Source organism: Choloepus didactylus, chromosome 22 (assembly GCF_015220235.1).
Source record: "Choloepus didactylus isolate mChoDid1 chromosome 22, mChoDid1.pri, whole genome shotgun sequence".
NCBI classification, from domain to species: domain Eukaryota; kingdom Metazoa; phylum Chordata; class Mammalia; order Pilosa; family Megalonychidae; genus Choloepus; species Choloepus didactylus.
In genome coordinates this window covers 35,322,498-35,394,586 of record NC_051328.1, presented here as the reverse complement: position 1 = coordinate 35,394,586, position 72,089 = coordinate 35,322,498, and positions in this window count along the sequence as shown.

Genomic DNA, 72,089 nt, shown 5'->3' with positions numbered 1-72,089 from the left:
GTCTTGTAATCTTTTATTGTACAGTATGTATTTTAATATTTTAAAGTGTTTACTCTGGGATTTAGTCCCTGAATTCTCTGTTTCTTAAATTTGTATCCACCTAGTGATGACAGAGAATTCCTTGAGTGCCAGGAGCTAACAAAAACAAACAAAACAACACAAAAAAGCACCTTTCATCGTCTTTGCAAGTTGGCTCTGTGTTGGCTGGTGCTCTCCCTCAGAGTTTAGCCCTCCTGTCAAGAAGATTAGCTCAAGTTAAATGCAAATTGCAGGGTCTTCTCTGTCTTTTTGAGCTTGTGACTTTTCTTGGGCTTTGTACTTTCTCATGGTGTTATAAATTTTCCCATTTACAGGAATACAAATGCCCCTTCTATTCCCTATAAAGTAGGCTTTCCCTCCATCCTTGGTTCTGTGTTGTATTACTTAAAGCAGGTAGTCCTTTTACCCTGGTTATTTGCCATAATTGTTTATTACACTGAGATAGCTGTTGGCAGGCTGCTTTGCCTGCAGTGAATGTTTTGGGAGGAGGAGCCCAAGGTGAGTTTCCTGGTTTAGTCTTTCAGGCTGCCATGCAATAGATTGGCATAGACATACAGGCACATTCTGCTCCCTTGGAATGGGGTCAGAGATCCACATGAGTACACAGGCTGGCTTCACATCACTCTGGGGATGGTGGGCATCAAGGGCACCAAGAGCTTCTCCTACCAGTTTTAAAACTTTGTTTTCTTGATTTGGCCCTCTCTAAGTTACAGCAACCCTTTAAAAGTTTTCCAGAATTTTGAGGAAGATGGCTCTGCCAGTTTTTGCAATTTGTTCAAAGATTCTGTGGGAGATTGGCACCCAGGAGCATCTTATGCAGCTCTCTTGTTTGGTTGCTACTTCTCCCTTCTCTTTTTGAGAATGAAATCCTAATTCTGCTCTTCACGGGAAGAAAGTAGAGAGCTAAATATTCAGTCTGTCTTAAAAGTGTTTAGAAATAGAAGGAAAGCTGGTTATTTGTCCATTCTTGGAGAAGTAGTGGAAATCTGAATGGAGAAGGGAACAAATATAATTGTCACTGTGTGAACAGCTTTTGATTGGTTGTATCATGGTCTTGTGTATTTTTTTTTTTAAAACATGGCTCATTCAGGAAGTGACAATGAATAGAGTATGGGATTTAGGGATATTGAAATAAAACAGTGATTGAGCATCATACACATGAACAGGGGCTTCTTAAGTCCCATGGCTAAGTCTAATTCTGGGTCCCTCTTTTTCACTTTGACCATTTTTTATTTTCCTCAAACTATGCAAGGTGAGAATTGAGCCTTCATTTAGTGATCCCACAATCATGCCCAGTGTCTAGTCTCCGCTACAACTACCTGAATCCCATCGTCCCAATATACTTATTAATAATTTTGGTAAAATAGGTGCTTGATGTTTGCATCTTAATGATTATATAAGCTCTATTCACAAATGAGACAATGTATAGTTTATAGTATGATGACATTTTTTTTCCTCAAGAGCTTTGCTTCTTTGCAAGCCAACGATGGTTGGCATCATCATTGTTGTTATTAGTATTACTATTTGCATAATTCTTGATACAGTTATTTTTCTCTTAAATCTCCTCAAATTGGGATAGTCTATCAATACCATCTTAACAAGGCTCTCTCGAGCCTTCAGACTTGCTCTAATCTGGATTGGTGGCTTGCTGAGTGGCTCATAGCTGTGCTCTTGGGAACTCTTTCACCAACATCCTAGGTGTCATCCACCTCTCTCATGTATCAAGTCCCTATTTTCTGTTGCATGCCCTCCTTTTAAATTTCTGCCATATTTCGTAGAGCACCCCCCCCCCCCACCTTGTAGTAAATTCCAGAGAAGGAATGTGTGGGAATTAAAATTTTATGAACCTGCCCCATGAGAGGAGCCTTCCCTAAGAGCTCCATCTAAGTAGTCTCCTCCCAATTTCACCCTAGAACATTGCCCTAATGTAGTCTTCTGCAGAACTGTTGCTTGAACTGGCAGTTTTCATATTTATTTATTGGCTTACTTTAGTTTGTGGCTTCCCCATAAGAAAGTAGTGTCACAGGTGGTGGTGCGATCTTGTCTGCTTTGCTCACTGCTATGGCCCCAGGGTCAGGAACAATAAAAGATATTGTAGACACTCGGTCAATATTTGTCGAATGAAGGAACTGATGAATTTATTAACTTGTTTAAACATACAAACCTATACAGAACAGGAGTTATTGGAAAAGTTTTGGCCTCATTTGATGTAGCCCATATTTAAGCAGAGGTCATTGGTTCTTTGTATGAACAAGAACATTCATCAGCCATTAAAAATATAATCAACAGCTGCCTTCACCTTTGCCACCTACTCCTGGCTCCTTTAGCACTTGGCTCTTCTTTCAGCCAACTACACAGAACACCTGGACTTCAGACACTCATCGGTGCTCTGTCCCTTGAGAGATTTGCTGTTGCCCTCTAGACAAAAGTTGAGCTGAGACAAATTCCAGAGAGATAGCTAAGGGCCATACTCCCCAAGAACTCAGTATTCTAGGTTGCTAGTTGTCAAACTGTTTTTGAGCAGTTGAGTGTGTGTGTGTGTATATAAAATTGGATATTGTATACATATACATACAATTATCTCTAGATGATAAATTCGTATTATTGTACTTACATATACATTATAAACATGTACGAAAATGAATTTAATAATAGAAGAAATGAAAATAAGTTTAAATGGGAACTTTAATAATTTTCTTTCTACACTCTATAGCATCACTACTAAGTGTAAGCTTTTCTGGAGGCCTTGATTTAGATCAGTATCTGGCAAACTTCAGTGTGCTGGACAACCACTGGGGGGGGTCTTGAAAATTAAGATTTCTGGGCTCCTTCTGGAGGGTGGCTCACTAGCTATGTGAGTGTGCCTTTTTGCCAAGCCCTCCAGGTGATTCTGACACACAAGGTCCATGGATGTTGCTCTCCAACCCTGACCTTGCTACGTGGGACATTGCGTCCTCATTTGGACACAGTCAAGCAAAGCTACCTATTGGGATCACGTTAGCTTAGTTTCTGTTCAAAATGCCTGCGTGGATAGATAAAATATATATAGCAGGCTTTTGGTTTTCATGGGGATGGGTATCCCTTAACAACAACAAAAAAATGACTGCAGATCTTTTATGTCTGCACCTTTCATCAGAAAGGGCTCTTGGCAATATTGTCTGTGGTGGCTGTTGATGCACTTTAAATTATGAGTTCTTCAAATTTAGTGCTATTTTTTTCCTCTTAAAAATTGTGCAACAATAGTAACAGTTACCTATTCTGGATCCCTTAGTTTGCCCTTCACTCAGTGCTAATCACTTTTCTTGTCTTTAGTATTCACAAGAAAGAGCATTATGAGATAGGTGATATTACCCCTAATTTATAGATGTGGTAACAGAAGCCTAGAGAAATAATTTCATTGAAGTCACTCCTACCAAACTAACAAAGCAAAACAAAACAACCAAAAACATAATCAAAAACCTCTTAACATCAGAGCCACAGAGACAGATGCTAAAGCTTAGTAAAAGGAAGACCTTGCCCAAGTCCTGCAGCTGCTGAGTGGGGACTCAGGATGTTAGCTGGGGCCTCCGGACACAAGTTCAGTGCTCTTTTTCTCAACACGGAGCCTGCTGCACCTGTGACGCCCCTCAGCCTATCAGAGCATGGTAAAGATTTTTAATCTCTTCCCTTGTTTTCCTTCAGTTAGATCCCCAGCATCTGCTCAGCTTTATAACCTTCCTGTGCTAAATAGTGAACTATATACAAAAGAATTCAAATATGATCACAATTTATCATGTCCAAGACATCCTCAAATTAATAGGACCCCGAAGTTTAGTTCCTGTGCTTTAGTAATAGTGCAGTCGCATAGAAAACACTCCATCTGCCCAGCCCAGTGACGACTTTCCCACTCAGCCAGCAGCGCCCCTGCCCAGCCTGCAGCGGACCGTCTCTCTGCCCCTGTGTTTGATATCAGCGAAGCAAAGCAGGCTGATGCCAAGCAGCGGTCTCCCTTTCTACCCTGGGTTTTGGCGTTGTGTACACATGGCCTCCAGGGGCATTTTGATGAATGCTTTTCCCCTGAATCACAGTAATATTAACCTCGTTTAATAATCTATTAACAAAAAGGATAAAGGTCTTATTAACATTCATGCTTTTTCTTGGCTGCTGAAATAACATGGCCTTTTTGTGTATTAGGCTGACTTTTTTTATGGCAGGGAATTGACGGCTGTGGTGGAGAGGGCACCAGAGAGATCCAGTCTCCTGGTTCAGACCCAAGCCTGCCCCTTACTCTCTGGGTGACCTTGCCAAGGTCACTTAGCCTCTCTGAGCCTCTGCTTCCTCATCTGTAAAATGGGGCAATTGAATCTGCATTGCACTGTTATTGTGAATATTTGAGGACACATGTATGTAAAGTGTCTAACTTGTAACAGAAAAAGCACTAATATCTACTAGTTCTTTTTACAGGTCTTACACCCTCACCAAATGAGTTTCAGGGAATTGTAGTTAGGCTATCTGTGGCACTACATAAATGAGCGTCCCGGTTAAATGCTGGTTTTTGGCTCCTGAGTGTCCTGCCCCAGAAACCGAAGCCTTCCTATCCACCGTGGTAGCTTTCTCTTTTCATGAGCTCAACCAATACTTGTTTAAAAAAAAAAAGAAAAAGAAAAGGAGAAAGAAAGAAAAAGAAAACCAATGGACAAAGCTCTGGCAGCCTTTAGGAAATAGTTCAGAGAAAGGACAAAGATTATCTTTTTGCTTCTGAAATGGCAATTTTCATAAATTACACATTTGAGTCCTAATATCCTGAGGCTGGAGCAAATGGAGCAGCCTCTCCAGCTCCTTATAACTAGTTGGAAACATCCAAGTGTCCACTGAAGTCCAGTGGGTATTTGTAACCAGATGTCAAGGAAGGCGGAGAGAAGGGAAGTGAGTTGAACCCCATCACAGCGCTTGCTCTGCCTGCCTCTTACTGAATATCCATGGTGTGTGCCATGTGCCAGCCCAGGGTTTCTCAGACTTTGCACGGGCCTCACCCCGTGAGGATCTTATTAAAATGAAGAATGCAAAAGCAGATGTATTCACCAGGTCTGGGGTGGGGCCCAAGACTCTGCATTTCTCACAAGCTTTCAGATGACACTGATGTTGCTGGCCCTGGGCCACGCTTGGAGAGCAGGTGCTGGGCCTGTTGCAGAAAGCACTTAGTACTCACCACACTCGGACGTTATTTCTTATGCTCCATTTATGGAACCCCCACCCCTGCCACCAGGTGAATTGTATCCCCTGAATTCCCCCTCGCTCTTTCTCAGCTCTGTGTGCTTTAATGATCCTTTTGTCCTTCTCTATTATTGCTGCCATTCTATTTATTTCCAGATTCTAAGTGACTAAAAGCACCTTCAGGTTTGATCTCTGAAGGAGGAGTTTGCATCTAAAGATGGAGGAAAAAAAACAAAACAAAACGAACAAACAAAACTGCAAATCCTGAGAACAAAGTTCTAATAGAGGGATTTAAGATATTAAGGACTGGTTAAAGGAGGAAGGTTTTCCTTCCAATAAGCCCCACATTACTGAGATCCAAATTGAAAGTTCAAAATCCCTGACACTACGAGGCTGTAAAGATGCTACACACACCTAACGAAACGCTCACCGTCGCTGCTATCAGATGGAAAACTTCAGTTGGCAGGCTGGGGATGAGATACTCTTTTCTGGAGTGTTGGCTTTAGAGTCACCTGGAGAACTTAAAAATATACTTAGCAATATCCAACCCCCCTACCTCTCCTACACCCCATGGCTGATTCAAATGGTGTGAGAGGAGACCCAGGCCTTGACATTTAAGCCACCACAGTTGAGAACACTGCCTCAAGGGAGGATTGTGCTGGGGAGGGGAGTGCAGGTTGATTGGGAGGGACATACTCCAAGTCCCCCAGTTCACCTAATTCAGGCTTATCCAGCAGAGGAACGTCTAAATGCATTTCCATAGGGACTCAGAATTAATAGCTTAATTTAAAAAAAAAGAGCCTCTCCTATGTGCAGTTTTTTCAAATACATTTCTTGACAGAGAAATAGTCATTTCCCTCCTGGATTAATTGCAGCCCTGTTGCCGATGGTTTTTGCATTAAGTTCAGCTGCTCCTTGCAGTGGGTAAAGGCAGTCTGATTGGGAATGAGAACCAAAACACAGAGGTGCAGCTGCAATTCGTGGGGAACTTATTACTATTTCAAATGTCACTCAGCTTGATTCGTGATTAAGGGGTACGCCAGGCACCACCTGTCTCAGCAACAGGCTGATACAAAAGCACAAATCTGCCCCCCCCAGCCCGGCACTCTGCGTTATCATAACCAATCCTATCGCCCCTGGAGCCACCATCTCCAACACAACCAGGAGCCCGAAGCAGTTAGCTGCAATTGCAAATGTCACTTGTCATTTCTGGGGTGCTGCCTACCCTAATAACCTTTTTCTTTTTTGGAGATTTGATTAGAGCATCTTGTGGATAAATAACATTTATCTATTTTCCTCTCATTTGCATGTTGTATAAACGGAGCAGCACGAAAGGAGAAACACCTGAACTTCTAAGTCCCTAGAGTGGGCAGCTGTTGCGTCTCATTAGGTGCTCCAAAGGCTCTTGCACAATCCTAGAGAGATTTTTGTTTAACTTGATATGCTGAACTGTTCAACAAACAGCCTCCTCGTGCGTGTGGGACGTGGTGAACTCTTGGAAGGGAGGTAAAGTACACTGTCAAAAGTGCCGGGCCTCGGGGGGCAAGCTGGGCCCAAAGTGTATTGGGAAGAGAGCTGTGGCTGTCAGCGGCCAGGTAGGGGCAGGTGATGCACGGAGGTGTGCTCTGTGGCAGGGCTGGAGTGTCAGGTCCTTAAAAAACATGGTGCATCTGTGGTTCGGATCCAGCCGGTCCCAGGGCTCTGACCAGTGGCAGCAGGGCCTGTGGGTTAGATGGGACGGGGACGGAGGCCCAGCTCCACCCTCAGACATCTTGGTCCAGACTGGGGGACACGACAAGCACTAAATGGGAAGTAACACACGGGTACCGAGAATGAAGTAAGGTTGCCCTTTAGTACCATTCAGGGGTGACCCTCACGATATTTGACAACCAGTGGCTCTGGAGCAAAGTTCTAGATGCCCTCTGCTGGGCCAGGCCTTAACCCCGTAGTTACTAGAGTGTAAGGATAGCTGGAGAAGCCTTGTTGGGGCGGGGATGTTGCAGGACACTTACCAGTTTGCACAGAAGGATATCAGTATTTTAACAACTGCAACATCTGCAACCATCCAAACAGACTGAATGCCAACCTTGGTGCTAGGGACTGTTAATAGGGCCAGCCCTCCGGTCAGTCGGGCAAGAGGCCTATGCAGGAAGGTTTGAATGTTAGGGGTTCATGGTAGAATTGCCAATCCATCCAGACAGGTTCCTGGGGAGACCGTCCGAGTGATTCCCCCCTAGGAAGCACCTTCTGTGTACTCAGCATTGGGTTGCACACGAAGCTACCGGGATGGGTGGAAGAGGCCTTGGCCTGCAGTGAGCTCAGCCAAGTGAGACGTGGCAGGTATGTAAACACACACTGCAAGAGAAGAGCCCCAAAGCAACTCGTAAGCGTACAGGTGACAGAGACAGGGATTCTTCCTGGGAGATTCAGAGAAAGCTTCAGAGACATTTGATCTTTTAAAAAAATTATCAAATTTTAGTTCCACAGAGAGCACAAGAATTAAATATCACTTGTAAAAAAAAAATTAAGTTTAGTGATAAGGCTGAAGACCCCTTGGGCAAGCCCTGGAGGTAGCCACGGTTATTAGTTTGGTGTGAACCTTTCAGGCTGTTATTCTAGGAAATAGTAATGGTGAGTCTCTGTCTGTCTGTGTCTGTGTCTGTAAACGTTTACATAAGTGTTACCATTCAATTTGCTTCATGCCTCTTGCCAAAATGAGTGGAGGGTTCCCCAAGTAAGAGTGAGGGGTGTGTTGCACACATCCATGCACCTCCGCGAGCTTCTCGCCCTCGTCTTCCAGCTGGCTGCGGAGGTCCAGGTGGGAAAGTGCTGCTCAAATTGTGGTTTACCGGCCAGCAGCACCCGGAATTTTCTGCACCACCTGGGAGCTTGTTAAAGCTGCAGACTCATGGGCCCACCCCACACCTACTGAATCCAAATCTCTGGGGTGGGTCACCATTTGGAGGAGAGCCACTCGGGAGACCCAGCTGCATAGGATCCGCTGCATTGGCTTTGGGGTGAGGCGAAAATAATTGCTTGTCTGGTTAGATTGCTGAGATGTGGGGTTGGCTTGTTACAGCATCCAGCCTGGATTGCAAAGACCAGTACACAGTTAATTTAAACACGGGTCCAGATTTCTGCTCATGGCTTCTTCTGCCAGCTCTTTTCAGTTCCCCACTCTGGGAGACTAATATTTTTATAATCGGTGGTCAGATTTGCCAATTCCACGTGGCCATGAGAGAATAAGGCTAGGCTCACATCTTCACTCTCCTGTGGTGCCGGGAGGGGGCAAGAGCATCCCAGCTGGCTCAGGAGAGGTCTTGATTGTTGGTAAAACACTTTTCAAGACCCATTTTTTCCTCATTTGGGTCCGATGGCCTTTAAGTTGGAAATGGCCATGTTGATTCCTCCATTGGGAGGACTGCCTGGAGAATAAAAACTTGGAAAAATATAGCAACTCACGTTGCTGTGCCCCACCCATGACCTTAACACCTTTAACCTCGGCTAACCCCACGAAACACACACCTGCGTTGCAGCTAGCCGGGTTCCTTCAGCCAAGTGCCCCGTGTTCCTCCATAACTAAATAAAAGAAGGAAAAGGAGAAACATTTTATATGGATGACAAACTGGTTTCACTTTGTGCGGTTACACCACACTGTCACTAGCGTCTGCGTCGATCACTGGGTTGAGAAAGATTCTGAGGCTCTGCTGTGACACAGTGGGAGAAAGTGCCGGAGTCAGTTATTCATTTAGCATTGCCACATAGGACCAGCCCTCTTCTGGTTAGTGCTTTGCCTTCTGTTTCTGCGAGCCGTCTCCTAGGACCCCACACCCCTTCTGCCCCTGCCTGCCAGAGTGAAAATGCACTGAGAGAAGGATCTTAGTTCTCTCAGAGGCTCCTTCAGGAATTCCAGGCAGGAACTCCTGTCTCCTGTGGGAATTTTACGTTGGTTCTCAGAAGGTTAGTGACTCAGGAGGAAAGTGCCTGAGATAGCAGCGACACATAATGCCTGCCAGACACAACATTCTACCAGCAAAGACAGAAGTTCTGGGTTCAACAGAGCACCTCACAGAGGCGAATGGGGCCATTTAACTCAGTGGCCTCTGATCCAGGGGTCAGTAAACTGCAGCCCACAGGCACATCTGACCAGCCTCCTGTTTTTGTATGGCCCATAAGCTAAGAATGGCTTTTCCATTTTTAAGTGGTAGAAGAGAAATCAAAATAAGATTTCATGACTTGCAAAATTATGTGAACTTCACATTTTGGCACCCATAAATAAAGCTTTATTGGAACGTAGCTACCCTCCTTCTTTGATGCATTGTCTATAGCTGCTTTCACACTACAGTGACAGAATTGAGTGGTTGAGAAAGAAACTAGCCTGCAAAACCTAAACTATTTATTATTTGACCCTTTACATGAAAAAGAGTTGGCTGAGCCCTGGTCTATACCATTGGGAAACTGACGGCTTATTATGGTAACTCTTTCCCATACTGTCAAAGAGACTTCCTGGATTGACACAGCCTCGGTGTGACTACTTACTAAATTATTGGGAGGGATGGGGTAGTTTAGAGGGTTGTCCAGTTTGGAAATTGGGCTTTGTGTGGGGCATGGAGTTGGGCGGATCTTTTGCCTGAAGCGTCTGGAGCACACACAGGTGTGAAAGAACTTTCTCCATTGGCACTGTGGCGGGGAGAGACAAGGGAAGCTTGCCTGGAGAGGCCTGTGCTTTTGCAGGTGACTTTCTTTTTAATTAGAGTGTGGGCAAGGAGGCCTGACTCCACCCCAGAGGCATCACGGGAAGGGGGTGGAATGCATCACACATCAAACTACTTTGGGTAAGAGCATCCTACAGCCTGCACATACATAATTGTGGGGCTCATCTCTCCTAAGGGGAGCTGGGGAAATCAAGAAGCGATTCAGGACGGCATTCCAGCCTTCCCCAGAAATGGGGTAAATCAGTTTTATGTATTAATTCCATCTTGCCGGCTCCCCATTTGGTGCAACAGTTATGTTTTGCAGCATGTTTTCACCTTGCAACTAGCAGAGTTAATTTAATGAAATGAGTAGTCTGGTGATGACCTGAAGGGGAAAAACACATTAATCTGGAAACTATCAAAGCCATCTGACAAGTATTATTGTAGGACTCAGAAAAAATAAACAGTTTATGTAGAAGATTAAGTGGCAGCGTGGATTTGCTTTTGACATATCTTGTCTCCAAATCTAAGTTGGGGATTTATTTTCTCGCTATCATGTCACAGCTATCTCATTTATATGATAACACATCTGTAATGTTTTACAAGTGCAGCACTACTTGTTCGAAATGGGGCTTTTTTAAGTCCTGAATTATAGTACCTGGAGAAGCATGCATAATTATAGTGTGTGTTAGCAAATGAGAGGGTTCATGTTCCACCAGCACTCAGCATTAATCGTCAGCATGGTGGGTGCAATAAAATCATAATTGCTTCTTCCAAACTTCTTCTCTGAGTCATGCAGGTTGAAGTCAGTGGTTTGGCAGAAAGGCGCGGACTGCTCTGGTGTGTGGAGGCCAGGCTCCCGTGGACCCCAGGCTCCCATCTTCCCGGTGGGTCCACGGGTCATATGGCTGGAGACAGGTCTGAATTCAGGCAGAGAGCTAGACCCCACCCAGGCTGCACGTTAGATGCCTGATCTCAACAGCACTATCACATTGGCACATCAGAAAGCAGTGTAGAACAGTGATTCTGTGTCCTGGTTTTGGGGACCAGGTTTGGATTCCAGCTCTGCTTTTCGATTTTGGACAAATTATCTCAATTTTCTGAACCACGGTGTTCTCATCTGTAAATGAAAGATGATGGTCCCTAACGCAAAGTGTTCTGAAGGTAATTAAAAATAATGTTTATAAAGCAAAAATGACACCTGTAATAAACAGTAGGTGTTAATTACAACTTTCTCCTGAATGCCACTCTCTAGACCTGTGCTGTCCACTGCCCAGGAGGCAGTCACTGGCTAAGTGTGGCTAGGTTTTGAGCACTTGAAACGTGGCCAGTCAAAATCGAGATGGGCTGTAAGTGTAAAATATGCACGAGTGTTGTTGTTTTTTTCATTAGAGAAGTTGTAGGTTTACAGGGAAAATCATGCAGAAAGTACAGAATTCCCATTTACTCTTTCCCTAGACACACAGTTTATAAACTGATTTTTGATGACTTAGTATGAACAAAAGAATGTAAAATAGCTCAATTTTTATATTGATTGCATTTTGAAAAGAAAATATTTGGCTATATTGGCTTAAATATACTAGAATCATTTTCACCTATTCTTTTTACTTTTTAAATGTGGTTACTAGGATATTTAAAATTACATAAGTGGCTCATGTTATGTTTTTATTGGATGGCGCTGTTAAAAAACCAGTGAATATGGAACAAAATCTTATCAGTAAACGTGTTTTGGGTTGTGACTCACGTTTCTTGGTACTTATTATCATTGTTATTATTTATTTGTACATGGCCTAGTTTAGAAAAAAATATTTTAGGTGGTTTGCTAGAGGAATTAGAGAAGAGGTTGTGATTTCAATGAAATGCCTAACTTAACACCAAGCCCCCTAATAGTTAAGGCAACAAAGAAAATGTATTTGGATCATATGGGTCTTTTTAGAAAACATAGGGTTCACATAAACTGATTTGGGAAGGAGAGCTTTCTCCTGGCACTGAATTCTCAAAGGGCTTTTCCTGGCCCAACTCTGAAATTGCAGATGCGGTCGCACCCTTCCCTCTTCCCTCCAGAGGCTCTTATGAACTTAGAATGCTGTGAGTCATGCAGGCTCAGTGACAATAATTACACCTCCCTTTGTTTATGCAAATTATCTGATTTGAGCCTTGCTGCAGCCTGGCAGGATGGGCTGTGCAAGAACTATTGTTCCTCTCTTACAGATGAGGACACTGAGGGTCAGGAAGGACTTCATTGACCAGTTCAGGTCTTCAGAGCCAGTAAGTGGCAAGGCCAAGGTTCAAACCCTTTCTTGCCCCAAATGGAAACCCTCTCTGCTTTCGCCAGTCATGTACACTTCAGCATGAAAGACAGTACAGAGGAGTGACTGCTGGGAGGAAGCGGAGAGCATCGGGTCCTCAGCCGAAAATGGGGACACTCATGGAGCTGGAAGCTGATAGCTCCAGAGGTGAAATTTGGTTTTACCAGATAAAAGAAATAAATATGTGTAAACATACGCCCCATTGTTTTACTAAATGTGACACTCAACCCCAAGATACTCGATATACGGGCCTCAAGGGACAACTAACACAAGGGTGTATTAGCTCACCTACTTCCAGTTCAGTTCTTTTTGAAACTTAATGCACATGCCAAACACCTGGGACCTTGTTACAGTGCAGATTGGACTTCAGGAGGCTGGGCAGAGGCCTGAGAATTTGCATTTCCTACAAGCTCCCAGGTAATGTCTGGGATGTTGGTCTGAGGTTTCGCTAGCAAATTCCGAGATGTTGCTCTGTTGCTTTCCCCACGAACTTCCTCCACTGGAGTAGTTTTATACAAACAGTAGAGCACTGATTCTAAACCCTGGTTACAAATGAAAACTCCTAGGAGCTTGTAAATCCTACTGATGCTGAGATGCATCCTGGACCCATGAAACACAGTGGGGGCGGGGCCCTGAGATTGGTGAATTTTCATCTCTACCCAGGTGACTTTAATATGCAGCCACGTTTGAGCCAACATTCTCCAGACCGGTGGGCTTGTAGAGCTCACTGTCACTAGGAGTTACCCAGGGGTGGCCTGAATCTGAGCACCGCCTAACCAGACACCTCCACCTCCACCCCACTTTTGCCACTGAAAATCAAGTGTATTACACCACCACCCAGGCATTTGTTCATCCGTGGATCACTACTGAAGGCCGATAGGCTACAAAACACTGCCCTTTGAGCTGTGGAGCCCAGCAGGCCAGAACCCCTCCTTCTCAGCCAGTTAACCTGCTGATGGAGGCACCGTCCCAAAGAGCCATGGGGCCACTTCAGTAAGTGACAAGTGCCTTGAAAAAAAGAAAAGGGATGAGACAGAAAAATAGAGAATCACTGGGGTCGATGGTGGTGACTTAGATGAGACAGCCAAGGAGGCAGAGTTGAGACTTTGGATCCTAAAGAAGGGCCCATTTCTGTGAAAAGCAGGGGAAATGGATTCTAGAAGCAGGACACCCTAAGCTCACAGGTGGGGCCAGCTACCAGGAGACCAAAGTTGGGAACTCAGTTATTTTCAACCCAGGGTAGGTTTTTAAAACCTTTGCAGTTGATTGTGAAAATCTAGAACCCTGCATGCCACCTCCACCTCCAATACATCAGAATCTATATTGGGCATCTGTATAGAGATGATAAAAGCAACTTGGGTTATTGTGATGCAGCCCCTAAATTGAGAAGCCCTGATGTAGAATTTGAAAAGTACAAGCTTCGGCTAGAAAAAAGAAACAAAAAAAGAGGCGTGTTAGCAACCCTCTTCCCACTAAACAAATAGCTCAAAATCCCTCTTAAAATGCAGGCACAGTAGTCCAAGCTGGAGCTTATGGCAGCCTCCAGAATTCCTGCACCACTCCCTTTCTTTTCATTTTGAATAAACAGCTGGCAAAGATGACATCAATTTAACTGTAATGACTGCTTTTAATTTTCATTTTAAATCTATACCTTTACGATATATTGGGATCCTGGCTGTTGCCAACTGCTCCGGCCACACTCCGGTTTTCCTTTTGTCTCTGAGTTCCTCTAGGGTGGTTGTGTTCAGAGGCCTGGTTTAATGCACAACCCTAATTACAATGTGGAATTAAGTTGGCACTGACTGTAGATTTTCAGTCTCAGAGTCCAGGAAAGTATCTAATGGAAGGGAGAAAAAACCTCTCAGAGTTCCACCCTCTTCTCAATGCCTTATCTTTATTAATTTTTTACATTCAACATTTTTTTAATTGAGCACATAATATGGCTATAAAACGGCAGTTTAGATAATGTGGTCAGCCTGCCGGTTTATATGTATGTTTCTTCTCAATTTCAAAATGTCCCCGTCTCCTCCTCCTGATCTGACATGAGTCTCATTTCTCATTAGAAAATGCTGGCAGCTTTGAGGCTGGGTTCCCTCTCCCAGTCAGGCTTGGGGCTGAGCCCTTCCTGGAGCCAGCGGAGTGTTTGAGGGAAGCTAGGTTTCCAGATGATAATCATTTCCAACAATTGTTGACCCACGATCTGCTATTTAAGGATTAAATCTAATATTTTTGCATCAAATTTATAAGGAAAAACAAAAGGTTCCTCCAAGATGGCAAGTGCCTCTCGGTAAACTAGGACAGAGACATGACAGTGAAAATCTGATCACGTTTCTAGTTCATGGAAAAATAGAAATAAAAGGAGGGTCTGAATGGAGACTGACTGGTGGGTGGAAAAGAAGCCGGGTTGAATCAGGCTATGTGGGGAGTGGGATGGAAGAGACAAATAGGAAGCAGTTCCCAGGCCCAGCCCTTTGCTTGACACATAAGCCTCACTTAAATATTTGCTGAAGGAAAGTCAGTCATTGGCATATGTTGATTCTACAGCAAAATTTTTCCCTTGCGTCGGTTCTCTCTTCTGTTTATTTCTTCATGTATTCATTCAACATGCGATTTACTGAGCGACTACTACACTCATGTTGGAGACCATGGAGATGCTGGGGATCACACATGAGCCAAAAAGCCACCATCTCTACCCTCACAGAGCTTCCAGTGTATGGGGTAAATAAAAAGACAAGAAAAAATGCAGCAAATAGAACCCCAGCTACTTTTGTACGGGGCAGTGGGTGATGCTGTGTCACCTAGCAGGCTCCCTACCCAGACGAGACGGGAAGGCTGCCGCTTTCATCGGGGCTGTGGATCCAGGCTTGGTGGAGTCACTGGGGCACATTGTTTCTCCCAGAGCTTCTGAAACAGCCATCTGGCTGGCCTCACTGCCCACGGGGGCTACGCTCACCACTCTGTTGGGCTCACTGCTCTACTTTCAGCCCCACAGTGGCTGCCCACCTTGTAGCTCCTTCCTTCTTGGACCCAACTTTTTGTGCTACTGGGGAGATGTAGAGATGGGCAGTGGGAAGCAAGGCTGTCCAACGCCCACTGTCCCGCCCAGGATATCCCGTGACTCCCATTTCTCAGGATGCCCCAGTCCTTCCAACCCCCCACCTTCAGTGCCTCTCTGTACCCCACTCCTTAATGCCCTTGGATGAAGACCCTGCTCCTCCTCATCTCCCCAGTTCTTCCCAGGCCTCCCAGACTCTCTCTCCTGCTCCCACCTACCCCAGCCCCCATATCATGGCCCTGACGTGCTTAGGCACCCCGTTTTCTCCCTGACTCCTTTCTGTCATTCTTCCCTACTGTTCTCTCCAGGACCCCTGTTCTTTCCAGTTCTGTTGTTCACCCCCATTCTCCCCAGTCTTTCATGGATGGCTTTTCTCATTCCTTCAATCCTCTCAATGTTACTCAGTCGCTAATTAGAAATGGAATTTGTACATTCACACAAAAATGGGTAAATTGTAAACAAAGTCTTAATTAAGTCCTCTTTTTAAAATTTTGTTTTAAATTTGTGAATATCAGAAACCAACTTGGACCTCTTAGACAAAATGGAGTGAATTTACTTGAAAGATCAGGATTACCTACTGATATCCAAAGAAAGCTTGAATAAGTTTGGATGCTATCTTCTAGGAAACTTAAGAATCACCCAGGCATAAAAAAACAGAATAATGGCATGATCAGATGTGGTTTTGGGAAGACCATTCTGGCTCCAGTCTGGAGGATGGATTCAGAGTCCCCAGATCAGAGGGAGGAGCAAGGCAGGAGGCTCTTGCCCAGGTGATCGAGTGGTAAGGACTTGGCCTTGGCAGCCACAGTGTCACCGTGAGAAGATAGATGCAAAATGACTTATGAGGTCTTGGTTGGGGGATGAGGAGAGAAGAAGGGGGATGACACCATGATGATACCCTAGATTCTGGCTTGAAAAGTGCTGAGTTCTGTTTGGAACACAATGAGAATGAGGGGACTAGGAACAAGAGAGGAAAGACTCACCTGAGATATCTTTACCAGGACCCTCAGGTTGCTAGAAATCTTATAATGTGAATGCTGGGTGTCAGGAAGACATTGTGTTGATGACGGCAAACTCAAAACGTCTTTATTCAAGATGTGTGTCAGCAACGTGGTGCATGCTATGGTGGACACCAAAGACAAAGCGGCACTGTCCCTGCAAAAACCGTCAGACAGGTTGTTGTTTTGGCTCCATGCACGTTGCATGAGTTGACGGATGCTGCAAGATAATCATATGGAAAACTTTGTATTGACCAAAATATTGTTGCTGAAGGTGATTTTCAGTCTGTCACAGTTTATTTTTACATGGACCCATGGCAGAAATTCCTCTCTGTCCTCAGCACCAGAAAATTCTGTGTGGTTCCTAGTTTGATTTATCTTGTGGGCAGTACAGACTTAGGAACTGAAGGTATTTCCATCCTTGCTCTGCAAGCTAGACATTATCTCTACCTCCAGAAATTGCACGGGATCATAGATTGCACAATTTCCCTACTGTTATTTTCTCATTTTAACCACTTCTTTTATTTATTTTATTATTTTGTGTTTTATCTACTTTTTAGAAAACATCTCAAATCTGCTGGGGAACAAAGGAAACAAGGGAGAGAGGAAGGAAGTTTAGTTCCTGTTGAGAAGAACTTCCAGTTCTAGTCTAGGAACACAGTTTGGTGAAAATAATAAGCAACTTAAAATGGTACAATGCAATCAGAGTAGAGAAAAGAGAAATGGGGGGAGGCATGGAGCTTGAAAATAGGATTTTAATTGTAAAAAATAGCTAAGTATAAAAGTAATAAAGAAAAAGGCAGAGCAAGGAAATCAACTCTTCCATTTTCCTTGAATCCTGGGCAGCTGATGCCCAGCCAATGTCAATATTAGCTAAAGAGATTTGGCCCCTGCAGTCTGATACATGCAAAGAAAAAAAAGGAGGATGCTTATTAATGAGGGTAGAAGAGGGACACACATGCACCCCCACCTCCACCAGTAAGGATAATAATTATAGGCTTTTAGTAAACACCAATCTAGTGATAGCAACTTTACATAGTTATAGTTGTTTATGCCAAGAACTGACATTAGCTGACTTGGGGTTTCAGCCATTACTGGAGAAGCCAACCCCCTCTCTCGTGCCTCTCCCACCACCCCCGCCTACCAACTCCAGCCGGATGCTTTGCTGTCGGCTCCGTCCGAGCTTGGCTCAGGTTAACCCCCATTGCTGGGGCCTGACGCTCAATGCTAGGTGTTGGCTCCCTGCCCTCCCACCGTCCATTGGACTGTTGGTGAAGGGAAGCATGGAAACCTGACAGGGAAAATCACGTAGGTAAGATCCGGATTTTCTTCTTCCTGTGCCCTCCCTCCAGTCAATCTAAGAGAACGGAACTTTTTTCTTCAAGTCTGCGAAGGGATGTCTTGGGGATAGTGAGGGAAAAGGTGAACTAAAATTCCAGCCAATGATTCCATCAGAAGCTTGGGCAAATTCATAAAACTCAGCACGTTAGCTCGCCCCTCACTCTGCCTAAGCCAGAACAGGTTGTACCGTGCAGTGTGTGGAGACGGCAACATGGTCTCTGAAAGCATGGGTTTTAGTCTGATCCATCCCCCAAACCTGGCTCCCCTATAATTCTGGTACCTGAAATGAGCCCACTTCAACCTTCTGAGTTCAGTGTCGTTGTAAAGGACCAAGAGTGTTATTGGCACTGTAATATTATTACAAAAATCCAATGTGATGATGAATCTAAAGTTCGGGACAGCTCCTGTACGTAGTGGGATCTCAGGGAACCACAGCTGGCGTTTCTCAGGCTGCTTATTATGTGCCAGATGCTATTCTCAGTGATTTATGTGTGGGGTGTGCGTTTTACATTTTTATATTCCCCCAAGTCATCTCCAAAAGGGATAGCCCAAGGGCATAGAAGATACTCAATAAATATTTGTTAAATGAAGGACCAATTCTTAACTCTCAAAAGAACCCCAATTAAGTTAGTTCGATAAGCACCCCCATTTGTCAGACGGGGAAACTGAGGCATGGGGTGGTTAAACAACTTGTCCGAGACCATACATGGCTCGCAAATGTCAGAGTAAGGATTTAAATGCAGGTGCTTCTAGAGCCTCCAGCCTTACCCACTACACTCTGCCACTTCTGAACATATTTTTAGAGTGGAGTAAGCAGTTTCCATGCCTTCTCCTATCTTCCTCCTCTTCTGTGCCAAGTGCTTGTGTACACACTGGCCCCACGGGAAGTCCTGCTTGGAGTCTAGCTATCAATAGCAGAGCCCCTGGATTTAGAGCCAGTGGGTGTGTGCTGGGGACATAAAACAGCACACACTTAATGAAGTCCCGGGAATTACTCATTTGACACCAAAGCCACTCAGACCAGGCAACCGTGAGCTTCTTGGCGGGCCCCGGCCTGCTGCCTGCGAGTTGTCTGTGAGGGGGGGTCTGGCCTCCGTCCACAGCGTGTTAATCAGAGACACCAGGCCAAGCCTCGAGAAGGCAGAAGGAAGGGAAACCTCTTCCCGAGACTGTGTTCTTGGGCCCTGTCTCTCTTTCTTTTCTTCCTTCTCTCTCCCCATCTCCTCTCCTTCACTCTCCCCATCTCTCCTTCCCTCTTTCATTCTTCTGTGGTTTGGAAAACTGAGGCCTTTTCCCAAGGTCCTTGCAGTCTAGGAGGAGAGTCGTAAAAATAAGCAGCCAACTACCCAAGAGGCCAGGACTTCCCTGGCGGTTGGCAGTTCACCAGGAGCCACCCTGCCGTGACCCTCCCCTGTCCCGTCGGCAGGAGTCCTCTGGGAAGCTCGGCCATTCAAGTTCCTGCAAGAGGCTGAACTTTCAAAGTGAGGAGCTTGGACTCCAACTTCCCTTGGTGCCCGTCCGTGCTGCTTTTCCCCTTAGTTTACAGGCATTCTAGGTCCATGAGAGTTGAGTGGAACCAACTCCTGCACCACCATATGCTTCCCAAACACAGCAGAGTCATTAAATCCCGCGTCCTGGACAGCCAGTTCAACTCTAAGTTAGGGAGACCAGAATTAGGGAGGAAAACCTCCCCAAACACATTATTCATTCATTCATTCATTTATTCCCCCCACAAATATTTATTGACACATACTGTGAGGTACAGCATCAGCAAAATAGACAGGGAGCCTGGCTCTTGAGATGCTTATGCTGCTCTAGCAGAGAAATGGAACTGACCTGTGCTGTCAGCGGACAGATGGGATGCAGGTGAAGCCTCTGATGTTCTTGGAGCTGCAATAGTAACACACCACGGGGCTCCTGTGCTCGGATGCCGAGCGCTTCGGAGAAAGAGAGTTTGCTGATGAATCAGAGTTGTTGCCTCTGTTTGCAAAGACCATATACTCACCTCAATTCAGCCCAGCAGCAGCCAGGCTCTGCTTTCTGCAGACACTTTCCAGAGTCTTGATCTTCTTAGTAAACGTTGGGAAAGGGTTCTCACTAATGGGGTGGCTGCCACTGCCTGGCAGTGAGCTCAGTTCCTGGTTCACTTGAGACACACCGTTTCTGGTCCTTACAATGATCCTATAAAGTTGGCATTTTTAGTTTGTTTTACAGAAGGAGAAACTGAGGCTCAGAAAGTTTGGGTAACTTGACCAAGTAGAAGAGTTGTGAATCAAACCCAGGTCTCCCTGGCTCCCCACTTGTTTCTCCTCCCACTGCATAATGCGAAATTTGCATTTGCACATTTAGAAGCTTCTAGGTAGTGCTCAATCTTGCTTCATTTTTCTTATAAACCTTGAAGGCCCAGTGACATTCAAATATAACAATACCCTAGAATTTTAAAAACTTGTGCCTCTAAAACTTGAATATACATCAGAAACAGTCAGAGAGCTTGTTTAAAGTGCTAATCCTGTGGCCCTGTTTCCGTAAATCTGGACTGAGACTTGATTTTGAGGCTGCTATTCCAAGGCCCCCCTTTGGAAAAAGCTGGTTTTGGCTCTTTCACAGGCTTTCCCCTCTGTTACCTCATATGACACTCAGAGATTCTTGCAAAATTGGTTCAGATGGACTGTCTTATCCTCATTTTCAAATAAGCAAACGAAGACAGGGAGAGTCCATTTCCTCTGCCAAGGTCTCAAAGCATTCCGATGAGAGGCTGGGGCGTATGTGTCTGTAGGGAGTGGGGGTCCGTGGAAGGTGTATTGTTTATGTCTGTGGTCCTCAACCGGGGCAATACCTGGAGACCAGGTTTGGCAATACCTGGAGACATGTTTGGTTGTCACCCTGGGGTGGGGGTGCTCCCGGCACCTAGCAGGTAGAGCCCGGGGAGGCTGCCCAGCGTCCTGCTGTGCACAGGGCAGCCCCTGGCACAGTTACGGGACCCCTAATGCCAACAGTGCTGAGGCTGAGAAATCCTGGTTTATGCCAAAGGAAAGAGACTCTCAGATTTTGGTTTTAGAAAAATATCTCTGACTGTGCTATGATAGGTAGATTGAGGGGAAGTGGGACTGAAAGCTGAGAGAGGAGTAGGAGAGAGAAACCTAAGGTTGCTTGGGGGATCTTTTCTTGCTTGGAATTAGGACAGCCCGACTGGGAAGGTGGCAGCTGGACGGCACACACCAAGAACGCCGAGAGCAAGCAAAGTATTTCGAAGGACAGCGGTGCTTGTTTTAGGATCTGGAGCCAAGTTAGACATTTTTCTTCCCCCACTGTGTTGGGCTCCAGGACTGCTTGGTGAACAGTGTGGACTGCCTTCACTGAGCTTGCAGTCCAGTTGAGCTGCTGGGTGATTTCCCCCAAGTCCGAGAGCCATCAGAGCACGTTGCACATGGAGGTACAAGCACTGAGAAGCACTGTCACAGCCAAATTAAAGTTTGTGTCTGGGCTGCTGAGACTTTAGCTCAGCACTGTGTTCTCCGATGCTCGGGGTAAGTGATGCATGAGATCAAAGAGCCCTGCTCAGCTGAAGAACCATCTTATACTATTGTGTAGTCCAGTTTTATTCAGTGTCCCTCATGAAGCTAGAAGGATGAGTTAGCTACAGGTACCAAGGATGCCATGTTAGAGGGATAAACGAGTATAAATTTTGACGGAAGGGAGGAAAAATAACTACCATTTCTTCTTTTTTTTTTTTTTAATTCAATTTTATTGAGATATATTCACATACCATGCAGTCATACAAAGCGTACATTCAGTTGTTCACAGTACCATTATATAGCTGTGCGTTCATCACCAAAATTAATTTTTGAACGTTTTCAATACCACACACACAAAAATAATAAGAATAAAATTAAAGTGAAAAAGAACAATTAAAGTAAAAAAGAACACTGGGTGCCTTTTTTTTTTTTTTTTTGCCCCCATTTTTCTGCTCATCCATCCATACACTGGACAAAGGGGAGTGTGGTCCCTACGGCTTTCCCAATCACATTGTCACCCCTCATAAGCTACATTTTTATACAATCGTCTTCAACAATCAAGGGTTCTGGGTTGTAGTTTGATAGTTTCAGGAATTTACTGCTAGCTGTTCCAATTCATTAGAACCTAAAAAGGGTTGTCTAAATTGTGCATAAGAGTGCCCACCAGAGTGACCTCTCAGCTCCTTTTGGAATCTCTGCCACTGAAGCTTATTTTATTTCCTTCACATCCCCCTTTTGGTCAAGAAGATGTTCTTCATCCCACGATGCCGGGTCTAGATTCCTGCCTGGGAGTCATATTCCACGTTGCAGGGGGATTCACTCCCCTGGGTGTCAGAGCCCACGTAGAGGGGAGGGCAGTGATTTCACCTGCCAAGTTGGCTTAGCTAGAGAGAGAGGGCCACATCTGAGCAACAAAGAGGCATTCGGGAGGAGGCTCTTAGGCACAATTATAGGGAGGCCTAGCCTCTCTTTTGCAGCAACAGTCTTCCCAAGGGTAAAACCTGTGGTAGAGGACTCAGCCCTCAAACCACCAGTCCCCTATGTCTGTGAGCAATCAGCAACCATTGAGGAACTACAATTTCTTGTACACCCGCTATAGGTCAAGCACTGGGCTAGGCATTTTAAATTTATTTTTTATTTAATAATATGTAGCTGACATTGAGGTACCACCTATCACATGACAGACACTTAACTTTTTTTTAAAGCTTCCATTTATCCTGTGTGGTAGCTGCTGTGATTATCCTATTTTACAGATGAGGAATGGAAATAACCAGTGGGTACATGGAGATAGGGCTCTACATTATGATCAGACTGTAAATAGTCCTGAATGATCGTGAAGAAATTTTATAGTTTATAGAAGGCAAAGGGGTGGCAACAAAAATGAAGGTAGATTACTGCATCATTTAGGATATACTCATTGCAAGTGAGAAAGCCTAATAGCAGCTTAAATAATACAAATACTGTATGTATTAGTTTACTTAACAAGGAGAGTGGAGTTAGGCTGGCTCAGTGTCTCTATGATGTCATCAAGGACTCAGGCTTTTTTCAAATCTTGTGTTCTGCCATTCACACACTGATAGCTTTTTGTTTTCAAGTATGTTGCCTCATGGTTACAAGGTGGCTGCCATCTGATGGCATCACCTCCTCTCTCTGCTTTCAAAAACAGAAAACTTCTCCCTTGCGACATGGGATATAACTCCCAGGAATGAGCCAGGCCCTGGCAGTGAGGGCTTGAAAATGCCTACTTGACCAAAAGGAGGAAAAAAGAAAGGCAACAAGCTGAGGTCACAGTGGCTGAGAGATCCTAAATAGAGTCGAGAGGCTATTCTGGAGGTTTCTCTTATGTAAGCTCCAGCTAGACATCCCAAATGGCCACAGTAGGCCATGCCCTTACCTAGAGTAGTCCCCAAATACCCAGGTCCCTACCTGAGATTCTATAAAAGATTCACTCACTAAGTTTTATCTCGCAGAAACTTAAATCCGCCAGAGTATTCCTATACCAGACAAGTCCTAAACCCCAGAGGCAACAGCCTCTTTAAGAACAACAATCAGATGCAGCCTCCTTCCCCATACTATCGACACCCCCTTTCAATATGAACAAGTTAGGGTGCTCACTGCCTAGACACCCCTGAAGATGGAGAAATAGATTAAGTGAGAGGAACAAGCAAGATAAGATTTAACAAAGGTCTATGAATACTGAAATTTTATATAAATATATGTATTTTTAGATGCTGGGGTGTTGGAATAGCTGGAAGGAGGTAAATAGCCTGGTGGAACTGTAACCATAACATCCTTTGAAATTTGCTCTATAGCTACTCATTGAATTGCGCTTTGAAAGTCATCACCTCTCTGTATATACCTTATATTGTATAATAAGGAAAGAACTGAAACTGTGGAACAGTTTTTGAGATTACCTATATAGCTGCTGGTTGAGCTGTACATAGAAAGTTAACACCTTTCTGTATGTGTATTATATTTTACAATAATGGAAATAGCTGAAGTTGTGGAACTGTGACCCATGACCTTCTTTGAAATTTGCTCTCTAACTACGTGTTAAATCGTACTTTGAAGGTTATAACTGTTACATATATATGTTAAAGTTCACAATTAAAAAAGTCATTAAAAAAAACAGAAAACTGGGAAGGGGGGAGGGGTAAGAAGAAAAGTGTTTGCTTTTTTCAGGATGATCAAACCCCAAAGTTCTCCCTCAGGCTTTGTTACATCCCACTGGCCAAAAGTAGAACACATGGCAACCCTTGGCTGCAAGAATAAGCTAGCTTTTGAAAAAGGGTAGTAAGATTACATTCTTGGCTAAGAGAGACCATGATTCATCTCCTTGGACGGGGCACATCGGCACCTGGAAAAAGAAATCAGGTTCTGTTAACAACAAAGGAGAAACGGCTATGTCTGCCACGGTTATAATGCTGTATATACATGATTAGGTTTTCTTTTTGTTATGTGTGTGTGTGTGTGTGTGTGTGTGTGTGTGGAGAGAGAGAAGGAGAGAGAGGCAGAGAGACACTTGTCTGGAGTTTGCAGTTTTATCAGGTACATACGTTTTATTCTACGAGAAATGTTATGAATAAGAAATAATGGTTAACTGTTGATATGTTAAAGTGATGGTTAATACACTGATTTTTCTTTTCTCAGTTTTCATAATTTTCTTTTATGAGGCTATGTCTTTTATAATTTAAATTTAATTTCAGGGAAGAATTTACGGGGCAGTAGCAAGCACAATGAGTGCTGTTCTAAGCAAAAGAGGAAGGACTCTGACTCATGTTCTCTAGTTGCCTGTGATGAGGAGCTGATCTTAAAATGAGGAAAACCAGCACCTGAAATAAAAATAAGGGTGGTGAAAATGGAAGGTAAGAGAGAGATGTTTGGAGGCATCATGAAATTTTGAGAACTTTTGTTTCCAATAATGTGTATAAAATGTGTAGAAAAGACCAGTCTGAGAAGGGGCAGTGGACCAATGACCTAGTGGGATTCTTTATTTGGGGGGCTTCCATCGCTAAAAAATAACAGAAAATCCTGGAAGGAAAGGCCTTATGGCTAAAGTGGAGTGGGCTTGGGACATCTTTCCTTTCTTCTTTGAGGGTGTCAAGTTACACGTAGAATTGATATCCATTTTGAACTCATTCATCCTACACCAAGAATCTTTTCCAGGATTTTGTCTGAACCTTCCCGGCTGTGTGACCTTGAGAAATGTACTCAACCTCACTGCGTCTCAGTTTCCTCACCTGGAAAGTGGGGATAACAATAAGATCATCTCACAAGGTTGTTGTTCAAGTTAAGTGAGTTAATTCCTACAAGGTGCAAAAACAGCGCCTGGCACACAGCAACATCTTAGCAGATGTCGTTATTGGTGATGATGTTATTAATTACAATTTTCTTTGAAAAATGGGTTTCATTTCTTCTGTTTTCTTTGTGTATTCCAAAGTGCTTAGCCCAATTTTGAAGATATAACAGTAATTCAATAAAAACTTATTGAGTAATTATTTAACTGCTCCACTGTTTCTACACTTTTAAATTGCAAAACTCACCATGTCGCATGTCTTCTGAATACATTTCAGTGGTTCCTGATCATCTCTGGGATAAAATCCAAGTTCCTTGGCAAAGCCTAAAACTTCTTTCGGAATCACTCCCTACCTCCTCAACTTCATTTTCCACTTGTTTCTTTTCTCAGTTGTCCAATCCAGCAATGCTGATCTTAAAAATATCCAAGCTTTCCATGCCATTTGTACATGTGTCATATACTGGCCTTTGCAAATTTGGTTTCCTCTACCTAGAATGCAATTCTACTCCCTTTGTACATTTGGCAAACTCCTGTTCATCCTTCAAAACCTCTCTTGGACATCATTTCCTCCCGAGTGTCTTCCTGGGATGTCTCTTGTTCCCGGATAGTGTAAATCACTCCCTCCCTTATATAATATCTTTACTCTGTATTTATGTCTATTGCTGATTTTGCTCTTGTATTGTGATTTTATATTTATTCTTGTGTCTCCACTTTTTTGTACCTCAATGGTGGAAAGAAACTGTCTTATTCGTCTTACTTTTAGCAGCAAATTTAGTCTTGGGTATATCGGTAAATGCTTATTACTTTACTGAACTGACTCTTGCTGAACAGAGAACCCTTGTATCTGTGAAGTGCTGCATTACCATAAAAATGGATCTTTATGTCAAACTCTGGAACTTACAAGAGATTCTCACTTGCAACAATCAAGTAATCCTCTTTACGGATGCTTAGTCATTCTTCTGGGCTTGGTTCACACAGCTTACCAACCGTATCCTTCTCCTCATTCCCTCTGGGTTCAAATGTTACTTAAGGGTCCTTTGCACAATTTTCTTTGGGAGCCCAAATCTCTCCCTCTGCAATGGCTAATAAGACCTCCAACCAGGTTCTTCTACCACCCTCTTGGATAGATGGGTCAGAAGAGAGCAAGACCCTTCTGTCCTGATGCCACTGTTCTGCTGCTGTGATCCCCTCAGACAATGATGGCTCATCGGGATGGAGGCCTTCGGCTTAGCCCCTGTTTATGGCACGATGGCCAAGCCCTGTTGGCTGGAACTAAGGGACCTTCCTAGCAACTGAACGGCATCGAGCATGCGTGTTATGTGAAGAGGACAGTAGCAGACACAGTTAAGAGGAGGACCAAGGATTGGTACCAAAACAAGTACCCATTGTCTTATCCAGGGTTCACCAAGAGATGATGCAGGAAGTCAAGAGCCAGAGATTCCAGTAACAGGTCAGGAAACGGAGTGCATGTTGGGTCAAGACCAAGTCTAGGAAAAAAATATAATTTCCCTTAGTTTCTTATCGGTTGGTGTATCTTATTGAGGGAAAGGACATCTGGGGAAAAGGTGCGGGCCTGGGAGTGGCCCTGTCCTGTCGAACCTCTGGATGCCTGGCTTGATGAGGGGGGAAGGCTTTTCAACCTCACCCCTTTAACCCCTACACTGCTTTCCAGCTTCCTTTCAATGGCTCTCTCAGCACCAACCACGGTTTGTGCTCTGCAATCATTAGCAGTCCTTAAGGGTTCTTTGGAGAGGGGATTACACAGCATTTGGTGCCTTTGTCCATTACCCTATTCTAATGAAATGTGTTTACTTGAAAGAATTATTTAAGCTTATGTAAATCAGTCAATGTAAGAAGATATGGTTGGGGTGGGGGCAGGCAGAGAGTTGAGTTTGGCGATAAAAATAGAGTTTTTCTCCCTTTGGACTGATTTTGAAAAGGTTTTTAACCATTGCAACTGAATCCTTTTCACAGTCCTCTCTTGTTTTCACCCAAGTTGCTTTGAGAACATGAATCATCTCTTTAGCACAGTGACAGCAACTGTGGGTTTCAGGAACGGACCCTGATTTCTCACTGTTTGTTCTTTGCTCTCAACAAGATAAGCTGTTGTTATTTCTTTCTTCTTGAACAAGCACAACATGATTGCTGAAGTGGTAAGAATAATTGGACCAAATAGTCATGCGATTAATGCAAACAGAGAGAATTCATCTGTTTCAAGTATAGTAAATGCACTTCTGAAGACGCGGAAAGCTTGTTTTCTCTGTTTATTCTTGGGCTGGGGAACAAATGTTGCTGAGTTCACTACCACAGATTCTTGTGTCTCTTCCCCTGGGTGGAGACCTTAGATGAACTGGGTAGAGGGAGAAAGCCGTCCCATTGCGAGAGCGGGTGGGCTTGGGGACAGAGAGGTCAGGGCGAGAGCAGGGAAGAAGGCTGCTCCTCCCGATTGGCATTTTCCACCCCACTCTCCATCCGTAGGTGGGCACAAGGGCTTCTGCTTTCCTCATGATATGTTTTACTTACAAGGTGTTGTGACCAGTTGAAACAGGAAGGAAATGAACATTGATTCAACCCTTCAAGGTACTTAGCTCTATGCTCACTGTTGATGCCATGGAGATGCCTCGGTACTAAGTTTGGTTCCCTTATCCCCATGGGACGGATAAGAAAACCAAGGCTTGGAAGGATGAAGTCAGTCTACCAAAGTCACAAAACTGGTATGTTGAATCCCTGGGGTTTGAACCCAGGTCTTTCTGGCTTTGTGCTGTGGTTAAGACGTCTGTTCTGGGGCCAGACTGCTGGGTTTGAATCCTGGCTCTATCAGGTAGTAACTGTATGACTTTGAGCAACTGACTTGAACTCTTAGGAACCCAATTTCCCCATTTTTCTGACAGGGCTGATGTAAGGATTAATGACTGAGTCCATGAAAAGGACAGAGAGCTGGGCGCGGCACCCAGAGCTTCCCTAGCATGCCAGCTAGTGTGGTTACTCGAAGCCCATGTGCTTGCTCCTCCACCACCTCTCCCGCCGTGTCACACTGGGGTTCCCAGCAGTGGCGCCCTACGTCCCTCGGTTCTCTGCATGCCATCTCCCTGACACACCCTGGCCAGGTTAATCTACCTAAAATCCCAGTTTTTCATGTCCCTCGAAATCTATGGCACCTCCCCATTGCCTAGGGGGAAAATAAAAAATCCTTGAACTTTCTTCCTTGATGTTTAAGGTCTGCCCGAGACTGGCAGTGCCATACTAATCCCACCCCTTCCCACTGCCCCCCTTCCCCCAAAACTGTTCCCTGAATGTGCCTGTCGTCTCCCACTGCAGGCCCTTAACTCGCCTTCCTTCTCTCATCAGCCTGTTTAAATCCTGGGCCCTCTCAAGCCCCCCACTCAGACTGTGACTTCTCCCAGAAATACCCCCCTTCCCCAGCATCCAGAGCGACATTACTGGTGACCCCCAGGCAGTGTTTTTTATTCACCAACCAGTGCCACCTCCTGGATCCATATTTCTTTTAACTGTAGGTACAGGGAGGAGGACAGGGTTATCACACTGCATGGCCAGAGTTTGTTGGCTTCTTTTTCACAGTGATGTGCAGAGGGCACCGTAGGCCCCAAAGACTGAGAAGATTCTTGCAGAAGGAAAGTCTGAGTCTTGAAGAATGAGTTAAAATTTGGCATCTAGAAAAGTAGAACAAAGAATTCTCTGCAGGGGGGAAATCTTGTATAAAGTTGTGGGGAATCTGTGCAGATGCTTATGTCTAAATTGAAACAGATGATGGAGAGACAATGAGATTTTGCTGGAAGTTTTCAATGGCCAGGAACTTTGGACAACAAACGTGATTATTCATGGCTTCCTAGCCCCTCATCTCTCCCTTCCCCCTGGAATGTGGCTTCCACCCGGAGCTCTCTCCTCCTCAGTTTGATGAACGGCTTCGCCATTTTGCTTACGTGTTTCCTTCTCTTGTTCATGAAACAGAATGAAGATTAAATCCAATTAAATAAATGAAGCACCTTGCATCACTTTAGTTAAGACAGCCTCATCCATTTGTGTTTGTGTTTGAAGCAAGGAATCAACTGGGTGTTGGATGTTGCATCATTGTAAAACTGTGAACTGTCCTGGGTTAGAGAACGTGTTCTGCACTCCCGGGAGAAGCCCTATGCAATCCACTTTCTCCTCTAAAACTGCCAAAGTGCTAGACAAGCAGGGAACTGGTAGCACTGACCACATGTCCCCTAAGTGCCAGAGGCTCTACTGCCATTACCTGCTGTGCAACAGGTGTTGGTTTCCGCACCTAAAAAAATGGAGTAAGGAAGGTTGGAAAAATTAGGCACAATTCCAGATTCATAAAAACATGATTGGCGGAGCTGCTGTAGTAGGAGCCTGCGCACCCTCCTCCCCAGCCCCTCCGCCCCGGCACACCTGAGAGCACACCTGCCTGACTTCCAACTGGCAGCGCCTGCACCTGCCGTTCTCTGCCCACCAGCTCTCTCTGTGCATGACCACGGGAAACTCCCTTGCACCTTGGGTAGGGGCACTACCAAGGAAGCTGGTCCACCAAGGGGGGGTCGGCTCCTGTTACCCACACTTGATACTGACTTTTACTTTTATTTACTGCCTTCCTTCCCTGTCTCCCTTCAACACTCCCCTCCCAGTGCTTCCAAGTACCCCCCCCCCCCACCGCTTACACATGCATCCTCGCCTAGAGTTGGCTTCTGAGATTTGAATGTAGATCTATTTGACTTCAGAATCTACAGCCCCAACATTGTACCATGTTGTGGAGACAGCTCCTGGAGGATTTCACTAGGACAAGATAAAAATGAAACGATGAAACTCACTAGATTGGGAATGACATACGGGTTTTGTTTCAGGGGTCATCGATGATTGATTAGCACACGTGACCTAGAAACTTCTTTGAGGATGAGTTGGGTCTATATGTAGACTGATGGGAAAGAACATTCTGATAGCATGGTGGGGTCTGCTGTGGGTGAGTGAGGGGAGAGGAGCGTGCCTGGGGATATCTGTCTTCCCAGCCTCATGCCTGTATGTGGAGGTTCCTCCATATGCTCTTGCCAGGAGTAAGCTTGTGCAAAGGAGAATAGGGTGATGGCCTCATGCACTCTTGTGTTTAACAAGCCAGGGTAAGGGGTAGTCAGGTGGCGAGAGCAGAGGCTGTGCCTCAGAAACCCCAAGTTCCAATGCTGGTAAAAATACTCGTTGAATAAGTCACTTTTTCCTTTCTGGTCTCTTTTTGTGATGAAGGTATTAAGAATAACTGCCACAACTTTAGCTAAAGATCTCTTCCTAGCCAGCATGCCATCGGGCTGGGACCTCAAGAAGATTTTATTCTCTTTCAGGTTATAGGATCTTTTTCTAATCAAGGGATAAATTCTCCCACTTTGGTGAAAATTTCTCTCTGGAGAAGTACCTGCCCTTTATCTAGCCCCCTTCTTCAAGTCAACACACCTCAGTTTTTTTCAGAGGAGCCCATTTTTCCCTTGCTCTCAGCTCAGTGCTTTAGCTCTGGGAATTGTCCTGTCCTGCGGCTCTGGTCTGCCCAGTTTGCTCACTGCCTTCCCCATTACTGTGATTGGTTTGGTAAAGAGAATAGGAGGCAATCACAGGCCATGAGGCCTTTGCTGAGTCTCTTGGGAAATGGATGTGAACCTGGAGAGGAGCAAGGCTGAACCTGCCTCCTCCATCTTGCCACCACTTGGGAACCAAGGCAGAGTTAGAAAGGTTAATGGAAACAGACAAAAATTGAGTCTGTGCAATCCCCTTTATCAAGCTAGATCTAAAACTAGTAATATCCCATGATGTTTCATTTATATGAGCCAAAATATTCCATTTTTGCTTAAATTAGTTTGGATTTTGCCTCCTGTCTTTTGCAAACAAAAAAGAACTAACTGATGTATGGATATAAAAATCTTGCTGATATGTCTACACATTTTATGCCTGGAGTGAGCCTTAAAATCCAGTAGTCTTCCATTTGGCTCAGCAAATAGGAAAAATGGGCTCCCAAGCCTACAGGGTGGAGGTGTTGGCTCTCCCCAGCGTCTTGCACTGCACCCCACCCACAGATCCCTTCTTACTTCTGCCCATGGCTATTCCTCCCTACCCCAAAGAGAGAGAAAACAGACTTCAATGGCTTTTCTGTCAAGCTGTAGACATTTATTATCAGCATAAAATGATTTCCCAGAGATCATATCAGTGGCAATTTGCTAAAATAATCATCATCTTCACATTTGCTGTTAATAATCTTGCTTCAGGCTGTTACAACCAAATGGTTGGTCACTTCCAGTAATGGCCAGTTTTTTCAGGGATTATTGCTAAAATGATTAGGCACATTGTGATTTCCCAGGGCACATGCTTTGGACTTCATCCATTAGCAAATAAAAAGGCTTCTGGGCTGATTTGGAAAGTAGGGGGATGCTTATCTGAAAAAGCAAATATATGCCATCTTGTCTCTTTCTTTTTTGACTTAACTAAGTCCAAGCTTTACTTTTTCCCTTGCTCACTGTTGATTCATTATTTAGTACTAGACTGCTTCTTTGTTTGCTTTAAGCTCTTCATTGTAGCTAATGGACCTGGGAAACATTTTACAGTAAATCAGATGAATCAATTACCCCTGTATTAGTTTCCTGGGGCTGTCAGAAGAAAGTACCAACTAGGTGACTGAAAGTAACAAATTTATTCTTTCAAAGTTCTGGAGGCCTGAAGTCTAAAAGCAAGGTGACGGCAGGGTCAGGCTCTCCCAGAAGGTTCTAGAGAAGAATGCTTCCTTGCTTCTTCCTGGACTTTGATGGCTCCAGACAGTCCTCAGCTGGTGGCAGCAGAGCTCCAGGCTCTGCGTCCATTTTCACATGCCCATCTTCTCCCCGGGGTCTCTGCCTCCACGTGGCCTTCTCCTGTCTGTGCCTCTGTCTCTTCTCCTCTTATGAGGGCAACAGTCGTGATCCAGTGTGACTTCTTCTTAACTTGACTGCATCTGGCAGATTCTATTTCCAAAGAAGGTCACTTTCACAGGTCCCAGGTATTAAGTTCAACAGATCTTTGTTAAGAACACAATTCAACTCACGACAGTCCACATTTAGAAATTTTCCCTTCTTGAGGTCCTTCTCCAGGTACCAGCCTAGAAACTTTGCACATTATATCATTTAATTCTCACAGCAAAGTCCTAGTCTCCATTTTGCACGCAAGGAAAAGGAGCCTCAGAGAGGTTGACCTGTTTATCACATGTCGTCCACCAAGCAAGCTCATGGTCTGCATTTGAATCCAGGACTCTGTGTTCTTCCCACGGCACCAGGACGCCGGCCTTTTTCGTGCAACTCCACTTACCCAGGTCCCCACTTGTACCAGGGCTGATCGTGGCGCCTGGATTTCCAGCTCCAAAGTGGAGGCAGGTTAGAACACGGCCCGCAGAGCAGGGTGAACTGCAGGGGCAGCCGTCCTCATTGCCTCTGGCTGCCTGGTCTGCACCCACCACCAGCACGTCTGCTGCAAACCCTGGGCTCTCAGCCCAGCTCCTGCAGCTGGGGGACTGGGGGAGAGAGGGAGCTAGAGCATTCTAGGCAGAGTGTCAACTGAAAGAAATAGTTATTTTCCAAAATAAAGGGAGGAAAGTATCTTCTCACTGCAGCTGTAATAGGCATTTTCTAGAAGGGATCCACAGACCCTTAGTTGAATAGAGGGGAAAAGGCACACCTTAATCCTTCCCTTTTGGCATTGCAAGCCATTTGGGCCACTGAAGCTAGAGCATTAGGCAAACATGAAGGAAGGTGGAATTGTCAGGTCTTTAAAAACTGAATAGCAACTGGGGCAAAGCTGGCCATTCACTGCAATTAGAATATTACATCTGACACCAGGAAGTGGCCATTCTAAGGTGGATCAACTTGAGCAAAGAAGGAGATCCCTGTGTGACACAGAAACCTGATGATGAAAGGATGGAAGATCCCACTTGGATCAGAACAAACATGTCTCCAGCCACACCTGGCAAAATGCTTAACTGATAAATTAGCTTGGAGGCTGAGGTAACTAATAGCAGAGCCACACTGTAGTTATCCGGTATAATATCTTGCAAATGTTTAAATATATTTTTAATTGTTTATTTTTATAACAAAGCCACTAAACATTTGCCTCAAAAAGGGTCAGAAGAAACCTTTTATAATTTGATAATTATTAGCCATCAAAAATCAACATTATCCTTCAACTTAATAACAAGAAGACAAACAACCCAATTAAGAAATGGGTGAAAGGCTTGAATAGACATCTCTCCAAAGAAGATATACAAATGACCAGAAAGCACATGAAAAGATGCTCAACATCATTAGCCAGCAGGGAAATGCGAATCAAAACCACAAGGAGATACCATTTTACACCTATTAGAATGGCTGCTATTAACAACAACAAAGAAAAAAAACCTGGAAAATAGCAAGTGTTGGAGAGAATGTGGAGAAACAGAAACACTCATTCACTGCTGATGGTAATGGAAAATGGTGCAGCCATGCTGGAAGACAGTTTAGCAGTTCCTCAGAAAGCTAAGTGTATACCCTGGCAATCCCACTACTAGATATATACAGAAAAGAATTGAAAGCTGGGACTCGAGCAGATATTTGCACAGTGATGTTCATAGCAACATTATTCACAATTGCCAAAAGATAGAAGCAACCCAAGTGTCCATCAGCCAGTGAGTGAATAAATAAAATGTGGTATATACATACCATGGAATGTTATTCAGCCATAAAAAGGAATGAAGTCCTGATACATGTGACAACATGGATAAAGCTTGAAGACATGATATTGAGTGAAGCAAGAATCTCAAAAGGACCAATATTATATGATCTCACTGAATTGGAATCATTAGAATAAGCAAAGTCATAGAGTCAGAATCTACAATACAGGTTACCAGGGGATTGGGTGGGGATAAGGAATGGGAAGTTAAGGCTTAAAATATATAGGGTTCCTATTGGGAATGATGGAAATGTTTTGGTAATTGATGGTGATGACAGTAGCACGAAATTGTGAACACAATTATAGCACTGAAATACATATCTAAATGTGATTAAAAGGGGAAGTATTAGTTTGTATATATGGTAACAGAATTAAAAAATATATAAAAAAAGGCAATCCATGGAACTACACAAACAGTGAACCCAAAGTTAAAGCATGGACTATAGTTAATAGTACAATTATAAAATGTGCTATCATCAATTGTAACAACTGTTCCACACCAGTGTAAGTTGTTAATAATGGGGTGGTATATGGGAATCCTGGAATTCTATTTTATGCATGATTGTTCTGTAAACCCACAGATTCTCTAATAAAGCAAAAGAAAAAAAAAAATCACATCCCAAAAATCAACACCAAATACCAATCTTAATAGTAAATGGTGGAAACATTTCAATTAAAGCCCTTAGGGTGATTTTTACTTTATTAATTCCTAGGCTAAATTTTAGTAAAATTATACACAGTTTATTCCATGAGGTAAGCCAAGTGCTCAATTCTGGTTGCTTGGGAGGGATTGGCCAGTACCAGTCACATGGTGCTGACTTAACTGCAGGGGAGCTTGGAAGTTATCTTCTGTGACACGGAAAAGAAGAGAAGTGGATACAGGCAAACTAGATGTGTCACTTTTGGAACAAGGCAGCTAAAAGCCAGTGGGTACCTCCCCTTGCTCTCTTCCCCTGCTAGCATGACTTTGGAAGCCATGTGTTTCAGGTGGTTCCCCTACAAGATGGTGGAGTTTCTGTTAACCTGGATCCCTGAGTAACAGTGTGGAGCAGAGCTGTCCACTCATCTGCGTGGGAAATCTTTGTGAAGTTAAGCCACTGAAAGGTCAGGGCTAATTTGTTACAGTAGGGCAACCAAGCCTCTCCTGACAAAGGCAGATGATGTTACAGAGCTCCAGGTCAAAGAATCTCGTCAGAGCTTGCCAAGGAGGCATATCTGAAACAGGTGGCCCTCCTGGTGTATGCAGTCCCCACCCCAGTGGCCAAGTTTGACAGATCTCGGAGACAGAAGCACTAATAGAAGAGGATATAAGAACAGATGATACCTTTTTGAAGTAGCTTTTTGTAAGTGAAGTAGGATTTGAAGCATGGGGAGAAGAATTAAAAAAAAGTCCCGTAATATGTGCTTCTGCTCCAGAATGAAAAGGAATAGATTAAGGCTTGAGGAAGCAGACATGGAGAGAAGGCCTTCAAACACATCTGGTCCCTGGGTGATTTTCTGGATCACTCCTGGGATGAAGCTCTTGTTTAGCCCCTGGTTTCTTTCTGCTAGCTCCTATATCAGTGTCTCTCAAAGTGAGATGAAATGGGAATAATTGTATCTGAAGATCAGAACAAACCTTCGTAAGTCAGGGATGACTAGCAAATATTTTCAAGGAGTGTTTCTCCAAGTGGGATTTTGTAATTACCTGATTCATAATTACTTACTGTATCAGAAACTCAAGGGCTGGGGCTGAGAAAGATTCATATAAACAAGCTTCCTAGCAATACTATACCCACTGAGGTTTGAAATAACTGGTCTAAACCTTCCCCTCTGGTGAGCATGCCGTGTTTTGAGTACTCAGCCTACCCCAGAATTTTGCTTGGATTATAGGAAAGCAGTTTCATCCTCTCCTTTCTTCCTTAGCCATGACAACCACTGAACTTCACTAAGAAAAATGATCGTTACTATGAAAAATGGCCCTCTTCAAGGAGACGTGACTAGTATCAGATGTGCTGGTTTGGGGACATCTCTCTGTTTTCCTTGTTTATCCAGCCAGATAAACCACATACCTTTCCTGGACCAGGTTCTCTCAGGTGTTTGGGTGGCGGAAGAGGTGTGACTCACTAGCTGCAGCTGGTGATATACCTGGGGTTTGCCTGCATTGAGATTCACCCCCTCTTCCTCATCGTGAGCTTGCTTCCAAATCTCAGGCTGGAATGTGACATGGCTCTGACCACAGAGGAAAACCCAGGGTTTGTCACCTCCTCTGTCATTTGTGGGAGTTCGTACCTTCAGTCATCACCTGCCAGAGACCCAGACTTGGTGTGCAATGATGTCTGAAGTTGAAGCTTTTCTAAATACTTTAGAGCTTGCCAAATGAATCACTAAAATTTGTGTCATAATAGACTTTTAAAAATTAAGTAAAAATAGAACTGTTTCCCAAGAGATGGAAACCTTTTCAAATTCGGCTCGACTCCCTGCACATTGAAAACAAAACTGACCTAAATGAGATCACGGTAGAGTACAAAGCTGAACAAATTTCAGGGATTGCCTTAAGTAATGAAGGTTTCTCATGGATTCTCCCATTTGTTCTTCAGGCTAATCCAAGGAGGTAGGCAGAGTATTTGTGATCCTGGTTGTGCAGGTGAGGAAACTGAGGTGGGAAGAGAGCAAGTGATTTGCCAGAGGTCATATCCTCTGTAGTAAGCAGTAGATCCGTGGCTCCAACTGCGGCCTTCCGGCTCCAAGTACAATCATACTTCTCATGGTAAAGTGGAAAGGATCAAATCCAGAGTCTGGGTTTGAATCCTGGCCCTGTAATTTCCTGGTTAATTGACTCTAGAACATTTTCTTAACTTCTCTGCGTCTCAGCTCTCTCCCTTGTTCCTTCCTGTATATGCTCTTCACAGGGCAATTGGGAGGCAAAATGAGATTAAGTACTCCACATAGATGTTCAGTAAATCTAAGTACCTTTCTCCTTCCCGTTCATTCATTCATTCTCATTCAACAAATATCTACTGGGTGTCTAGTCTGTTCCAGGAACTATATTAGGTCTGGGGGAAGAAGCAGTTAAATTCACATGGTCCCTGCCCTTGGGGAACTTACTGTTTGCCACTGCCTCTTGAGGAAGAAGAGGCAAAAGCCCTGTGGGATGGAGCTCTCAGTGCCTCTGCAAGCCCACCCAGTGCCTCTCTGGCTCACCCCTCCCTCGTACCCAAGCCTCCGTTCTGTTTCTCCAGTGCACCAAGCTCCTTCGCAGCTGAGGGCCGTGAGCCACGTTGGTCTCCTTCCCATGACACTTCACGCAGCTGCCTCTCCTCCTTCTTCCAGTCCCAGAGTCAATACCCCAACTTGTCAACACCCTTAGAGCATCTTGCTCTTGTCCTTCAGAGCACTTGTCAAAATTCATAATTACTTATTGACATATTTGCATACTTGGTTGATTTCTGTCTCACACACAGGGATAAATTCCACACAGTAACTATTTATGGCCTCACACATATTATGAACTCAGTAGAAATGGGAAAATGAATGGGGTGATGGATGGGTTACTGAAGGAATTTGCCCACAAACAATTCTGAAAACAAATTATTAAAATTACATCTATGTATACCACAAATAGTAACTAAGCATATCCTAGCCATTTCTTTGACAAAATTAAGCATATAGCTCATTCATTCATTCATTTCACTCACTTATTTAATCAAAATTGTGATGAATTTGGGGGTGGGGGTAATTTCCTGTAGCTGTTAGTTTACTCAGCAGTCACCTTTGGCTCAGCCTCAAGTGTGCGTTTGAGAGTTTCTGCTTCTAAGCCATGAGTCACTTAACAAAAAGGCAGGTTATATGTGTGACACCCCAGAACTCTCGACAGTGGCTCCTGACCTGCAGTGGACCCACGACTCCCCCAGGACTGGCAGCCCATTAGCACCAGAGACGTCACATTGTCTTCTACTGATAGGTTATGAGCAAAATTCCAGGAGAATCCATGTAGTCTCACTGGATACATGTGGACACATCAGAACCATTTTCAATCCCTTTTTTTTTAATTTTATGCAAGTTCACCAGATATGTTTTTCTGCCACCTCAGAACCACTTTGTAAAATGTTTTATTGACATATAGCACATATACAGAAAAGGAGTTAAAACATGAGGGCACAGCACAACCCTGGGTTGTGCTCCTTCTTTGCTTGTTGTGTGACGAATATTGAGATTCAACCATGCTGAATCTTTACTTTTCACTGTTCTATGTGATTTTTAAAGTGTATATACCATGAGGGATTTATCCGTTCCTTTTGTGAGGGACATTTAGATTTTTTCCGGGTCTTAGCAACTATGTAATGGTCTAATGCACACTGTCATCATTCTTTTGGTACATCTACATTGTCTTTGGGTTCATACACAGGAATAGAACTGTTCCATCATAGGGTTTACACATGTTAAGCTTTAGAAAATACTGCCAGTTTTCTAAAGCAGTTGTACCAAGTTACTCTCCTACCAGCAGTGGAGGAGAGTTATAATTGCTTCACAGCGTTGCCTACAGCTGGTAACATCCATTACATTTTTTCATTTTAGCCACTCTGGTTGGTGTGCACTGGCTCAGTATCTTTCATATGCATATTGCCCATTTGGATAGCTCTTTTGTAAAGTGTCTGTTCCAGTCCTTTGTCCACTTTTGTATTGGGTTGTCAGTCTTTTGTTGGTTTATGGAGTTTTTTTGTTTTTTTTTTTAATTTAAATATATTCTGGACAAGAGCATTTTGATGGTGTTGTGTTATATATATATAACATATATAACATATATACAATGTTATATATGTAACATTGTATATATTAAATGTCTTCATTCACTCCATGGCTTATCTTTTACTGTTAATGGTGACATCATTTCTTAAGTTTAATGGATTCAAATTTATCAATCATTTTCTCTATGTTAAATGCTTTTGTTTTATCTGGTTTACTGTTTTCTTATCTGAAGGTCATGGAGGTCATATGTTATGTTCTAGAATCTTGACTGTTTTAATTTTCACATTTAGGTTTACAGCCTACTGGAATTGCTGTAGATGTATGATGTGAAGTGGGAGTCAAGAATCACTTTTTTTTCAATTAATTGATTCCATGCCATTTATTGAACAGAATTAAATTTACACTTACTGCAGTGTCATTGCTATCATGAATCAGTAAAACATATATATATATTTATATATATATATATATATCTGTTTCTCGTCTCTATCCTGTTTCATTGATTTAGTTATTTATCCTTGTACCTACTGTACTGTCTTAGTTATTTTAAGTTTATCGTAAGTCTTGATATCTTGTAGTATAATTCCTCCGACTTTATTCTTCTTCAGTATCATCTTGCCTGTTCTTGGCCCTTTTTATTTCCTTATAGATTAGGAGCCAACTTGTCAGTTACCACAAGCAGCGTGTCTGTATTTGGATTGGGATTGCATTGAGTCTGTAGATCAGTTCGGGGAAAATTAACATCTTGACAATATTGAGTCTTCCAAGCCATTAACATTACATATCCCTCCATTTATTTAGTCCTCCTTCAGATTCTCTAAATAGTTTTGTAGTTTTCTATGTAGAAGTTTTTCCAGTATGTTATTGCATTTATTATTATGTAGTTCATGATTTTTGATGTTATTGTAAATATTATTTAAATTTTATTTTCTAACTGTTTGCTGCTGGTATGTGAACTATAATTCATTTTTTATATACTTACTTCCTTTTAAGAGACCTTGCTAAGTTGCTTTATTCATTCTAATAGTTTTTTATAGATGATTTTGTATTTTCCATATACACAGGCATGTCATCTGTGAATAATTAAACTTTTAGTTTACCATTTTCAGTTTATGCCTTTTATTTAATTTTCCTGTAGTTCTGACCTGGCTAGGATCTCCAGAATGATGATTGAGTAGAAACTGTGATAATGGGCATCATTCTTGAGGTCAAAGAGGAAGCTCTTAATATTTTTCTATTACGTATGATGTTTTCTGTACGTTTTTTTTGGGGGGGGGGTTACCCTTCAAAGAATAAGGAATTTCTCTTTTATTTCAGGTTTGCTAAGTTTTTTTCTTTAAATCATGAAGAAGAATAAAATTTTACTAAATTCTTTTTTTTACATCTCTTCATATGATCATCTAATTTTCTCATTTATTATTTTAATGTGGTGAAATGTATTGATTCTTAAATCAATACAATTCTTGCATTCTTGGTTAGGATCAAATTGTTATAATATACTATTCCTTTATATGTCACTGGATTTTATTTGTTACAGTTTTCTTTAGAGTTAATACAGCTATGTTCAAGCAGAAAGACTAAGCAGATTTCTTTAATGGGTATAGTATTTTTCAGATTTTAAATTTTTCTTGATTTAATTTTGGTAAGTTGTCTCTTTTAATTCTGTACATTTTTGCTTTATGTGTTTGAAACCATGTTATCAACAGCATAACAGTGTAGCTTCCTTGTTCGTTGTCACATCATTATGAACTATCCCTCTTGATTGCATCTTGCCTTAAAGTTTACTTGGTCTCATATTAGTATAGCTATACCGGCTTTCTTTTGGTTAGTGTTTGCATAGTATACTTTTTTCTCCTTTTACCTTCAGTCTTTAATGACTCCTCATGTTTTAGGTGTATGACTTGTAAACAGCATAATTTTTTTCTCAGTTTCAGAACATTTGCATTTTAATTTGCATGCTTGAAAATTTGTTCCATTTATTTTTAATGAAATTGCTGATATGTAATTAACATGTATTTTTGAGTTTAAATTTGCCATCCTACTGGTTCTCTAATTCATCCTGTTTCTGTAGTTTTGTTTTTTTTTTTTTTTTTTTCCTTTCTTGCCTTCTTTTGGATTGATCAAGCATTTCTTAATTATCCAACTCCCTCCTTGTTGGCCATACATTATTTCTACTTTAGTAGTTACACAAGACTAACCCATGTTTCATTGACTGATTGGAGTCTAATATAAATACTTTTACCAGTTGTTAGACAGTATAAGAACTTAAGACATTTTAATTCCATTTTAACACCAGGTGTGTTATTGTTTCCATGTATTTTCATTGCCATGCAACATTATTATTTATATCACTAATATAATTTTATAACTATCCACATATTTACCTCCTCCATTGCTTTTTAGTCCTTTGTGCATTCCTGATCTTCCATCTAGGATCATATTTCTTCTACCTGAAACATGCCTTATAATGTTTTCTTTTAGTACAGTTTTACTGGGGATCAATTTTCTCAGCTTATGTTTTCAGAAAATGTCTTCATTTTTCTTACATTTTCCTTCATATTTTAATAGAATATTTGAGTATTATTTTCTTGCTCCCTTTTACTGATGTAATTTAATTGTCTTTTGGATTCTGTCTTTTCAATTGAGAATTCAGCCATCGTACTTATTGTTGCCCTTTGAAGTCAAAGGGTCTCTTTTATTCTGGAAGCTTTTAAGATTTTATCTTTATCTTTGGCTTTTAGTAGTTTTACTATATTTTCCTTGTTGTGTTTTTCCTTGTATTTGTCCTGCTTAGTTTTGTGGGGCTTTTTATATTGTGGCATGATGTCTTTCATTACTTTTGGACAATTCTTAGCTGTTGTCTCTTCAAATATTTCTTCTGCACCATTCTCACTCTCCCTTCCCTTTTGGTCTACAATTGCATATATATTATGCCTATTTTCCATGTCCCATATATCTCTTACACTGTTTTAGGTATTTTTAATCATATTTTCTCTACATACTTCAGTCTAGATAGGTTCTGTTAACTTCTAAGTTGCTTTTTTTTCTCAGTTACCCTCTTTTTCTGTGTCTAAACTGACATTAAACTCATCTACAGAGTTAATTTCAACAATTAGAATTTTCAGTTCTAGAATTTCCATTATATTATTCTTAAGTTTTCCAGTCCTCTTGCAAAATTCTGTCTTGCCATCTCTTTAAAATATAAATCGTGATTATTTTAATATCTATGTCTGTCAATGCCAGTATTTGAATCTTCTGTTCCTTTTGTCAGTCTTTTTTGTTTGTCATTTAGCCCTGTCCCTTTGTCATCTCTGATAAGTTTTTATTGAACACTGGACATGGAGATGGTATATGAAAAATTGTAAAGGCTCTGGTTGATCCTTCAGGTTGGTAAGCAGCTAGATTTTCATGCCTTGGATCCAGGCTTCCTCTTAGAGTTTGGATTGTGAGCCCAGTGAGTTGTGACCTGTACTTATCCACTTTGTTGGAAGCTAAACCCCATGTGTTATCTCCCCAGCACCTTGAGACACCTGGCATCTCTGTTTATCCCTTTCACCTGCTGGCTGCTATTTTCTTTTGGCCTTTCTTGGCTTCTCTAATTTATGAATTGGTGAATGCCTCCTGGGAATAACTAACTCAGCCCTTTTGGCTTATTCCTTTGTGCTTTCTTGTTTTGCAGAATTTTAGCCCCTCAAGTCTCGGCTGTCTGAGAGCTTCAACTTCAGTTTCTCACTCCCCAGCCACATAAGGCTGTCACATACTCTTTCTAACTTCTTTGCTTGCTTAGAATTTATCACTGCTTAGCTTTTCACTCTCTCTATCCAAGATCCTTACAAATTGGCTAAGACCCAGAGGAAAATGCTATATAGAATGTTGTGCTAGCTTCAGTGAGCTTCCCTTCTCTTAGACCTGGGCTGCTGTTTCAGCTGCCCTGATAGCTCTCTATTGGTTTTCTAGTCATTCTCAGCAAGAGGTTTGTCTGCTGCAGCCTGGTCTGCTATTACTGGAAGCATCACTTTCCAGAGCTATATTTGACTGTGCATCCTTAAACGTGAGAGACCTGCCCAGGGTGAACTGAATAAATCCAGTGACAACAGAGAGAACTTGGGGGAGGTTTACTTCCCTTCTGTACTCAGAGGAACCTGTCCTCATGTCCTCCCTGTCTTACTTCTTGCCTGGTCTTCCTGCCTCAAGCCTCTCTCTTCCAAAAAAGGTCCTAAACCATTTGGACCAGAATATCAATATTATACTGAAAGTATAAAATAACAGTATGTGGCTATATTTAACAATAAATATAAAGAGCCTTTATCTGTTAGAGATCCATCCTAAAATGTTTTGAGATTCAACTGCCACATTCCATGAAAAGATCCAATAAGGATCCTCACGTCCTCCCTGTATTATAAAATCACTGCCATTATAATCAGGGCTAATTGTCATTATTTGCTGTGTACAAAGCCTCATGCTACATGCTTAAGGGCTACTTTCCTTAGTTCTCATAGCAATGCCCTGAGGTAGGTACTATGTCATTATTTCCTTTTACAAGTGAGAAAACTAAGGTTTAGAAACCCGAAGTAATCAGAAGCAAGGGAATGGCTAGCAAGTGTCTGAACCAGGATTTGAACCTCAGGTGTCTGACTCCAGAGCCCCATACATAATTAGCAGAGCAGCAATTCTCAAACTTGTTCATATATAGAATCCCCTGGAGAGCTGGTTAAAACGCAGATTGTTGAGCCCCACCCCCAGAGCTTCTGATTCAGTAAGTCTGGGTGGGCCCCAAGACTTTGCATTTCTAATAAGTTCCCAGGTGATCCTCATGCTGCTTCTGCTTCCCCAGGGACCCCACTTTGAGAAACACTGTGATGGCATGCACTGTGCTAGTGAGACAGTAATATGATGAGCAGGATTATCTTGGTGGTTCCTTCTGGGCCCAGGGAAGACAGGTTCTCTTCTGTGTTGAGGATGGAACATACAGCTTTTTGTGGGTCCTCTTGCAGAAACTGCTGTAGGCCAGCAGGAGATCCCTGGAATGCATTCACAGCCCTTCTTGTGGGTGGTAACAGGTAACCAGCTTCTCCTGGAGGTGGTAGCAAGGTTATCTGATGCCAAGCCATTGTGATAAATTCTTTAGCTCCTCTTGGTCTAGTTTGCAGTGTTGTGTCCCTTAGACACTTTCCTGGGAGGCCTCAGGTGCAGTCACCATAAACTTGTGAAGCTTTGCTCCTTTCCTGTCCCCCAGCCTCACCGGCCTTTCTAGTCTAGTCCTCCCTATTCCCCACTCCCCAAACCCCTGCCCTGCAGATTTGCTCTTTCTTCCCAGGGCCTTGTCTGCAGGGATCTTACATCAGGGGCCCTTCTTGTGTTCAAGGGGGTGAATTAGAATAGGGAAGAGAAGAGTTTCAGCACCAATCCCCCCACCCCCAGCCCTGAAGAGCCTGCCTGCCTTGCAATCAAGTTCAAATTCTGTACCATAGAGCTGGGAGGCTGGTTGAGTTAGTTAACTACCCTCAGCCTCAGTTTTACGTCTACAATTACATTACATCTTTCAGGATTGCTGGGAATAGTAGAGGACTTGTGGTATGCTGGGGTCTTAAAAGGTGTCTGGCACAGAGTAGGAGCTAAATAAGCTCCTGTGTTTATAAGAAAGTTCTCAGATCCTTGGAGGTCAGATGCACTGGGGGATCCTGCAGGACTGACATGGGGCTGGGACTGGGGAGGATCTGGCTCATGGCCTCTTGCTGGGATTTGAGGTGAGGAGAGTGCTGGTGAGGGAACAGGACAAACAAAGGCAAAAAATAAGCCGAGGGAGTGAGGGTGGGAAAGGAGCCCTCTCTACCCAGTTCCTGCCCTTGCCTCTCCTTGAGCCTCTTCTTCCTCTCTCCCCATCACTCACACTGAGCTAGGAACTCAGGGAGCATCTCACCTTCCCTGGAATCCGGACCCTTCCAGGCCTGGGAACACATCACACCTGGCTCCTCTTACCTGGGCTTCAGCACGCAGGTGCTTTGGGGCGCTTTCCCCGCCTTGCGGGCAGAGTCACCCCTTCTGTCCTAGACTTGATCCTGCTGCTTTGTGTTGTGGTGGGGGTGGGACTGTCTCCTCCTCAGCTGATTTTTTCCGTGTCAGGAATGGAGTCTCATCCACCTCTGTATTCTCAGTTTACTCAAGGTGGGGATTCAACAGATGTTGGCTGAATCTGTAAATGGAGAATGAGTGGATGGACAGAGGAAGTGATGAGTGAATAAGATATTTTCTGATTAGAGGCTAGTCCGGGGCACGGTGGAAACAATGTAATGGAGGAGCATTGTTACTCAAAATGTGGTCTGAAGGCAGCAGCTTCAGCCCCACCTGGGAGCTTGGTAGAAATGCAGAATCTTGGGCTCCCGCCCAGACCTGGGTGGTTCCTCACAGGCGCTGGACAGTTGAGAGGGAAAGCTCTGGCAACTGGATTCAATTTCTAGATCTGCCTCCTAACTAGCTGAGTGGGCTGGAGCAAATCACTTATGCCCTCTGGGCCACGGTTTCCCCTTCTGCCAAAAGGGCATGATGGTTTTGGCTACTTCCTAATCTTATTGGGCAGATGAACTGTGTGAACAGATGCAAGTGCTTTGCACAACACCTGGCAAATAGTAAGTGCTTAAAAATTATTCGCTGTTATTATCATCCATGTCTCCCTGATTACTAGTGAGGCCATGAGGAAAGAAAGGAAAGTTCACTCCAGACTTACATAGCCACTCTGCCCTGGCATTTCCTCTCCAGCTCTGGTAGTGGGGTGGCCGCCGGGCTGCCCCTTCCTGCGTGGGGCTCCTTCACAGGGGCGCTGCTGGTGTGGGCAGCTGAGCTTCCCTCGCAGCTGACACTCCACAAGCCCCACACTTCCTGGAGCTGAGGACACCAGCCAGACGGAGAGAAACACCCTTTCCCCCATGACTGAGTCATGCTATCTCTATTCAGACAGGGATCAGGGCAGGTGGAAAGCTCTGCAAGGCTGGTGGAGATGCCCCAGGCGCAGGGTTCAGTGACTCACGCTGCGGCATGAATCACACGAATTACATAAGGGCAGAGCAAGAGCCTTCAACTGCTACACAAGCCCGAATCTGTCCCCACAGACCGGGGCGGGGGGACGGGTGTCGGAGGAGACTTGCCCAGAGACACGTTCTGGAATCTCCGAAACAATTCGGATATTGTTGAGAATATCTGTTGATGATATGCCCAAGGATGATATTCTTCTTATTATTACTACTACTTAGGTGGTTATAATTAGAAACAGATATCGGTAAATTGCTTTTCAGGGCAAGGAAAAGCTGTAGGTAACTTACTTTTACTTTAAGAGAGAGAGATTAATTAGCACCCAAACACTGGGAATATGAACAAGAAGTAACTCCGTAAGAGCTGTGTAAAAAAATCATGGAGTTATTAAAAAGCAATGCAATAGAAGGAATACAATTATTAACAAACAAGGGATTAATAGGCTATTCACTATTAAGTAGTCTTTCCTTTAACAGAGGAATATTCAGGGACTGTGAAGGTAGAGAGGGACAAGCATCCCCGCTGTGACAGTTGAGGCAGAAGTTGCTGGAAGCTTTCTAGGGGTGAGCTGGCCACATGCAGCAGGGCCCTTAGAAAAACTTGTGACATCCGACCCCCTAGTTTTATGTTAAAGACACAATCTGAAATAACAAAGAATGTTCTATGAAGCCAGAGATGTTCACCAAATTATTATGTATAATAAAGGAATATTGAAAGCAACCTTAAAAAGTCTAACTTGGCAGTTTCATTCAGTCTATAAACGTCATATATACTGACGGTAGGTGTTGAAAAATGATGCCTTTGAAAAGTCTTCAACACCATAGAAAATGCTTTTGCTATAAGATTGGTTAAATAATAAAGCAGAAGGCATGATTTTTTAAGCCTTAGGGTTAAAGCTACATAAACAACAAGAAGTCACCTTCTCCTAGGAAAAAAAACTCAAAATGTAAAAGACTAAAATGAGACATATAAAAACGTTATTAGTAGTTATCAGGATTCAGTGAACATTTTTACCCTTGGCTAAATTTTCAAAACTGTATGTAATTAGCATTGCTTTAAATGTAATCCTTTAATATAAATATATAAGTTAGAATATATAAATTAATAACTGAATTTTTATTATATTTTATATTAACATGTTATAAGTGTAGTATATAAAATATTAAAGCAACATATGATGTAATATAATGCAATGTCATGTAAATATGTAATAAGCAGTGAATTGTAGATTCAACTTGAAGGAAGGGATGTTTGTATCTAGTTCATTCTTTTTATTCAAGTCTTGTCCTGCACCATATTCTTCCCTATATTTATGTGCAAATGGTAACCAGCAAACAAAGATTAGCCGATTTGTAACTTTAGTCTAATATATTTTAAAGAAACGTTATGTAGGCATGGAATACGTGTTATCTCAATCCCTATGGATCAGTTATTTGTGTGTTGAGAACTCCTAACTGATTTCCCCAGTGCTGGCATAGTTAGACACCAAGTTTTACCTGTGGTAGTTGCTTAAATTACAGGCCTGTTGACCCCACAGTAGGAAAATCAGGTGGCAACAGAACTGGCACCCCCTCCCTTTCATCCTTCCCCCAACCCCTTCAATCATTTCAATGATTTGGGTTTTTTGGGTTGTAGAATATTTGTGTTTCAGGTTAAGGTCAAGGAAAAAGTCACTGGCACCCCAAGTCCAGATGCAGATCTCCCTGAATTTAATAAAGCTGTTACCCCACACCCAAAAATGTAAAAGAGAGCATGCACCTGATCCCTACGCATTCTCCAGAAATCCATCTTAAATGGTGGCCCTGATTATGAGAAAAGGAGCTGAACCAGACACCAAAAACCTGGTTCACTGGGTTATTTGATCTTGCTAAGCAATAGGAATTTAGGAAAACACATCGCCAGATCCATTTTACAAGGGCCCATCTCTTTCCTATCATCCCCTAACCAGGAATTGGCAAACTACAGCCCGCAGGCGGAAATCCAGCCAGCCCTGTTTTTGTTATGGCCCTCGGCTAAGAATGTTTTTTTTATTTTTGCCACACTTTAAATGGTTATATAAATGCCCACCTAATAGCCTTGATTTTACCTGTTGGCCTTGATTTTACCTACAAATTATATGATCAGGCTCTTTATGGAAATATTTCCTGAAGACTCTTAGCACTCCCAGCCCAGCCAAGCTTTTGTTTCCTGTTTGAACCATTGCAGCGCCCCCTGCTATGTGCTATCGTCCCACCCTGCCCCTCCCACCCTGCACTCTGCACGCAGCAGCAAATGCAAATCAGAGGAAGACTTGTCATTGCTTAGAACCTTCTTATGGCATCTTATTGCTCCTAAGTGCAACCTGAACTCCCTGCTTTGCTCTTTGAGGCTGAAGCCCCTGCCTCCCTCCACCCTCCTCCTCTCCGGCTCTCCTGACTGCCCGCTGTGTTCCAGCCACCCACTCTTTCTTCTCTTTCCCACGTGGAGCCATTGAGCATGGCGCAGAATGGAAGCCTCACGAGGGCAGGGGCCTTGTCCCCAGTGGCAGGTGTTCTCCAGCATGGTGCCTGGCACATAATAAGCATCCAATAATTATTTACTGAGTAAATGAATTGCCAGCAACCCTATAGGAGGATTTTTTTTTTAAATAATCGTTTTACAGATGAGTGAAAAGAAGCTCAGGAAGGAGGAATAACCCAGTAAATAGTACAATTGGAACTAGAAGTCAGTGCTTTTGACATCTCACAATATTCTGCTTCCTTCATTCATACACTAAATCTTTTCTCTGCCAAACTACCAAGAACAAATCACTGTATCAGTGAACATATGATGTTCTCCTAGAGGAAATGTCTTGATCCTTGAATCGGAGTTTAACTGCTCAACAAGCTCTGCTCCAGGCTGCCTCGGGTACCAAATGGCTCAGAATTCAGGTTGTCCTGGAATCCTTTAAGGCGAGGGCCTGCTTTTGGCCCAGAGAGCCTTATTCTCCTGCCGGCACATTCCCCTGTCACTTCTGCCCCGTAGAGGACTTCAAATGCCTCCTGCCTTCGCTCCCATCTCCACAACTGGGAACCTCTTTGCACCTGAAGCCTGGGCTCCTGCTGCTGTTTGCTGAGGTCCAGATCACTCACCGAGCAGCTCTAGGTTCTGTGGTTCAGAGGGGTGGAGGGGGGATTGATAAACTGTCGCAGCCTTGATCCTTGCTGTTCTGGGAATGCCAGCCCTCCACTGGGCTCCCATCGTCAACCACCCTCGTGGTTTTTACTCTATTGGTTCTGCTCCAGACTACTATTTAGTCAATACATTTCTTCCAATCAGCTCACTTAAAAGAAACAAACATCTTTTTCATTTTGAAAGAGCTTCAGATTTATGGAAAAGTTGCAGGAATAGTGCAAAGAATTCCCACATACTTTTCACCCAGATTCCCTGAAAGTTGACTTTTGCTTTATTATTCATATGTGTGCGTGTGTATAAATTTTATTTTCTGAACTGCTCATACACACACACACACACACACACACGTGTAGCTTTATATATACAATTTATTCTCTGGACTGTGTGTGTACAATTTGTTTTCTCTCTTTCTCTCTCTCTTTCAAACATAGCCAAAATGCAAGTATCAGAATCAGGAATTTAACATTGATACAATACTACTATCTTATTCAAAGTTTGATAATTGTCACAAAAATGTCCATTATAGCAAAAGAAAAATTCGTATGTATATTTTGTTCTGATTCAGAATCCAGTCAATGATGAAATGTTGCATTTAATTGTCATGTCGTCATCTTCTCCTTTAATCTGCAGTGGTTCCTTGAAATATTTGTCATTCATGGCCTTGACATTTTTGATGCGTCCAGGCCAGTTATTATGTAGAATTCCCTTCAGCTTGGATTTTTCTGATGTTTCCTCATCATTGAGTCAGGCTGTGCATTTTTGCAGGAATAGCACAGAAGTGATACTGTCTTCCTTAGTCATGATATTAAGAGGCACTTGATGCCATTTGGTCCCATTATTTATGACGTTTACTTGGTTACTTGGTATCTACTAGGTTTTATTGTTTTAAAATCATTCTTGTTTTCTTTGTAATTAGTATGTCTCCTATGGGGAGATACTTTGTGATTCTCCAAATACCCTGTTTCTCATCAAATATCCATCCATTAATTTTGGCATCCATTGATGTCTCTTCCATAAAACAGTTATTAATATGATGATTTCCACATTTTTCTAATTTCTCCATTTCTTCTCTATCAGTTGATATTCTACCATAAGGAAAAGCCCTCCCTTTCTCACCAAATATATTATCCCACCCAATATATTATTCATATAGTTATGCATTTATTTATGCCAGTACTTATTCATGTGTTCTTATTTAATGCAATGGGTTATCATCTGTTGCTATTTTTATTTATTTTAATGCTCAAATTGTCCCAGATTTGAGCAATAGGAGCCCCTTCAACTTGGCTCCAGTGTCCTTTTGATATGTCTGCATTTTCCCAGGAGCACTTCCTTACTTTCTGGCTCAACAAGATATTCCAGGCTCAGATTAAACTTTTCTAGCCCTAGCTCAAGAATCAGCCATTTCTCCAAGGAGCCCTGGTTTTATGTTAGTGGATAATGGCATTTAGAAACTAAGATCTGGGAGATAGGTGGCTCATTATTTTACGGGGAGGTTCTTGCTAGGTCCTTGCTTTCTAGGCCCACTCAGGGGACAAAGCTATGAAATGTATGAATCCCAGTTATGTATATATGCACACACACATTATCCACAAACATCCCTGAACATTTGTATCTAATTCTCTATCAACATAATAAACCATGAGTTTGCACCGTTCCCTCCAATTCCAGCCTAACGCACTGGGTTCCTTCTAATCTGCCGCCTTTCCATATTTATAATTTCCTTCTCTGACTATGAGAAATCTGGCTTCTCTACCCATAATATATTTACTTATTTCATCAATACCAGAATATACAGAGGGCGGTTTCAGAATTGCTAATCCCGATTACTATGAATAACAAACCCACTAACTCGATTCCAATATTTGCATGCAGTTATTTTTGTCTTTGGTTTGAAGGATATTATGCAAAGACTGTTTTGGAATTATGTGGGTTCATCCTTTATTCTCTCTTCAGTATGGTCATGTCATTCATTTAAAATAGAGCTAGGCTCATTTGTTGTTGTCTGTATTCCATCCTGGGGTAGCCCCCCTCATCCTTGCTGATTTTTTGTTTGTTTGTGATTCATTAACATGATTCCAAATATCACAACTATGCAAAAAGAAGTACTCACAGAAGTGTCCTCCCCCATCCCCGATCCCACCCCTTCAACCTTAGTGCTCTCTTTCTGCCCTTTACCACCACCCTGAAGATAACCAAGTTCATGTAGTTTCTGATTTATCTTTCCTGTTTCCGTTTGCATAAATGAGAAGACACATGTATATTTTCTCATTTCCCTCTATTTCTTACTCAAAAGGTGGCACATTATAGATAATCCTTGTACATTAATGTTTTTTCACTTAGCTATAATTCCTAGGCATCGGTCCTATCAGTTAATTGAGCTCTTCTTCATCATTTTGTACTGCTGCATGGTACTCCCCATGTGTGGCGGTACTAGGGTTAATTCATCCATCTCCTACATATGACATTGGAAGTTGTTTCCAATGTTTTGCAATTACAGTCAGTGCTACAATGAATAACTTTGGTTGCTTGTATTTCTTATAGTAGAAGATATATTTTCAGGGTAAATTCTCAGAAATGGATTTCTGGATCAAAAGATAAATGCATATGTAATGTTAAATATTACCACATTCTCCTCCACTAGTGTTGACTGTTTCACACTCCTACCAACAATGTATGAGTACCTTAAGCAGCTCACTTTTTGAAAACCTATAAAGACTTCCTTAAAATCCATGTATTTATCTCTAACATGATTGAAGAACCACTGTCCAGTAAAAGCCATCTGTATGGAAAGCATGGTGCCTCCTCCCGAGGTAATCTTGAAAATACATAAAGAGCCAACAAAAGGTGACATTATGCTGTAGTCAATGATAATTAGGGGCCTTGGGCCCCCTCACTCTTTGTTAAGAAGAGGAATTAGGAAATGCTCGAGCAATCTTGATGCCAACCAGTGTCAGGGTGAGGGTTTCTCAGTGATGCCATCAGAAGGTTTGGAACAGGGTCGAGAGGGAAACACCACATCGCTGTGTGATCCAGGGTTAGTTAGTGCTCAGCCCTAGACCTGTGTAAAATATGACATATTCTGCTCACTCCACACTTAGAATATACCGCTCTGTAGACACCAGAGCCATCTCGTCAGCAGGGCCTTGAAGGCCCTTCTCCACCTACCTGCCTCCATGTTGGCCACCGTTCTTGTGGCTCGTCAACTCTCACTGGATTTCTGGTAACGGAAATCTCATCACAGCCGTGGGCATTGCCATGACTTGACTGTTTCCTGGGCTGGTGTCTGTATTACTTTATTTACTCCTCCCAAGTGGGGAAGCTGACCCTCGGAAAGGGGAAATAACTTGCCAGGGTGACACAGAGCTGGAACAGTGGAGCAGAGACTGAAACCAGGTGATGTTTTCAAGCCCAGGAATGGGCACGATTCTGACGCATTTGCTCTTTTTTCTAAAACTGCACAATCAGTGGCATATGGCTGCAGAGGACCGTCTTAAAGTTTGTTACCTTGCCATGGAGTCCAGTGTTAGCCAGAGGAGGAAAGAAATGAAAGGAAAAAAAAAACAAAGTTGTTCATGAGGAGATGAAGGAGAGCAGGAGCAAATTTGTCTACTTTAAAATCAGCAACAAATAAAGGATCCTGTTTGTTTTTTTTTTAACCTGGTGCAAACTTGTATTTACCTGGACAACACATTTGCTTGGCTTCTTTTACTCCCCTCTTGAGGCTGTCTCCCAAGCCCAGAGAATGAAAAGGGCCGCTAGAAGTAAGCCATCGGAAACCAGCCTGCCATTCAGTATCTTTTCTTTTCCAACAATTATTTGTAAACTAATCAATAAACTTTTCTTATTTTGTTTGCTCCTTTAGAACTCTTAGCAGCCGCCTGCTGAACCATGAAGAAACTTAAAATAGCGATCTCCCTTCCACCTGGCCTCTCTCCCCACATAGAAGCCGTCAGCTAATCTGACGTGCTTATACTCGAGGCCACGTGAAGCTAATCTGTATGGAAATAAAGGATAGAAATATTCAGATTGAGTTTTACTAAGTGAACCCAAGGATTTTCTGTTCAGCAAAATAGGCCAGGTAAACGTGTTTCTGATACAGAATAAATCACTTGTTTGAAGACATATTTTCCTTTTGCTATTTTGCTTAGGAGCAGAGGATTCGCAGTCTTCTGCATGGACTGTGAAAGGCCCAGGGCCCTGCTCCCCCAGCCCGTGGCCAGCGGTACTGGGGCTTCTTCTCAGGGGACCTCAGCAGAGAGGAAGGGGGCCAGGGTCAGGGAGTGGCGTTAATGGAGCACCTTATATGCCAGGCCCTGAGTCCTCTTCCAAGGAGCCTCAAACCCAAAAAGACCCTGCCATCAGCTTTGGGTAACAGACTATCACAGCACAGTGTCTACATGCAAAGACAGAGAGAGGTACAGAGGGGCCGTGGGAGCATGTGGGAGGGTACCCGCCAGCAGTTGATTCTAGATTAGGTCTTTTCTTTCATTTGTCTGTTTATTCATTAATCCCCCTAACAGCTATCCAGGGTGGGCACTGTTCTAAGCCTGGGAGTAGAGCAGCGCTCAAGACGGGCAAGGTCCCTGCCCTCATGAAGCATGTAGTCTAGTGCATCCAAAGGATGAGCTGGAATTAGTTGTGGGCTGTGAGAAAGAGGGAAGAGGCCTTCCAGTTGGAGGGGACAGCAGGAGCGAGCACGTGGAGGCCAGAGGGAGCCCAGTGCTTTCTGCGGCTCTGCCACCTTCATGACCACTGCAGTGTGACTTTGGGGCTGGAAGCAGGAAGAAGTGGTATGGGAGTAGGCCACGTTCCTAGTCTATGCAGTGGGCCGTGCAGAAAAGCTAGAACCTTGTCTCTTTCACGAATCTCCCGTGGGTTTCCTTCTATATTAAGGCAAAGGGAGAAAATGAATTTCGAGATCCTTAGAGTAAACCTTTCAGAGAAAGCTCTTTGTATGGCCAACATATTTCAGCCTATCTGAGGCCAGAAGGGAGGGAAGCAAAGCCATGGGCAGGTGCAGATTCAGATGTCAGAAAGGCCGTCAGCCAAGGCCAGCCCCTCGAGTCACAGATTCAGTGGCAGAGCTTGGATGAGGGTCACCTAGTACACTGAGGACATTCGGAGAATGCAGAGGAAGGTGTGGCGTCTAAACATGCTCTGGTTTGTGAAGCCTGAGGAAGAACCAGTGACAAGCATGAATATGGTTTTGATAATTATTAAATTATCAAACAGTATCTAGTGGGTGAAAAAAGTTCCTATTGATGGGTATTTACAAGTTGAACCATATGAAACTGTCAAAATAGTTGAGGCTCAGTGAGGGGACATTACTTGCCCAAAGTCACAACTAGAGGAACCAACACTTGGACCTAAGTCTGTTTGACTTCAAAGTCTGAGTGTGCTTGAGGCTCAGGGCCCCTTCTGTCTGCATGGATGCAGTGTCTTTGGGGCCATCGAGAGCCCTGTTGTCTGGATGGGCCTGAGTCCGGCCTTTTCTGCTCTGCAGATGATCACTTCTGGGCTCTGCAGCTAACCTGCTCATGGCTGTCCAGGTCCCCTAATTGGACAGCGCTAGAGGAGCTAGAGGATGACACAAAAGTTCTGCTTCAGACTTGGCCCCTAATAAGTATGGGAACCAGGGAGAATTCTGGAAATGTTTCTGAGGTGATTCATTTTCCCTACTGACTGTTCAGCACCTGTCTCCCCTGCCTTCTTACAGACCCTGTTCTGGATGGTTCATGCCAAAGCTTTCCAGAGGTTCCAGGCCTTCTACAGATCTTCATTCCTAAGAGGGTTATAGCAGTTAGTATGGGTGAGGTTATGCTGTCAAAACGAACATCCCCCAAATCTCAGCAAAGCACAAAGTCAATGTTTCCACCCTGCTCCTGCCTCTCTCCCTCCCTCCTCACCTCCATCCCTTCCTCCATCTCTCCCTCACTCCTGCCTTCTCTCCCCTCTCTCTCATGCTACATCTCCAACAAGGGCTAGCAGGGGCTCCGTTCATCAAACTCAAGGCCCCAGGCTGAAGAGGGCTTCCTCCCAGCCTAAACTTCCACTGTCACCTTGCATGGGAGGGAACGTGTCAAATTGTGCACTGGCTCTTAAAGATTCCACCAAGAAGTGACACACATCACTTATGCTCACATTTCACTGCTAGAGCATGTCTCGTGGCAGTAGCTAACTTCAAAGTGGATGAAAAAATATAATCTTGCCATGAGACTAGAAAGCAGAGTACAAGAAATGTTTGGTGAAAGCACCGATGACTTCCATAGCTGTTCAGAATCATTTGGGGGCATTTGGCTCGTCACTGGGTCCCGAGACTCTGCCAAATACATAGCTTCATGGAAAGCTGATTCAACAGGACAAGAGGCTGTGCACTCAAAGAAACAAAGGAATTGTGAAGGCACATGTGAGTGTGATTCTGTCACTGAGTTTTGCTGCTGTGACTAGAGTCTAGAACCAAGGGAACGAGGGGAATTTGCTCGTCAGTGCATCTCCATATTTCCAGAGTTTCTCTTTTCCCTTGCTTCTCTACATCAAGGGGGCCTGGCCCCAGAGAGTAGTCTAGGTGAATAATTAATGACAATAATAGACAACACATTCAAATAATTCTCCTATGTGAAAGACAATGATAATTTTATGGGGAAACTTGCCAAAATGCCATTCTAGAATCCCTCCCCTAGTTAGGCAAGCCAAATCAACACTCTGAAATCTTGTTTCAGACGGATGTCAGTCACTGGGATGAGTTACATGCTATAAATTGATGACATTAAATGTTCGTATCAAATAAGTTTATTTATATACTGTTTATATGTCTCTGTGTAATGGAAGGCATCAATGAGTTCTTACCAATTTTAATATGTCTGATGTGATTACAGACAATTTAAAAGGCAATATTAGGAGACAAGGAAAAGTACAAATTACTGATTTAATATGTATTAGTTTCTGGCATTATATAGTTCTACCTCTCCATTTCTTAAAGCAGTATGTAAATCTGGAGGAGGCAGAGGTAGTGGCTAAAGAAATGAAATAAAATTTATACGCCAACACAAGCTGATGTCTTCTCCTGCTTCTTTTTTTGTTTAAACCAAATGATTGCATCTAACATGTATGCAGAGGAGCCAAAGTGGTGAGAACATACTCAAAATTATTAATTTTACCAATGATATTCACTCATTCAACAAATACTTGTTTTCTGCCTATGATATGCTGTGAACTCTTCTAGGTAGCGGGATCAGAGCAGTGAATGGGGCAGACAAGGTCCTTGGTCCATGGAAATTGAATTCTAGTGAGAGAGATAGTGGAGTGTATAATGAATGTTTGGGTAATAAAGAATCCTTGAGGGAAAAATAAAGTGAGGAATGAGGATGGTGAACCGCAGGTCCACTTCAGGTAGAGTAGTCAGGGATGCTTCTCTGAGGAGGTATTGCTTCAGTCAAGAAATGAGCAAAATGTACAGGTGAGCCATTGAAGAAGGGTTTGGGGGCACAGTGTTTCAGGCAGAGGGAGTCAGAAATGCAGGGGCTCTGCTGTGGCCATGAAGCTGGTGTGTCTGTGAAGCCCTGGGTGCAGCAGAGTGATGGAGGCGGGGTGTGGGAGGACAGTCCAGAGGGGTGAGTAGAGGCAAGCTTATGTGGGCCAAGGTGAAGAATTTGGATTGATTCCATATGTGATAGGAAATCATTGGATTTTTTATGGAAAGGGAAGTGACCTGGTCCAACTTAAATATATAAATATATTTTTATTGTGGCTGCTGTGTGGAGAATAGACTGTGGAGGCAGGTAGGAGGACAGTGCATGGGTCTAGTTTAGAAATCATGGTGGCTATGGAGGTATGAGAAGAGCCAAATTTTGTCATATTTTAAATGTATCATTAACAGGACTTGCCAATGAACTGGACTGAGAATGATGAAAAGGAAGACAAAAGGATTACCTCTGAGCTTTTGGAATGAGCAGTTGGGTACATGACAGTGCCACTTACTGGAAAGGGGGAGAGTGGGTATCAGGAGGGTGATCACAAATTCTATTTTGTACTTCTATGTTTGAGATGACTATTTGGCATCCAAGTGGAGATATCAAGTATGGAGATAAATACATGATTCTGGAGCTGCAGAGAGACATTGGAGCTAGATACATCAACACATGAATTTGGAAGTAATCAACAAAGAGACCATTGGATAAGATCTAAGTACCAAGATAAAAATCCTAGGTGCACCAGCATTAAAGATTGGAAAAGGATACCAAAGAATTGGGTTGGCCAGTGATGTGAGAGGAAAGCCAGGTAAGTATGGTGACCAAAAAACTAAGATAAGAAAGGTTTTAAGGAAGAATGACCAAGTGTTGCAAATGACACTGAGAATTCAATGCCCATGCAGTCTAAGACTTAGGAATTGGATGAACCAAGGTGAAGATCGTTGATAAGTTTAGCAAAAGCTATTTTAGTGGAGGATTAGGGAGGAAATCTCTGCTTGAAGGATGCTGAAAGGGTGGCAAAGAAAGGGTGGGGAATTCAAAGGACAGTGTCTTTGTTTCTTTGTAGATGGAAGGTATTTTGGCATGTTTCAGTGCTGGTGGGAGTGATTCCATAGATTGATGGTTTGGCGGGGAGAGGAGTAGACTTAGGAGCAGATTCCTTGAGTAGATGAGAGACCATGGGTTTAGATAGCAGCAGGGCTATTCTAAGCCTCATCATAGGAGAGAAGGCTGAGTCTGTGTGCAGAACTAGTGGTAGGGAAAAAAGAGAAAATGCTTCTCTGATTGCTTCTATTTTCTCAATAACATAAGCTCCAAGGATATCTGTTGCGCGTGAGTGTTGGTTGTGTGAGAAGGAAGGCATGAGTAGGAGGACGTACTGACTGGGGAACCGTGGTTGTCTTTTGTGGTGGTGCTGAGGGAGCTATTGAGATAGGAGGTCATAAGTCGAAAGTGAGCCCAGGAAGCACGGTTGTGATTTTTTGCTCCAGCCAACATTCTGTTGCTCTAGTACAGGGATGAAGAAAGAAGAAAGCTGCCTTTAAACAGGGGTGAGGATTAGCAGAGCTGCGCTGGGGGGTGGGGAGGGAGGTGAGGGCGGATGAGGGAATTCTTGGAGGGATGGACCATGGAATCTAAGCTGGGAGAGAGGGGTGATGGCGTGGGGCTGGGTTGGGAGCATCCAATGGTGTCTAAGCACTGTTTGTTGGCATGAGCGGACTAAGGAGGAAGTGATCTGGTCATGTCCAGAAAGTCTAACGTTCAAAATTGAGGTACAGGAAGTGGTGCAGCTATTGCTAATGTAAAGGTCTGGGGTCTACCTGTGGAAAATGAGAGCTGATGTGTGCTGGAGGAAAATCACTAGAAGGTCGCTGTCCAAGGAGAAGAAAATATAACAAGAAAATATTGACATCATTGTTAGGCTATGGCTACTGGAAAAGGATGGAAAAAGAGGGTGGGGATGAATTCATAACTTGAATAACTTAGTTATGTGGACCAGTGAATCCCAATCAAATGCAGTGATCCTCTTATGAGTAGTTTTGAGGTTTGCTCATGAAATTTGTTACTAATAACAAAGTGCTCACATTTGAAAACTGACATGCTTTTTTTAAAAAAAAGAAAAAAGGAAACAGACTTAATGTTAATCTGTATAATAATCTCACATTCTGTGGCTCACATTGCCAGTTTCTTTTTGCATGTGAGAGGAGAGATGGACTCAGACCAGGTTGGGAAATACTACAGATCCCACAGCCTCTCTAGATTATAATGCAAACTGCAGTGAGTGTCCTTGAACTGATGTGCCATTAATTGTTGTGGTGATTGTGAATTTTTATGGTACTTTGTACATCCCACGACATTTTTGGGGGTTTCATGAACATCTGGGTTTACTTGTGTGGGTAAGTTTAGTTACGTGAATAGCATCCAACATGTGACTCTCCATGGAATAATATGGGGTGGGTGGGCGTGTGGGCTACAGCGGAGACCAGGGGTGCCGCTGAACATCCCACAATGCACAGGACAGCCCCCTCAGCAGATAATTATCTGGCTCAAATTTTCAATAGTCCAAGGTTAGGAAATCTTGCTCTAGGCTCTTCTGTCTTTCTAAACGATAAACAAAAAACTTGTCTCACTTTCAGTAAATAGAATTGCAGCAAAAACCAAACACTGGTAAAGAATTGCTCTAGAAACTATCACTTGCCAAGGCTATAAACCTAGGGCTTCTCTTTTTGATGAGAAAGAGATTTGCCAACATTAGAGAAATAGTAAAGACTAGCATCTTATAGGGACTTGCTTCTTGGTGAGTTCAGAGGACTAAAAGAGATTTACAAGTGGGATCACTGCTCCTTGTGTGATGCCGTTTTTTACCCTGTGTACACCTTCCACATCATTCCACCATCCACTGGTACATGCAATATTTTCTTTGCAAAATGTGGCTACTGTAGCCGTGACCTGCAGACTTGCCTGCGGCAAGCCAAATCTGGCCCACCACCTGTTTTGTAAATAAAAGTTTTCTTGGAACACAGCCATACACATTTGTTTACATATTGTCCGTAGCTGTTTGCACACTATGTTGAGTATGGACTGCAAAGCTGAAAATATTTGCTATCTGTCCCTTTAGGAAAAGTTCGCTGACCCCTGCCTAGAACTGTGCCTGGTACTTAGTAGGAACTCGGTAAACATTTGTTGCATGAATAAAGCCTTAGAAGATCCTCTTTTGGGCTGAAAGCCTCTTCTGCATCTTTCTCCCCCCACTTTTCCCTAGTATTCCCTCCCTCCTGCCCCACTTCAAACACCAGCACCCCTCGTTTTTTTGTTTGTTTGTTTGTCTTTCCATGTTGCTCAACATGAAGTGACAGCTCCCTTCTTAACACAAACACTTGTCGGTCATGCAGTTGATCACTGTAAGCGGCTCTGTTTTAGGGCTGGGAGATCTAAAGGGATCTTCCTGTGAGCAGACAGTGATTGACGGCTGTGTTCTCAGCAGCCCAAGCGGCTGCCTTGCTCCCGGCGGCTGCTGGCGTTCACCTCTCTCAGCCCCCGTGCTAAGGGCTATATAATAGACATGGGAAGGCCTATAAAAGTAGCATCGGAAACTGATGCAGAGCTGAGTATTGATTTATTCATTACTATAAATTTTTTGTCATTACTGTGCAATTGCTCTATCTCAGGGAGAATTGATAGATGTGATTGGAAGCTGCAACCCACTGTGCAAAACTTTTTCTCCCTTCTATAATTTTCTGTAACCCTCCTAAAGAATCATTATTCCTTATTACATAGCTCTGGCATGCCACCTATTTAGATAAATGTGTGAACAAGTGTGCAGTAAATATTCATAGTGGCCCATGTGTCAACGATATATGTCACTAATTAGATAATTTAGTGGTTCAACTAAATAAATAGGAAAACAGAAGCACACCCAGGAAAATAGTGAGATAAAACACAGACTCCTTGCAGTAATCCAGGCAGGTAGGATAGCTTTTCAGGCTCTGTGTGTTGGGTCATCTTATATGTTGGATGCCAATCAGAAAGGCACAGGGAGGGCTTCAAGGGGCTGCTTACACATGCAGAGAACCAGACCCGTGATGGCATGGCATATGTTAGGAGGGCTTTCTCAGCAGTCCACACAGTCCTTACCTAAGCATGTCACCCAGGGAGTTGGTCCTCGGGGGAATCAGGACCCTTTTTTGCTTCTTCTTCTATCCCTTTGGTTTTGTTGCAGCTGATGTTCATGATACAAAGAGTACTGGGCTCACAATCTGAAGACAATGGGTTCAAGCCCTGTCTTGTTGCTTACTCAAAAGTCCCTTATTCACCTTGGGCCTCAGTATTCCTATCTGAAGAATGGGAATGGTTCTAATTTTTTTGATGATGATGTTGGCATTGATGGTGATGATGATGTTATGACGCTCAAATGAGGCAATGTACGTGGAAGTCCTTTGCAAAGTCTAGAGTCCCAAATGGACAATTAAAGGAGTTTTGTTTTGTTTTGTTTTTAAATATATAACCTCAAGTAAAAAGAACCAGCAGGTAGAGCAACTATTCAGAGAATCAGAAAATTAGGAGCTATCATTTATTGGTTGTACCTTTATATCAGGTGCCAGACTAGGCTCTCAATAAGAATCTTCATTAGTGCTTAGTGAAGTAAAGGCTTTTTATCCCCCCTGCATTTTACAAATGAAGAAACCAAGGATTGGAAATGTTCGGTGTAACTTGCCCAAGGCCACACATCTAGTAAGTGTCAAGCTCTACTGAAATCTACTTCTCCCTGCCTTAGCCTCCATGCCTCTTAAGCTACAAGCATTATGGTGGTTTGCCTCCTGGTTTAAATTTAAAAGGACTATTTATTTTTCTTTAAGAAGTAAGAGACAAGATTTCAATCTGAGTTTTCCAGACGGCGTGACTGTATGGGCAAACCCACCAAGTGATCCTGCGCAACTTGGTGTTGGTTATCTGAATAAGGCAAGCCCTGTCTACATGAACGTAATTAAATCAGCTATTACCCCAAACTCAGTCAGTTTGATTAAGGGTCTCTGTAGTGACCTCATCAAATGGTGTTAAACAAAAATAATTGGATCCACTGAATCCTGAAGTCTCACTGATTAACTTCTAATTCATGAATCTGGTTTTAACCCTTCTCAGTGGTTAATATGTGAGGGAGATGGATTCACTTTGTCAAGCTGTGTCTTTTAGACTTGCATGGACTGGTTGTGGCTTTGTCTGGGTCATGGTAATTTCTTGAATGTGGAATGAATGAATCCTGTGCATTGCCATTGAGCAATCATATAAAACATGAACTTACCATAGGAGCCCTAGAGCAAGTCAGATTATATCAAGGTCCTCCCTTTCTGGTCATAACTGCAAGCATTCATTCGTTTAGCAAACATTTAACTTACACTTACTATGTGTCAGTAGCAATGGAAGACACTAGGAATGTGCAGATGAATCAAATTTAGATAATTGTACCTATCCATGGAACCCTGGTTGAGAGCCCCCACGGTAATTGGTGAACAGTAAAAATGTAGCTGGATGCAGGATAAATATATGAGTTTGGGGATGGGTGGATAGATGGATGAATTGAGGATGAGTAGATAGAAATGTCTTAATTACCTAGGCACCCTTTTAAGCTTCCTCTCACCCTCAGGAAAGCTCAGAGCCATTTATTGATATTCCTTATGCCCAACTCTGGTACCAGAAAGAATCTTTGTAGGTTCCATGTTGATAAATCCCTATTCCAGATTTTCTTCCATTTTCTGCCTAGCTTAAGTTTTGGATCCTCGCCTCTTAACATGGTTTTTGTTCCTCAGTCAAGCCCTTTTGAACTGTCCCTTTCACTGCAACTCTGCATGGACTTGATTCAGAGTTATCTCTGTTGCTCTTTTATAACCTCCCTGGGATCCACCCAGTGCCCAGTTCAGTGCCCACAGGAGTGGGATTCTACAGGTTGGAAAAGCAAATAATACATGTGGAGAGATGCTCATCGTGGGAGGGTGGTAGGTGGATGGGGGAATGCAAAACCAAATTGTTCATCATGTCCCTCCAGTTAATCACAGCCTGGCTCTTAGTAGGTGATTATAGATTGAGCAAATAGGTGGTTAGGTGATTGGGTAAGTAAGAGACTGGGCGACTGAGTGCAGAATTGGTGGGTGATTGAGTGGGTTATAAAGGGATGAGTGTGTTCATGAACAGATGAAAGGATAATTTATTGGGTTGGTTATTGAATCAGTGGATACAAAATGGATGAGTTGATAATAAATGAATGATTGAAATGGAATATATGGGTGGGTACCTGCATCAGTAAATGAATGAATGGATGAATAGATGAATGGATAGGTGAATATCTGGATGGATAGCTGCCTGGATGAAAGCTTGGGAGCATCAAGGGGTAAGTGGATGTATAGGAATAAATGAATGGATGGATTGGATAGTAAGTGATTGAATAAATTTAGGTGTATGGGTGGGTGAGTGATTGGTGGGATGAATGTTTGGCTCATAACTCTAAAGCCTGTGGGGCACTGGGAGAGCACAGGCTGAGATTTAAACTTGGCCCTGATTATGACCAAAATAAACAATCCTGCTTGGTTTGGGGAGTGATGTTGGGAAGATGAAGGGCATGGAAAGTCTGCCTGGCCAGAGGAGTGATAATGACTCGTGGTTTCCAAGCACTGTTTACGAAATAACGAAAGAGGCAATGAGTGTGTTTCTTGGGTTCCTTGAGGCCACAGTGAGGAGGGATGTGACCTCAGCAGGGACAGCCTCATGCCAGGGGCCAGCCAGCAGGGAGTGCCTGCCTGGAGGTTACAGGCCTGCTGTTGACCAGATAGGCTTGCTGTTTTCTACTTTTCCTGTCCTCTCTCCTTCTCACCCTCCCTCTCTGTCCCTCTCTCTCTCCCTCCCTTCCTGCCTTCCTTCCTCTCCCCACCCCCCATTCCTTCTTTCCTTCTTTCTTTTCTTTTCCTTCCTACCCTCCCTCCTAGACCATGGGGATGATCCATGGTCTGGGAACTGACCTGCACTCTGAAATTTGGAATTTTACCAGGGGTGGGTGCCAGTTTAGTTTAGATGAGCTGGCTGGATGATTTTATTGCTCAGGATCATTTACCTCAGATTTATATGTGTTCTGATTAACTGAGAGGGGCTGGGGTATAGTGGAATAAACAGATATTATCATGTGGTAACCTTGGAAATTCTCTGAACTCTCTGAGTTCAGCAAACTCTTTTGAGTCTGCTGTATTTGCTAAAAATAATAGGGAGAGGGTATGGAATTAAAATTACCTACTTTTATGGTTATTGTAAGAATTAAAAGTGACAATGTGAGTAGAAAAAATCAGTACCTGATTATCACATGCTAGATGTCGTATAAAAGTTAGTAGCCTTTCTTCCTTGTGTTAATTGCTTAATCTCTCTTCCCTAGTCGGGGCACACCAGACTGTATGAGGCCTGGGTAAGGGATAAGTCTCAGGTGGGCCCATTTATCTAGTCTGTGGAAGACTTGTACCTGTGAGCTGCAAAGATTGTACACGCCACTCCCACCCCATCTCTGGTGTCAGTCTGGTTCAGCTAGTTAAGCCCATAATATCTTTGAGTTATTCTACCACAGATTGGCTTTCCAAGATGGAGAAGTGGGGGGAAGGTTGACAATCAATATCAGTTACCCCTTTTTCCATGTTCCTACAGGCATCTGGTATTTGAGCACTAGTTGTATTGCAAGCAACAAGGTAGATGGCTGTTTATTTACTATCTCTTAGCTTGTCTAAACCTACCCAAGCCAGGGTATTTCCAGGTCCTGAGAAAAGACTGGTACTCTTGAGATGTGCTGTAATTACACACAGAGCTTCCCTTCTTGTAACACTCCCCACATTGTTGAGTAATTGCCTGTGTAATGTCTGTCCTCACCCAGACAATAAGATCCGTAAGGGAAGGGGCTATGCCAACTTGTTTACAGCTGTATCCCAGCAACACACGCTTGGTAGGGACTCCAAATAAAATATTGGTTAAAGAATGAATGGCTAAACTTTAGTCTCATTCCAAGTATCAACAGAGTGGGTGATTTTGTTCACCATTGAAACCCCAACCACCAGGACAATGTGTGCGAGAAGAGGAGGAATTTAGTTAAGGTTCCTTGATTGCAAGCAACAGAATCGGACTCTGATGAACTTAAGCATACCATCGGGGATATGTTGAAAGTCTCTGGGCAGCTCACAAACTGTAGGGAAGAGTTGGAATACCAAGACTTGGAAAAACAGTGGCAAGGAAGTGACTACCAGGCTCTCTAGTACAAAAACACTGGAAGTGATTTAGCTCCAATTGCTCCCTGACCTTGAGTGGTTCTGTTTCAGGTTTAAATTTATGAAAATGAAAGTGTGATTGGCCTAGAGTCTTAGGAGGAGAAGCAGAATGGATCCTGGAGACAAGAGCAGCAGGTACCCAGGGTGATGAGGAAGGTGGTAAGAATAAGTTCAGTAACTATCCACCTCTGTCACCTGAACTGTCCCCAAATACTCAGGAGCCTTGGAAGGGCCTTCATTAGACCAGGGAGGACATAGAACAAAGGAAGGCTTTTCCAGCCTGAACATGGCATGTGTACGTGGAAAACCCAGGCTCTGCTGGGATCCTGTTACAATAAATGAAGAGCCAGAGCCTCGATTACGGGTGCTCTGAGGACAAAATTTCAGACTTTGCTCTGGCTTTTGTCTGCTTAAGGCTCTTAAGGTAGTTTACACAAAGATTTGTATGTCTGAATTTTTCCCTGGCAGGTTCTCGTTATAGCCTAGATAACACAAACCCCAAATATTTGTGGTTAGCAACTGAAAGGAATTTTCAAGTTGCCTGACATCTTCTATCCACGTAGATCACAACCTAAGACCGCTACTCAGCTCTGAGACAAAAGGAGAGAGGAGGCTGGGAAATTCTTCCATGGTTTGCGCAATGTCTGGGTTAAAACTTCTCTCATCTGACCACCCCCATCCCCACCTTTTTGCCCTTCAAAGACTCTTCCAGAGCTAGGTGAAAGGAATTTACTCTCATTTTAATGCCTAATTTCCAAACAAAAGTAACTCCAACAAACTATTGCCTTCCAACCCAGAAGATGGAGGTAGGAGAATTTAAATGTGAGTTCTTTGGCTTTTTCTTTCCTTCCTAATCTCTTGGCTTTGGGTTTTACTCTTGGCTTCCATAACAAGCTGGTTTCAGATCATCGGGAGTTAAGCAGAAAGTCTCTACCACATTGGTAAACAGAAGACTGTTTACTTAAAAAATATAGATTTCCTTTAAGCACTCGGCTTAAGCCTTTAGAGAGTTATATTTACATTATTATTGTTTATGTTCCCAGAAGTCGGCAGGAGGATGGCCTTGTTGCAGTTTTGTGGTTTCGTGATTCACACTTGAGGAGGCCCCTATCACACAGGGCAGGCGTGGGGGCGGGGGCAGGGAGAGGGAGAGTCGGGGAAGCACAAAGAAGATTATAGCCAGCTCGCTTGTGGGGTACGTGTCCTTAACATAATGGCATGGCCGCCAAGGGCTTGGGGATTTCGGAGTCAATCTTTCAGATTCCCAGACATGTTTATCAGTGTTGAGTTTCTAAACTGGCCCACCCAGAATAAAGCCCTGTTGCACCTGATGTTTCACTTTGGCTGTGTTTCGAGGGAGTCTCCTGAGCCTGGAACTCCCTCGCCAGCTGCCAGCTTAACAACGTGCGCAGCCATTCTATTTGTCTCCTGGGGCCTGAGGATGCTGCTGGTGACCTGCTCTTCCAGCCCTGCAAAAGGCTGCTGGCCCATCGCCTGCCCCATGCAAACGGCCCCCACCCAGACGTGTTTCCCGGGCCCGGCTGGGCATTGGTAGGGATAGAGCATCTGATCCCCAGGCCAGAGGCCGCCCAGGCTTAAAACCGGTAGGTTGACACCATGAGCAGCATCCCATGGTGCATATCAGTCAGGGTCAAGTTAAATAGTTCCGAGTCAGGCTTCTAAGACCAGATGGGGCAACAAGGAGGGCATGATCTCTTCTCTGAGACATCAAAACAGAATGGATAGGAACCCCAGTTTGGAGACATTCAGATACTTTTGGTTGGTTTTGTTTTTAAGACTTGGCTCTGCTGCTTTTTAGCACCATGGCTTTGGTCAAATTTCTTTACCTCTTTGTGCCTTAGTTTACTCATCTGTGATTGGGTGGTACTCTGTACCTTATAGGCTTCTGAGAGGATTGGAGGATTTAATGAGTGCAAAGCAATTGGCAGAGTACCTGATAAACAGTAAGCTCATAATACCTGGTAGCAGGACATAAAATTATTTTTATCATATATAGGAAGCAAGCAGGATGAAAACAGAGAGACATCCAAATATAAGGGAATCTAAAGTAGGAGGAAGGTAAGCCAGGAAGAATGTCCTAGGCCGTGTTATAGATGCAGTAGAGGTATTTTTGCATGTGTGCTCTTCATGGTGAGAATGCAAGGAAAAGTACAAGTTCCTAAGAGAGCATAAAGGAGGGTGCCTGAGAATCTGGGGTGTGGGTTGCCAGGAAGGTCACCTTGAGGGAGTGGTGTTTGAGCTGAGGAATCAGAAGGAATTTACAAGGATAAATGGGCTGGGGGTAGACAGAGCAGAGTCACAGAGTGTTCTGGATATCTCCTGCTGTGTAACAAATTACCCCAAGGCTTAGAGACCTAAGACAATAGTTTATTGTTGCCCTTATTAGTTCTGTGGTTGAATGGGCTCAACTGGGTGGTTCTTGCTTGGGGCTTTTCATGCGGCTGCAGTCAGGTGTCAGCTGTGATCGCAAATACATGAAGGTTTGACTGGGCTGGGCATCCAAGATGGCTCCATCACAAAACCGGCAGAAGATGCTGGCTGTTGATTGTGAGCTTAGCCAACAGGTGGCCTCTCCATAAGGCTTGGGCTTCCCACAACATGGCGGCTGAGCTCCAGGGGGAGTTTCAGGAGACTTTTTATGACCTAACCTCAGCAATCTTAGAAAGTCATTTCTGCTCCATTCTGGTGGTCAAAGAGTGGCCAGAGCCATCTCGGAGTCAATAAACAGCTTACACCTCTCTGGAGGGGAAGGGCATGGATGTACAGGAGGTAAGAAATCATTTGCAGCCATCTTGGAAGTAGGCCACCACATTTGCTATTGCCATTCCTTCTGTCTAGAATGATTCTCCCCCAAATATTTCCATGACCTGCAGCACTTAGATCTCAGTTCAAAATATCCTCTTTTCAAGGAGGGCTTTATTGACCCTCCTACCCAATCACTCTCTCTCCTATGACCTGTTTAGTTATTTTCTTCATATATATCACTCCAAGTTTTCCCTTTATTGGAGTACTTCCTTGTTGTCAGTCTTCACCCAACCACCCCTGCCTCCATGTATACATAGAATAGAAGCCCTAGGAGGTCAGATTTTTTGTTCACCAATGTATCCCCTGGAAACGTACCTGACATCAGGCACTGGATACATGTTTGTTGAGTGAATGAAGAAGATACTGGGCAAAATGAAACAGCACATGCAAAGGCCCTGAGGCAGGAAGTAAGCATGATGTTCCAAGGAAATGAACACGTGGGTGTTGGAACAGAGGAGTGAGGGGCCACCAGTTATGCTTTGCTTGGCCTCATCTAAACTCAGTTGGCCCCAAAAATGGTTACCCTTTCTGGGGTGCAAAAAGCATACCTTCTTTTCTGGTATGCAAACACTCCCGTTTGAATGCTTCTGATGTGTCCCAAAATGGCTTACTTCATAGATAAATGAAGCTCACTGAATTTGCACTGTTTCTCACTCTTTGCAAAAGTAACTGAAAGAATGGGAAAAAACTAAACAGGCTAAGTGATGGACTACTTGTGTCCAGAGAAGGGGTTTTGCACCTATCCCGATAGACAAGGAACTTGTTTCATTTATTTCTTAAAACTATCCTATGAGGTGGATATTTTGAATACTTTTGTTTTCACAGAAATGAAGACACCTTGGCTCAGGAAGCATAGGACATTTGCACAAAGTTCTCTGTCTGCTATTGGTATATGTTAGGTTCCAAAATAGGTCTCCTTTACTCCAGAGCCCTACAGAGTTTGGGTAAAACCTAAGATGAAAGGAGAATGAAATCAGGGAAGAGTAAATGTCCAAACCGAAACCCAGAATGATACATTTTCCCCCTGGCATTGAATCAACATGCTAAGCACTATGATAACTGAGTTGGCCCCAAATGACAACAAGCATGCTCTGATTATAAGGCAAGGACTTGATTCCTGCCCAATCACGACAGAATAACCACCAGTTAAGAATCACAGAAGGGCCCAAACTAGTGCAGTGATAACCAGAGAAGGCCAAAGGCAGTCAGAGGTGGGTGGAGTTCAGCCAGGCCCATCCCCACACCCCAAGTGCGTTCCTAAGCAGAGAGGGGCGGGGGTGTGTGTGAGGGAGCGTGTCTGTGCTCCACCATCTGGTTGGGTCTGGAGAGAAAGAGGAGGCTTCTCTTCTTGGATATTTGAAAATCAACCTCAACGTGGCTCTTACTGATCTTCTGTGACAGAAGAGAGAGATTTCCCCAGAGCCGATGGCTGTCATTTTTAACTTAGTGCTCCAGCTCTTGGTGAACAGAAGTGTGTGTGTCAAATCCTGCTGGGGGACTACCCAGCTCTCACCTACACTCGCCTGTGCCACAGGCTCTCTCCCGCAGACCCGCGTGAACCGTGATGATTTCAATATTTTTCTGTGCTTGAACACGCTTCTCACTTGATATCTTGATCTATTTTTTTCAACTATTTTCCTCTTTATTTTTGCTCCATATGGGGAAAACTTAAATATGTATTTTTTAAGGAGACAGCTATAAAAACTTTCCTTAAGTCAGACCATCTGTGTCAATGGAAACTTTGGATTTTTGTCTGGGAAGCAGAATTTCTTTGTCTTGTTTTCTCCTGGTTTTTGGGAAATCCAGGGAACAAAAACAAAAATCCCAAAGGAAAAAAAAATAGTTTTCCAAGTAGATCTGGAAATGAGAGAAATTAAGATACCTAAGAGATATTTCAGGAAAGCTCAAATAATCTATTGTCCTTTGGACAGGACACACACATGAAGAGCACTCAGTTATCCAAGACTTTACACTGGTCTTAGAGAGCTAATGGCACATTTCACTCATTTCTTACCTTCAGGATTTGCATGCTAAAGCCAAGGTCAGCTTCCAGGAGAGATTCTAGGTAGGTTTGGAAGCTGGAAACAGGAGCAGTGGCTGGAAGGAGAGAACCATTCATTGAAAATGAAGTTCTTGGCCTCCATTTAATACCTCGTGGCCCAACAGGGGAGCTGTGGCCTCAGCTGACCTTTCCCCTCCTAGAAGACACCTTGATCCTTGAACCCGCGTTCCTGCCCACTCCAGATCCTTCTCTGGCCCATTCCTCCTACCATCCCTGGCACTGGCCTCCCACTGCAAATGGTGAATGCGCCATTAAAACTGAACTGAGGAGGTAACAGAGCTCTACACACACACCCCCAGTCCGCCCAGTGGACCCATGTGCCAGTGGTGATGAAATAGCAGGTGCTCCCCTGGTCTTAATAGCGATATTATTGAACCTGCACATGAGAAGGGACTGAGGGATGGGCTGCCTGTTTCCAGGAACAGTTTGCAAAAATTCCTACAGTCAGTGAAGCTTCCCAACTTACTGCATTAAAAACACTCAGAGAGTCTCAGCTTTAAACCACAGGGAAGGTGACTTGTATCCAGACTGGTCAGAAGGTGGATTTAGAATCAGTGGTGTTGGCAGGAGCTGTCTCCTCCACTTGCCTAAGTTAGGTCTATCCTATAACTGGCCCATATGAGGTGCTCACTCAGGGGGTCAGAGCACGTAATGCCTGGAGAGGCCCAGCCACTGATTTGCTGTGTGTCCAGTGAACCACCTGCCCTCTCTGAGCCCCCTTCCTCAGATGTAAATGAGATCAGGGCTTTTCAAACCCTGCCTTGGAGCTCCAGGTGTGCCTCAGGGAAGTCCTAGGTGGTAAATAGAGGGGTTGGGATGGCTCATCTCTGCTTTTGCTGTTTTCATATAGCAGGGCATCCTTGGCCTACGATTTCATTTAAAGAAAGAGTTCTTTTGTTTATACAGGATGAAGTTTGATAATCTCTAGATAGATCAGGGTTTATTAAACTTTAATGTGCATGCAGATCACGTGGAGGATCTTGTGAAAATCCACATTCTGATTCAGAAGGCCTGGAATGGGGCCTTGGAATCTGCATTCCAAAGACATTCCCAGGTGGTGCTGATCTGTTTCAAGGACTACACTTTGTATAGCAAGGTGCCGGGCTAGTAAAAACGAGAGCCTTTCTCATAAAATGTATTGACTTGGCTCTCTATTTTTATGGCAGAATGACCAGGGAGAAGAATAAATACCCAGGAGCTTGGGAAGTGAACAGTTGTCAGATAATTTTATTTGGCGTTGACTGTTGGGGTCCCAGGGGCACCAGGTACAAAACTTTCTTTAACAGGTTGGCTAGGCCTCGTGAGCAGAGAAGGGAGGTGATTCCTCATCGCAGGCAGCATGTGAGAAGCAGCCTCTCTACCCCTCCCCCTGCCCCCTTCTGCTCATAGCTGGTGGCAGCAGCAGTGCCATCTTCCTGGTTCCAAGGTAGCAGGTCTGAGTTCTCTCTCCAGTGATGAGATGAAGAATAGTCAAGATGGGAACTTCTCTCCTTTCCTGTGCAGCCACCAATGCACCTGTCCTGGCAGCAGAGGCATTTTGTTGATCCATCTGGGTTTCAGTGACTACAACAGAAATAGATTTGCCATGGAGTATTCTGGAAAAAAACCAATAGCTAGGAGTAGCTGTGGCATCCCCCAGGTCCATGGAGCCCACTCAAGATTATGCTCCAGCAGGGAGGCCCAGAGAACTTACAAACGGCCTTCGTCAAATGGATTTGCAACTTGGTCAGCCACGGGTCTATTACAGGAGAATGTATGGAAAGGGGCATGATACGGGCTTATTATTATTGTTTGATTACTAGACAGAATGCAACCTCATTTTGTACCCCACGCCAGCAGGATGTTTTGGTTTTTGTTAGTAGACCTTATCTCGCCACTACTTTAATCTGTATCAGAGATTTCAAATTCAGCACGACTTGGATGCCAAAGGTCCACAGGCCCATTAAAAGAACCTGACCTATGTAGTGATGAGGTCTGAGAGGCAGCTGTTGATTTGTGTCATCAGAAATAAAACCTAAAAATGATAAATCATGGGTTCAAAGAGAAAATAAGGATGAGAATCAGAGAGAAAGAAAATAAAGACATAAGAAGATAGTCTCACCCCAAGTCAGAGAGGCTGGAGGAGAAGGCAAGCAAACAAGTTTTCCAACAGGAATGAGCAGTGAATTCCATTTCATGTTTTCAGCTCTGATTCTCCACTTTCCTGTGCAGGCAGATGCTGAATCAGGTTATAATCCATATTCAAAAAAGGGAACTTTCGTTACTAAGACTATCAGGGAGAAATAGCTGCAAAGGCTTTGTAAAGACGTAAAGAAATAATGAACTGAAAAAGAGGAGAAGGGATCTCATTTTCTATCATTATTTAAAACCACCTACGGGCAAAGTACTGTAATATTATACCCATTTTATAGAAGTGAAAATTGAGACTCAGCTGTAACCGGTTTAAGGCCACAGAGCTATTGAGGGGAAACGTGATTTCAATCAGTCTTTCTGGCTTCAAGGCTTGCATCAGTCATTCATTGGAAAGTGACCATACTGTAGGTCCAGCTGGTAGAAATGCTTTCATTTGTCCATTCCCTCCATACGTCTTTGTGGAGGGAGGGCCTGCCACGCATGCCAGCAGGCCCCAGGGCTGCCAAGATAAAACCGTGATTTCTGTCTTCACGGGAGCTCACAGTCACCAGACTGTTACTCAAATGTGGCCCATGGATGAGCATCCTTGGGAGCTTATTAGAAATGCAGACTCTTGGGCTTCACCCAAGCCCCCCTGAGTTAGAATTTTCATTTTAAGCAGGTCCCCAGGGCATTTGTGTGGGCATTAAAATGTGGGAAAATTCATGAAGTCTAAAAGCAAGGTGAGTGGAGAAGAGGGTGGC